General features: G+C 47.4%; 2 protein-coding genes and 1 pseudogene across 2 annotated transcripts; 1 reads left to right on the top strand and 2 right to left on the bottom strand.

Moving 5' to 3' along the window:
- The first annotated feature begins 25,977 nt into the window (after positions 1–25,977).
- Positions 25,978–26,772, top strand: LOC147990263 (uncharacterized). The gene has a single exon (XM_087537767.1). The coding sequence runs from the start codon at positions 25,978–25,980 to the stop codon at positions 26,770–26,772; it is 795 nt and encodes a 264-aa protein (XP_087393893.1).
- Positions 26,773–43,869: 17,097 nt separating this feature from the next.
- Positions 43,870–44,940, bottom strand: LOC147990262 (uncharacterized). The gene has a single exon (XM_087537755.1). It carries the CDS (start codon positions 44,938–44,940, stop codon positions 43,870–43,872), a length of 1,071 nt encoding a protein of 356 aa, XP_087393881.1.
- A 1,118-nt stretch (positions 44,941–46,058) lies between these two features.
- Positions 46,059–47,238, bottom strand: LOC147990261 (uncharacterized; annotated as a pseudogene).
- Between the last annotated feature and the right edge of the window lie 24,851 nt (positions 47,239–72,089).

The raw sequence follows: 72,089 nt of genomic DNA, 5'->3' as shown, positions 1-72,089 counted from the left end.
AGGAGGCTTGTTGTACGCAGCAGTGCAGATAGCCCGTTGGGATCCAGAATACAATTCTTGTATCAAGGTGTAGGTTGCTTTCATCTTCATCCGCATATCGGAGCCCAGATGGGTAATGCGGGTCCCTATAGCATTGCGAGCATCAGTAAACCGGTGACTGCTAAGGTAAAGGGGACTCAAAACATACCAGATGAGGGCGCTTACCAAATACAGCAGAGGTCATAGAGTTTATTTGCCGCTTTAAACTGGTTAATTCCTTAACCACCGGTTTAAGGGCTGCTTCTGCGTCTTCGGTTTTCTTTGCCAAAGCGGCCTTCTCAGCATCCCAATCTGCACGTTCTTTCTTAAAATTTTCCTTCATCTTCTCCATGGCTGCTAAGGCTTTAGTCAGCTCCTCCTTGGCTTTCGAAGCCTCCGCTTGCTGAGACTTGATGTTTTCTTGAAGATCAGTGGTTTGGGAGTCCTTTTTGCTCTGCTCAGCCTGTAAATGAATGACATATCATCAGTGGGATGTATATATTTGAAGTACCAATCACATAACAAGTTATGCACTTTGTACTTGGGGGCTAATGCCTATTTGCTTTGTTATCAAAAAAAATTGCAAGTCCCAAATACAATGCAAACATTATCTTTGGCACTTGGGGGCTAATGTACATTTGTTCAAATTGAAGCATTGGTTAAAATCCCGATTCACCTTGGAAAGATAAACCGGCCCTTGGGGACTACATAGATGAAAACTACAGGAATACAACGATAAAGTACCGGTTTATTTCAAAGGATCACCTCACATATGGAGGATAAGTATGCAAGGGTTGAGATATTACAAAGTCCCGATTTATGATTGCTATCATAAACTGGCCCTTGGGGGCTACTAGAGTTGGTATTTGCAATTGGACTTGAGAAAGGAAATGTTATGTCATTACCTCATAGCGCTCCTTCATCAAATTCACTAAACCGGCTTCATAGTCACGGTTTGTGTGCAGACGGTTTAGAAAGCCAGAGTGGAGTTCTTGAGCACTGAAGTGGGTGTAGCTTGATAAATCGGTGCTCCACTTGCCTTTCTCCATGGCAGCATGTTCTTCTTGGGCACTATGTTTCGCCAATACAACGGGATGGCTAGGAGAGGTGTGGCCAATACCGGTATTGATAGCCTCATCTTCTTTATCTTCAGCAGCCTTTTCTGGAGTTGATGGAGTGTCAGTAGTTTTCACTGGACTAGAAGGTCCGTCATCAGCCCGGATTGGACTTGCCGGTTTATCATCTGGCACAACAGTATCAACTTCTGCTTGTTCATCAACATCATGATCTTGAGGGGGCGGTTCATCAAATGTGGCATCAATATATAGATCTGCCGATCCCATCGTCAGCTCCGGTTCAATCACCACATGATCATCAGGCGGGTTATTCTCCCGGGCCTTCTTATTGGGTCTGGCCTTGGCTCTAAAAAAACAGATGCAAAGGTTAGCATAGCATATAAAGTGTGAAACATCAAAAGATTGGGTTGGAATACTTACCCAGTCACTGTTTTAAGAGGAGGGAGTTGTGTGGCCATGGATTCGCTGGATGAAGAAGGAGATGTCACCTGATAATTCGAACCGGACGGATTAAGAGGTTGTCAGAAAAAGCCTGCCTTGGCATAAGAAGTGTCAGAAGTGGGTGAGACCTCAGGTCGGCGTTTTCGAACCAGGGTGTTCGGTAAACCGGTCGAGGTGACCGTTTGGCCGCTGTGTCGGGTTGTGCGGCGAGCTTCATGCTGCTGCTTCTTCAAAAGAAATTTTGGGTCCAAGTGAGCAAGAGGGTGAGAATATCTTACTTTCCGGATTGCTTGATGGATTTTTTGTGTTGGCAGAGAGTCTGAACCGGAGGAAAGGATAACTACCTCTGCATCGTCAGCTTGGCTGCCCTCAACGTCCTCCTGATAAATATCATTGTCAATGAGATGAATGAAAAGTGAACCAAGTGAATCAAGTTCTACCTCTACTTCTGGTTCATCCGGGTCGTCATCAAGCTCTAAACCGATGGGTTCAGGTGCCTTCCTTTTTGTGGTTTTCTTGACAGCTTTCGTTTTAGGACGAGAAGGCTTCACCGCTTTCTCCTGAGGTTTCTTTTTCCAGAACAGATCATCACCCTATTTAAAGATGGGCAGAGGGTATTCCAAGATTGCACAGTCCAAAAATATCAGGCGTAAAGCGGAAGCACAGACAATACTTATAGAGGGCGGTTTGTTTTGCGTGCAAAAGAGGCTTAACCCGGTCTTGCTGTAGACAGCTTCCGGTTCATTCAACATTTTCTTAACAGACTCAGTGACTTCCTCATCTGTGAGCTGAATATTGATATGGCGCTGGGAGTCTTGTACGTCACCAGTATACTCACACATTAAGCCAAAGCGGCGACTTAACAGCAAAATGCTCCAGGATATCCAGCAATGGACGAAGTCCACGCCTGTTAAACCGTTGGCCATGAAAGCTCTAAGTTTAGCGAGTTGTGGGGCGTATGAGGCCCGTTCCTTGGCACTTAGTCGTTGCGGAAGCGGATGAGTATTAGAGAGTCGGTGAGCACGATAACCTGGCAGAGGGTTCTCATCTTCAGGAGAGGTGTCTCTGCAATAGAACCAAGTTTGGTTCCACTCCTTTGGGTGACTGTGAAGTCTGGCATGAGGAAACTCAACCTCTTTCCTTTTCTGAATGGAGACGCCACCAAGTTCAGTATTGGGTCCGTCTACGAATTCAGAGCGACGGTTTAAATGGAAGAAATCCCGGAACAGCTCGACAGTTGGTTCTTCTTGTAGATACACTTCACAAAAAACTTGAAAGTTGCAGATGTTGGATACGGAGTTGGGTCCAATATCCTAAGGGTGGATCTGAAAGCTGGCAAGTACATCCCGGAAAAACTTGGATCCAGGCGGTTTAAAACCACGGCCTATATGATCAGCAAACACCACTATTTCACCTGCTCCAGCGGTAGGAGGGGTTTCCGGCCCAGAAACTCGCCACCGGATCTCATTCTTCTTCGGTAAGGTGCCAATTTTGACCACTCCATTCAGTTGATCCTCAGTAACCCGGGAAGGGACCCAGTTACAGGAATAGAACTGTTTGGCCATTGCAAGTGAAGAGCTGGGAAGAAAATAATGCCGGTTTATGATTCATTAATGGTGATGCATAAGGTACAACAAGTTGAGGGAAAAGGAATCCAAGAATGTGAAATTTATAAATCGGAGGAATTTATAAACCGCCTATGACAGAGTGTTTATGAATGGTAAAGCAATGAACAGAAGCAGAGGTATATGCATATTATTAAACCAGAGTATAAATGAATCGACGGTTTTAAAGGGGACTAATGGTACCTGCCGGATTATCATACTTCAAAAAGTTAAACCGCCTATATTGGTGTGAGGAGTACAAATCTAAAAATACCTAAGTAAGGGGAAACAAGTTTCACAGATTTATATGAAAATTCCAGATCTGAAGTGTGACAGAAACTGGAATATATGCAGGGTTAAACTTCAGGTGTTTAAATAGTTCAGCAGATCCAGATAAGTTGTTCTCTATATAAAGGGGGAGTCTAAGGAGGAAAATAAGATTATGGCTACGGTCGCGCAAGAATAACAGGTCCAAACTAGCCTTTGATGCTACGGAAAGGAAAAGAGAAGAATAGCACCGGAGTTTCGATGAACGCCGACGAACAGTGAAACCCTAAAGACAATATCTAGGGTGGAAGGAAAGAAGGCTTACCGGTGTCACAGGAACGGCGGAGAGATGCCGCGGCTTTCTGGTTCGATCAGGGTGATGCAGTGGCCAACGATGAGGCAGGGGCGAAGTTCGACGATGGCGGCAGGGACACAAACCGACATTGTCATGTAACTTGTATTGCAAGATAGGAGGAATAGAGACCGAGTTGGACACGATGATGATCTGTCCTCAGGACTCTGTAAACCGGCAAGCGTCGACCTGTGTATATAAAGAGACGACCCGACGGCGGTTTAGGGACAACACACAACAACTCGAGAGCCAGGCAAAGCGGATTCGTTCCCTAGTCATCGAAACCCTAGCAATACCATCACAACTGGAGTAGGCTTTTACCTTCATCGTAAGGGGCCGAACCAGTATAAACCCTTGCGTCCCTTGTCTGCTTTAACCCCTTTAAGTTAACCCGTAGCGATGGCTCCACGACTAAGTCCTATCACAAGGACATCTGCCGCGACAACTCCATGACACACACCGTATGAACTATGGTTTTGCAAGAAACCTAAGCTGTCATTTCTTAAAGTTTAGGGTTGCGATGCTTATGTGAAAAAGCTTCAGCCTGATAAGCTCAAACCCAAATCGAACAAGTGCGTCTTCATAGGATACCCAAAAGAAACTGTTGGGTACACCTTCTATCTCAGATCCGAAGGTAAGATATTTGTTGCTAAGAATGGACCCTTTCTAGAGAATGAGTTTCTCTCGAAAGAAGTGAGTGGGAGGAAAGTAGAACTTTATGAGGTAATTGTACCTCCTCTTTAATTGGAAAGTAGCTCATCACAGAAAACCGTTCCTGTGATGCCTACACCAACTAGTGAGGAAGTTAATGATGATGATCATGAAACTTCAGATCAAGTTACTACCGAACCTCGTAGGTCAACCAGAATACGTCCCGCACCAGAGTGGTACAGTAATCCTGTTCTGGAAGTCATGTTACTATACCATGACGAACCTATGAACTATGAGGAAGCGGCGATGAGCCCGGATTCCGCGAAATGGCTTGAGCCCATGAAATCTGAGATGGGATCCATGTACAAGAACAAAGTATGGACTTTGGTTGACTTTCCCGATGAAGGTCGACTGATTGCGGAAGGTTTTCGACAAGTTCAAGGAGTTGACTATGATGAGACCTTTTCACCCGTAGCGATGCTTAAGTCTGTCTGAATCATGTTAGCAATTGCCGCATTTTATGATTATGAAATCTGGGAAATGGACGTAAAAATGCATTCCTTAATGGATTTCTTAAAGAAGAGCTGTATATGATGCAACCAGAAGGTTTTGTCGATCCTAAAGGTGCTAACAAAGTGTGTAAGCTCCAGCGATCCATTTATGGACTAGTGCAAGCATCTCGGAGTTGGAATATACGCTTTGATGAAGTGATCAAAGCATATGGTTTTATATAGACTTTTGGAGAAGCCTGCATTTACAAGAAAGTGAGTGGGAGCTCTATAGCATTTCTAATATTATAGGTGGATGACATATTGTTGATTGGAAATGATATAGAATTTCTGGATAGCATAAAAGGATACTTGAATAAAAGTTTTTCAATGAAAGACCTCGGTAAAGTTGCTTATATATTAGGCATCAAGATCTATAGAGATAGATCAAGACGGTTAATTGGACTTTCATCAAGCACATACCTTCATAAAGTTTTGAAGAAGTTCAAAATGGATCAGTCAAAGAAAGGGTTCTTGCCTGTGTTACAAGGTGTGAAGTTGAGTCAGACTCAATGCCCGACCACTAAAGAAGATAGAGAGAAAATGAAAGTCATCCCCTATGCCTCTGCCATAGGTTCTATCATGTATGCAATGTTGTGTACCAGACCTGATGTGTGCCTTGCTATAAGTCTAGTAGGGAGGTACCAAAGTAATCCTGGAGTGGATCACTAGACAGCGGTCAAGAACATCCTGGAATACCTGAAAAGGACTAAGGATATGTTTCTCGTTTATGGAGGTGACAAAGAGCTCGTCGTAAATGGTTACGTCGATGCTAGCTTTGACACTGATCCGGATGACTCTAAGTCGCAAACTAGATACGTATTTATATTGAATGGTGGAGTTGTCAGTTAGTGCAGTTCCAAGCAAAGCGTCGAGGCGGGATCTACGTGTGAGGCGGAGTACATAGCTGCTTCAGAAGAAGCGAATGAATGAGTCTGGATGAAGGAGTTCATATCTGATCTTGGTGTAATACCTAGTGCATAAGGTCCAATGAAAATATTTTGTGACAATACTGGAGTAATTACCTTAGCGAAGGAATCCAGATTTCACAAAAGAACCAAACACATCAAGAGACGCTTCAACTCCATCTGTGATCAAGTCCATGAGGGAGACATAGAGATTTGCAAAACACATACGGATCTGAATGTGGCAGACCCGTTGACTAAGCCTCTTCCACGAGCAAAACATGATCAGCACCAAGACTACATGGGTGTTAGAATCATAACAGTGTAATCTAAGTTATTGACTCTAGTGCAAGTGGGAGACTGAAGGAAATATGCCCTAGAGGAAATAATAAAGTTGTTATATATATTTCCTTATATCACGATAAATGTTTATTATTCATGCTAGAATTGCATTAACCGGAAACTTGATACATGTGTGAATACATAGACAAAATAAAAGTGTCCCTAGTATGCTTCTACTAGACTAGCTCGTTAATCAAAGATGGTTATGTTTCCTAACCATAGGCATGTGTTATCATTTGATGAACGGGATCACATCATTAGGAGAATAATGTGATGGAAAAGACCCATCGGTTAGCTTAGCATAATGATCGTTAAGTTTTGTTGCAATTACTTTCTTCATGACTTATACATATTCCTTTAACTATGAGTGAAGGAAATATGCCCTAGAGGCAATAATAAAGTTATTATTTATTTCCTTATATATCATGATAAAAGTTTATTATTCATGCTAGAATTGTATTAACCGGAAACATAATACATGTGTGAATACATAGACAAACAGAGTGTCACTAGTATGCCTCTACTAGACTAGCTTGTTAATCAAAGATGGTTATGTTTCCTAACCATGGACAAAGAGTTGTCATTTGATTAATAGGATCACATCATTAGATGAATGATCTGATTGACATGACCCATTCCTTTAGCTTAGCACCCGATCGTTTAGTATGTTGCTATTGCTTTCTTCATAACTTATACATGTTCCTATGACTATGAGATTATGCAACTCCCGTTTGCCAGAGGAATGCTTTGTGTGCTACCAAACGTCACAACGTAACTGGGTGATTATAAACGAGCACTACAGGTGTCTCCAAAGGTACATGTTGGGTTGGCGTATTTCGAGATTAGGATTTTTCACTCCGATTGTCGGAGAGGTATCTCTGGGCCCTCTCGGTAATGCACATCACTTAAGCCTTGCAAGCATTGCAACTAATGAGTTAGTTGCGGGATGATGTATTACAGAACGAGTAAAGAGACTTGCCAGTAACAAGATTGAACTAGGTATGGGATACCGACGATCGAATCTCGGGCAAGTAACATACTGATGACAAAGGGAACAACGTATGTTGTTATGCAGTCTGACCGATAAAAGATCTTCGTAGAATACGTAGGAGCCAATATGAGCATCCAGGTTCCGCTATTGGTTATTGACCGGAGACGTGTCTCGGTCATGTCTACATTATTCTCGAACCCGTAGGGTCCGCACGCTTAAGGTTACGATGACAGTTATATTATGAGTTTATGCATTTTGATGTACCGAAGGTTGTTCGGAGTCCCGGATGTGATCACGTACATGACGAGGAGTCTCAAAATGGTCGAGACATAAAGATTGATATATTGGAAGCCTATGTTTGGATATCGGAAGTGTTCCGGGTGAAATTGGGATTTTACCGGAGTACCGGGAGGTTACCGGAACCCCCCGGGAGGTATATGGGCCTTAGTGGGCCTTAGTGGAAGAGAGGAGAGGTGGCCAGAGATGGGCCGCGTGCCCCTCCCCCCCTTGGTCCGAATTGGACAAGGAGAGGGGGCCGGCCCCCTTCCTCCTCTCTCTCCTCTTTCCCCCCTCCACGAATCCTATTCCAACTAGGAAAGGGGGGAGTCCTACTCCCAGAGGGAGTAGGACTCCTCCTGGCGCGCCTCTCCTGGCCGGCCGGCCCCCCTCCCTTGAACCTTTATATACGGAGGCAAGGGCACCCCCTAGAGACACAAGTTGATCCACGTGATCATATTCTTAGCCGTGTGCGGTGCCCCCTTCCACCATAGTCCTCGATAATATTGTAGCGGTGCTTAGGCGAAGCCCTGCGACGGTATTACATCAAGATCGTCACCACACCGTCTTGCTGATGGAACTCTTCCCCGACACTTTGCTGGATCGGAGTCCGGGGATCGTCGTCGAGCTGAATGTGTGCTAGAACTCGGAGGTGCCGTAGTTTCGGTGCTTGATCGATCGGGCCGTGGAGACGTACGACTACATCAACCAAACGCTTCCGTTGTCGATCTACAAGGGTACGTAGATCATACTCTCCCCTCTCGTTGCTATGCATCACCATGATCTTGCATGTGCGTAGGAAAATTTTGAAATTACGACGTTCCCCAACAGTGGCATCCGAGCCTAGGTTTTATATGTTGATGTTATATGCACGAGTAGAACACAAGTGAGTTGTGGGCGATATAAGTCATACTGCTTACCAGCATGTCATACTTTGGTTCGGCGGTATTGTTGGACGAAGCGGCCCGGACCGACATTACGCGTACGCTTACGCGAGACCGGTTCTCCCGACGTGCTTTGCACATAGGTGGCTTGCGGGTGACAGTTTCTCCAACTTTAGTTGAACCGAGTGTGGCTACGCCCGGTCCTTGCGAAGGTTAAAACAGCACCAACTTGACAAACTATCGTTGTGGTTTTGATGCGTAGGTAAGATTGGTTCTTTCTTAAAGCCCATAGCAGCCACGTAAAACATGCAACAACAAAGTAGAGGACGTCTAACTTGTTTTTGCAGGGCATGTTGTGATGTGATATGGTCAAGACATGATGCTAAATTTTATTGTATGAGATGATCATGTTTTGTAACCGAGTTATCGGCAACTGGCAGGAGCCATATGGTTGTCGCTTTATTGTATGCAATGCAATCGCGCTGTAATGCTTTACTTTATCACTAAGCGGTAGCGACAGTCGTGGAAGCATAAGATTGGCGAGACGACAACGATACTACGATGGAGATCAAGGTGTCGCGCCGGTGACGATGGTGATCACGATGGTGCTTCGGAGATGGAGATCACAAGCACAAGATGATGGCCATATCATATCACTTATATTGATTGCATGTGATGTTTATCTTTTATGCATCTTATCTTGCTTTGATTGACGGTAGCATTATAAGATGATCTCTCACTAAATTTCAAGATAAAAGTGTTCTCCCTGAGTATGCACCGTTGCCAAAGTTCGTCGTGCCCAGACACCACGTCATGATCGGGTGTGATAAGCTCTACGTCCATCTACAACGGGTGCAAGCCAGTTTTGCACACACAGAATACTCAGGTTAAACTTGACAAGCCTAGCATATGCAGATATGGCCTCGGAACACTGAGATCGAAAGATCGAGCGTGAATCATATAGTAGATATGATCAACATAGCGATGTTCACCATTGAAAACTACTCCATTTCACGTGATGATCGGTTATGGTTTAGTTGATTTGGATCACGTGATCACTTAGATGATTAGAGGGATGTCTATCTAAGTGGGAGTTTAAGTAATATGATTAATTGAACCTAAATTTATCATGAACTTAGTACCTGATAGTATCTTGCTTGTTTATGTATGATTGTAGATAAATGGCCCGTGCTATTGTTCTGTTGAATTTTAATGCGTTCCTTGAGAAAGCAAAGTTGAAAGATGATGGTAGCAATTACACGGACTGGGTCCGTAACTTGAGGATTATCCTCATTGTTGCACAGAAGAATTACGTCCTGGAAGCACCGCTAGGTGCCAGGCCTGCTGCTGGAGCAACACCAGATGTTGTGAACGTCTGGCAGAGCAAAGCTGATGACTACTCGATAGTTCAGTGTGCCATGCTTTACGGCTTAGAATCGGGACTTCAACGACGTTTTGAACGTCATGGAGCATATGAGATGTTCTAGGAGTTGAAGTTAATATTTCAAGCAAATGCCCGGATTGAGAGATATGAAGTCTCCAATAAATTATATAGCTGCAAGATGGAGGAGAACAGTTCTGTTAGTGAGCATATACTCAAAATGTCTGGGTATAATAATCACTTGATTCAGATGTGAGTTAATCTTCCAGATGATTGCGTCATTGACAGAATTCTCCAATCACTGCCACCAAGCTACAAGAGCTTTGTGATGAACTATAATATGCAAGGGATGAATAAGACTATTCTCGAGCTCTTCGCAATGCTGAAAGCTGCGGAGGTAGAAATCAAGAAGGAGCATCAAGTGTTGATGGTCAACAAGACCACTAGTTTCAAGAAAAAGGGCAAAGGGAAGAAGAAGGGGAACTTTAAGAAGAAAAGCAAGCAAGTTGCTGATCAGGAGAAGAAACCCAAATCTGGACGTAAGCCTGAAACTGAGTGCTTCTACTGCAAGCAGACTGGTCACTGGAAGCGGAACTGCCCCAAGTATTTGGTGGATAAGAAGGATGGCAAGGTGAACAAAGGTATATGTGATATACATGTTATTGATGTGTACCTTACTAGAGCTCGCAGTAGCACCTGGGTATTTGATACTGGTTCTGTTGCTAATATTTGCAACTCGAAACAGGGACTACGGATTAAGCGAACACTCGCAAAGGACGAGGTGACGATGCGCGTGGGAAATGGTTCTAAAGTCGATGTGATCGCGGTCGGCACGCTACCTCTACATCTACCTTCGGGATTAATATTAGACCTAAATAATTGTTATTTGGTGCCAGCGTTGAGCATTAACATTATATCTGGATCTTGTTTAATGCGAGACGGTTATTCATTTAAATCAGAGAATAATGGTTGTTCTATTTATATGAGTAATATCTTTTATGGTCATGCACCTTTGAAGAGTGGTCTATTTTTGATGAATCTCGATAGTAGTAACACACATATTCATAATGTTGAAGCCAAAAGATGCAGAGTTGATAATGATAGTGCAACTTATTTGTGGCACTGCCGTTTAGGTCATATCGATGTAAAGCGCATGAAGAAACTCCATACCGATGGACTTTTGGAACCTCTTGATTATGAATCACTTGGTACTTGCGAACCGTGCCTTATGGGCAAGATGACTAAAACTCCATTCTCCGGTACAATGGAGAGAGCAACAGATTTGTTGGAAATCATACATACAGATGTATGTGGTCCGATGAATGTTGAGGCTCATGGCGGATATCGTTATTTTCTCACCTTCACAGATGATTTAAGCAGATATGGGTATATCTACTTAATGAAGCATAAGTCTGAAACATTTGAAAAGTTCAAAGAATTTCAGAGTGAAGTTGAAAATCATCATAACAAGAAAATAAAGTTTCTGCGATCTGATCGTGAGGAGAATATTTGAGTTACGAGTTTGGTCTACATCTAAAACAATGCGGAATAGTTTCGCAACTCACGCCACCCGGAACACCTCAGCGTAATGGTGTGTCCGAACGTCGTAATCGTACTTTACATGATATGGTGCGATCTATGATGTCTCTTACAAATTTACCGTTATCATTTTGGGGTTATGCTTTAGAGACGGCCGCATTCACGTTAAATAGGGCACCATCAAAATCCATTGAGACGACACCTTATGAACTGTGGTTTGGCAAGAAACCAAAGTTGTCATTTCTTAAAGTTTGGGGCTGCGATGCTTATGTGAAAAAGCTTCAACCTGATAAGCTCGAACCCAAATCGGAGAAATGTGTCTTCATAGGATACCCAAAGGAGACCGTTGGGTACACCTTCTATCACAGATCCGAAGACAAGACATTCGTTGCTAAGAATGGATCCTTTCTAGAGAAGGAGTTTCTCTCGAAAAAGTGAGTGGGAGGAAATTAGAACTTGACGAGGTAACTGTACCTGCTCCCTTATTGGAAAGTAGTGCATCACAGAAAACTGTTTTTGTGACACCTACACCAATTAGTGAGGAAGCTAATGATAATAATCATGAAACTTCAGAACAAGATACTACTGAACCTCGTAGATCAACCAGAGTGAGATCCGCACCAGAGTGGTACGGTAATCCTGTTCTGGAAATCATGCTACTAGATCATGATGAACCTACGAACTATGAAGAAGCGATGGTGAGCCCAGATTCCGTAAAATGGCTTGAAGCCATGAAATCTGAGATGGGATCCATGTATGAGAACAACGTATGGACTTTGGTTGACTTGCCTGATGATCGGCAAGCAATTGAGAATAAATGGATCTTCAAGAAGAAGACTGACGCTGACGGTAATATTACTGTCTACAAAGCTCGACTTGTCGCAAAAGGTTTTCGACAAGTTCAAGGGGTTGACTACGATGAGACCTTCTCACCCGTAGCGATGCTTAAGTCTGTCCAAATCATGTTAGCAATTGCCGCATTTTATGATTATGAAATTTGGCAGATGGATGTCAAAACTGCATTCCTGAATGGATTTCTGGAAGAAGAGTTGTATATGATGCAACCGGAAGGTTTTGTCGATCCAAAGGGAGCTAACAAAGTGTGCAAGCTCCAGCGATCCATTTATGGACTGGTGCATGCCTCTCGGAGTTGGAATAAACGCTTTGATAGTGTGATCAAAGCATTTGGTTTTATACAGACTTTTGGAGAAGTTTGTATTTACAAGAAAGTGAGTGGGAGCTCTGTAGCATTTCTGATATTATATGTGGATGACATATTACTGATTGGAAATGATATAGAATTTCTGGATAGCATAAAGGGATATTTGAATAAGAGTTTTTCAATGAAAGACCTCGGTGAAGCTGCTTACATATTAGGCATAAAGATCTATAGAGATAGATCAAGACTCTTAATTGGACTTTCACAAAGCACATACCTTGACAAGATTTTGAAGAAGTTCAAAATGGATCAAGCAAAGAAAGGGTTCTTGCCTGTGTTACAAGGTGTGAAGTTGAGTCAGACTCAATGCCCGACCACTGCAGAAGATAGAGAGAAAATGAAAGATGTTCCCTATGCGCCAGCCATAGGCTCTATCATGTATGCAATGCTGTGTACCAGACCTGATGTGTGCCTTGCTATAAGTCTAGCAGGGAGGTACCAAAGTAATCTAGGAGTGGATCACTGGACAGCGGTCAAGAACATCCTGAAGTACCTGAAAAGGACTAAGGATATGTTTCTCGTATATGGAGGTGACAAAGAGCTCATCGTAAACGGTTACGTTGATGCAAGCTTTGACACTGATCCGAACGATTCTAAATCGCAAACCGGATACATGTTTACATTAAACGGTGGAGTTGTCAGTTGGTGCAGTTCTAAATAGAGCGTCGTGGCGAGATCTACGTGTGAAGCGGAATACATAGCTGCTTCGGAAGCAGCGAATGAAGGAGTCTGGATGAAGGAGTTCATATCCGATCTAGGTGTCATACCTAGTGCATCGGGTCCAATGAAAATCTTTTGTGACAATACTGGTGCAATTGCCTTGGCAAAGGAATCCAGATTTCACAAGAGAACCAAGCACATCAAGAGACGCTTCAATTCCATCCGGGATCTAATCTAGGTGGGAGACATAGAGATTTGCAAGATACATACGGATCTGAATGTAGCAGACCCATTGACTAAGCATCTTCCACGAGCAAAACATGATCAACACCAAGGCTCCATGGGTGTTAGAATCATTACTGTGTAATCTAGATTATTGACTCTAGTGCAAGTGGGAGACTGAAGGAAATAAGCACTAGAGGCAATAATAAAGTTATTATTTATTTCCTTATATATCATGAAAAAAGTTTATTATTCATGCTAGAATTGTATTAACCGGAAACATAATACATGTGTGAATACATAGACAAACAGAGTGTCACTAGTATGCCTCTACTAGACTAGCTTGTTAATCAAAGATGGTTATGTTTCCTAACCATGGACAAAGAGTTGTCATTTGATTAATAGGATCACATCATTAGATGAATGATCTGATTGACATGACCCATTCCTTTAGCTTAGCACCCGATCGTTTAGTATGTTGCTATTGCTTTCTTCATAACTTATACATGTTCCTATGACTATGAGATTATGCAACTCCCGTTTGCCGGAGGAACGCTTTGTGTGCTACCAAACGTCACAACGTAACTAGGTGATTATAAAGGAGCACTACAGGTGTCTCCAAAGGTACATGTTGGGTTGGCGTATTTCGAGATTAGGATTTTTCACTCCGATTGTCGGAGAGGTATCTCTGGGCCCTCTCGGTAATGCACATCACTTAAGCCTTGCAAGCATTGCAACTAATGAGTTAGTTGCGGGATGATGTATTACAGAACGAGTAAAGAGACTTGCCGGTAACAAGATTGAACTAGGTATGGGATATCGACAATCGAATCTCGGGCAAGTAACATACCGATGACAAAGGGAACAACGTATGTTGTTATGCGGTCTGACCGATAAAAGATCTTCATAGAATATGTAGGAGCCAATATGAGCATCCAGGTTCCGCTATTGGTTATTGACCGGAGACGTGTCTCGGTCATGTCTACATTATTCTCGAACCCGTAGGGTCCGCACGCTTAAGGTTACGATGACAGTTATATTATGAGTTTATGCATTTTGATGTACCGAAGGTTGTTCGGAGTCCCGGATGTGATCACGGACATGACGAGGAGTCTCGAAATGGCCGAGACATAAAGATTGACATATTGGAAGCCTATGTTTGGATATCGGAAGTGTTCCGGGTGAAATCAGGATTTTACCGTAGTACCGGGAGGTTACCGGAACCCCCGGGAGGTATATGGGCCTTAGTGGGCCTTAGTGGAAGAGAGGAGAGGTGGCCAAAGATGGGCCGCGCGCCCCTCCCCCCCTTGGTCCGAATTGGACAAGGAGAGGGGGCTGGCCCCCCTTCCTCCTCTCTCTCCTCTTTCCCCCCTCCACGAATCCTATTCCAACTAGGAAAGGGGGGAGTCCTACTCCTAGAGGGAGTAGGACTCCTCCTGGCGCGCCTCTCCTGGCCGGCCGGCCCCCCTCCCTTGAACCTTTATATACGGAGGCAGGGGCACCCCCTAGAGACACAAGTTGATCCACGTGATCATATTCTTAGCCGTGTGCGGTGCCCCCTTCCACCATAGTCCTCGATAATATTGTAGCGGTGCTTAGGCGAAGCCCTGCGACGGTAGTACATCAAGATCGTCACCACGCTGTCGTGCTGACGGAACTCTTCCCCGACACTTTGCTGGATCGGAGTCCGGGGATCGTCATCGAGCTGAACGTGTGCTAGAACTCGGAGGTGCCGTAGTTTCGGTGCTTGATCGGTCGGGCCGTGGAGACGTACGACTACATCAACCAAACGCTTCCGTTGTCGATCTACAAGGTTACGTAGATCATACTCTCCCCTCTCGTTGCTATGCACCACCATGATCTTGCGTGTGCGTAGGAAAATTTTGAAATTACTACGTTCCCCAACAATGAGACCATGCAACTCCCGAATACCAGAGGAATACCTTGTGTGCTACTCACAACGTAATTGGGTGATTATAAAGATGCTCTACAGGTATCTCCGAAGGTGTTTGTTGGGTTGGCATAGATCGAGATTACGATTTGTCGCTCCGAGTATCGGAGAGGTATCTCTGGGCCCTCTCGGTAATGCACATCATGGTAAGCCTTGCAAGCAATGTGACTAATGAGTTAGTTACATGATGATGCATTATGGAACTAGTAAAGAGACTTTCCAGTAACAAGATTGAACTAGGTATGAAGATACCGACGATCGAACCTCAGGCAAGTAACATACCGATGACAAAGGGAATGACGTATGTTGTCATTACGGTTTGACCGATAAAGATCTTCGTAGAATATGTGGGAACAAATATGAGCATCCAGGTTCCGCTGTTGGTTATTGACCGGACAGGTGTCTCGGTCATGTCTACATAGTTCTCAAACCCGTAGGGTCCGCACGCTTAACGTTCGATGACGATTTGTATTATGAGTTATGTGTTTTGGTGACCGAAGATTGTTCAGAGTCCCGAATGAGATCACGGACATGAATAGGAGTCTCAAAATGGTCGAGAGGTAAAGATTGATATATTGGATGATAGTATTCGGACACCGAAAGTGTTTCAGAATGTATCGGGTACGTATCATAGTACCGGGGGGTAACCGGAACCCCCCCCCCCCCCGGGGGGGGAGATATGGGCCACATGGGCCATAGGAGGGAGGCAAACTAGCCCACAAGGATGGCACCCCCCCCCCCAAGGGAGGAGTCCGAATTGGACTAGGGGAGGGGGCGCGGCCCCCCTTTCCTTCTCCTCCTCCCTCTCCTTCCCCCTTTCCCCTTCCGGTAAAAGGAAAGGGGGGGTGAATTGGACTAGGAGTCCAAGTGGGACTCCCCCCACTTGGCGCGCCCCTAGGCCGGCCTCCTCCCCTCTCCCTCATTTATATACGGGGGCGGGGGAACCTCTAAGACACATCAATTGTTCTTAGCCGTGTGCGGTGCCCCCCTCCACCGTTTACTCCTCCGGTCATATTGTCGTAGTGCTTAGGCGAAGCCCTGCGCGGATCACTTCACCATCACCATTACCACGCCGTCGTGCTGACGCAACTCTCCCTCAACACTTTGCTGGATCAAGAGTTCGAGGGACATCATTAAGATGAACGTGTGTAGAACTCGGAGGTGTCATACATTCGATACTTGATCGGTTGAATCGAGAAGACGTTCGACCACATCAACCGCGTTAAACTAACGCTTACGCTTTCGGTCTACAAGGGTACGTGGATACACTCTCCCCCTCTCGTTGCTATGCATCTCCTAGACAGGTCTTGCGTGATCGTAGGAGAATTTTTGAAATTGCATGCTACGTTACCCAACAGACATCACGATGGAGATGGGCTTCGATGACTCCGCCCCGACTCCCACGCCTCCTGTGCATGTCGGCTTCACCATGGAGCAGGCACAGGAGCACTTCAATGCCGCCATGGTGGAGGTGCAGGCTGTGGCGGCTCCTTTGTCGGCGTTGCAGTAGGTGCAGGAGGAACAACAGTACAACTTGTTCCTCCTGGAGCAGCACCGACTGACGGAGGGCCCGATCTATGGCGAGCATGTGAGCGAGGAGGCTATGGCGACCATGGCCGTGGCAAACCCAAATTTTGTCATGGAGCAGCGTGTCATCTATGATACCGTCCGCACTCAAGCCGCCGCTCGGCAGGAAGCGGCAGCTGTGGAGGCACAGCTGCAGGCGATCGCAGAGGAGAACACGCTAGATGTGCCTCCTACGTGCCACCGATGAACCATCAGCCGGCCCGATGGGATGACGACTGCGCCAGCGCCACCATTTCCCTCGTGGACCTCGCGTCCACTGGCGACGGACAAGGCGCGGACTCCTCCATGGATGAGTGGCCCACGGGAGGAGGCGGGACCTGGTGTCCCATGTGGGCCGGTCCGTCTCCCGTGTTCTACTCTTCCTCGCCGGAGACCGCACCTTCACTTCATTGGTCTTATCGCCCGTGCTCATGGAGACGTCAAAAGGAGGACGACACGGGCTTGGACGCCGGGCGCCGCCGCTGTAGGATAGGTTTAGGGCTGGCTCTTTTTTTGTTCTAAATGTTTGAAATGTAATTAAATCCACCATGTTTGTATGAAATGAAATCTGTCATGTTTGTATGAAATCCGGGAATGTTTGTATGAATTTCATATGGTTTGTTATAAAAGATTTTGAAATGTATATTGCTAGCGTTGGATGACGGCCTCCCGCATCTGTGTCCGCGGACTGATCCGTCATGTTCGCGGACGCATGTGGGAGGAAATTTACAGGTAACCGTTGGAGGTGCCATAAAGTGATGATTTTTCTCTAATTGTGACACGAAAGTTGTTGTTATATGCCTTTAACTCAAGACTAGAACAATGCCTGTGCGTTGCAACGGGATATAAATCTTCTAGTACATTTGGCTTGTGATTTACCTGTCTATAATAATATGATTGTGTAAATAAATGATCATGAAATTCTGCCCATGAATTACCTTATATTTTGATCAGCAGTTTGGTAAGTAAATTAAAGTGAAACTGGTTTAGAAAGTAAGTAAATTAAGTTAATTTATTATCATACAAGGAAGGTTGGACGAAGAGTGATGGGAAGAAATGTGAAATGGAAACCTTACATTTTTTTAAGTAGTAGAGATAACCTGTTGTATCTTTTAGTTCAACAAATACGGAACCGAGAAATCTCTTTGTGTGGATATATCTTCCCAAATTCGTACTCTTTTCATCTCAAAATAAATGACTCAACTATGTATTAAATTTAGTATAAAATTGAATCATTTTTGAGGGTTGGAGGGAGTATGATTTACTATGGATTTCCGTTTCTATTGATATCGCAAAATCATTTTATTAACGCAAACTTCATGATCCCCAAGTTTTTTATGGTTAATGGAGGGGCCACAGCATTTTCCCTCCCACCCACTTTTCCTCTATGGTTAACTGAAGCAGAGTGGTCCTCAGACAAGATAATAAACATACATGTATATGAAGTCTTCACATTTTGTTTCGTGTTTAAGATGATTTTTCTAGTCTGTGCATAGAGTTTACCCAAGGTTTTTTTTTTTTTGACGCGACAGGTACCTAGAATTTATTGATGTTGATTTCGGCAGCGAAACTTTAACAGTCAAATTTGTCCACGGAAGACTTGCCAGAAACGACTAGTTACAGAATTGGATGCAATTTTCTCCCCCCGTTTTCCTTATGACCCAATTAGCGTTACTCTCCGGGCAATATGAACAGAGGGGCCTCGGGAAAAAATATGGAGAGAGCAAGTTCTTAAGGCTGGTCACAATGAATAAGAATATAAGCTAGTAACTTACATACTTCCCTAGACTATGTTACTACCTCCATAGTGGGTAGGAACATCTATATAATGTCATGCAACGATGTATTTATTAGGTTATAGACTCATTGTTTCTTGGAGTGTGTGATGTTCTGGTAACTTAGCTAGTTACCACAAGTACCTCTCTCTTTATTTTATATGTGCCACATAAGCAAAGTTATATTGAAGTGTGTGATGTTATTCGTAAGTTCCTCCCCATTGTGACCAGCCTAACTACTACTAGTAGCGGTTACAATTAAGTATATCCACATGGATCAAGTGGAACAGTTAATTGGATTATCTTGCCTAACCAACTATTATATATTTTATGAAGTTCGTCAGTACTCCCGAGGGGACTATTAGGTAAGCCAGAGGGGACTATTAAAGCAGCAAGTGCAGGTTGTTTTTCGCGTTTGTCAGTAAGCATACGTGATAGTAACTGCAAATGGCTCATGGTGGACAATCCAAGCCAGATGGATTTCTATGAACAATATCAATCATATTCATCTGCACCCGTGTTGAAGAAAAGAATTCAAAACAAATACTAGAAAACCTAAAAAAAATGCATGGTGGATAATTTAGTGTGTGAGGTTCACTCCAAATTTCAGAATATTTAAACATCTGAGTGGCTCTTGGCAAAAAAAGACAAATTTAGATCTATAAAAAAAGTTTATTGTTCATGTACTGTTCTAACCTAATTTGTCTTTTTTGTTGAGAGCTACTAATATCTTTAAATGATCTGAAGTTTGAAACGCATCTCACGCATCAAATTATCTACCATGCAAAACAAATTTAGATTTTTTTGAATTTTTTATAAATTGTTTTTTTTGACCGAATGCAGATGAGTCTGGTCTTAAAAATGGATATCGTCGTACTTAAGATATGACTTGAACTTTTAGCCTGGGTAGGTTGGAATAATGCTACTTGAAATGTCTTGCGTGTGTGTACGTAGGGAAGGACTTAGCAGCGTGAGACAGACTCTTTCATTGTGGTGTCCTGGATGGTGCCATCGCTATCTCACGATTCACACGAGCGCACAGTAGTCATAAGGAAGCTTTTGCCTCTTGGTGTGCACGATGGTCCATTGCGAAATTTGAAACGAGCGAAACACCAACATTTTCACAAAGGCCACTATGAGGGAACTTCTTATAGGTGGGCTCTCACCCATTGCTGGTTGGTGAGGACAACCGCCACTGATAATCTGGCTAGATACATGTGGCGGACGAGGAAGCATGCCGTCACTGAGAGTGGTTTATTAGTGGCGGGCAGCAAGGTGCACCCGACTATGGCAGTGTGGTTCCAGGTTAGCCGTGGAACATGCAGTAACCCTGGACTTGGAAGCCGGAGTGAAGGATTAACTCATCTATGAAGCCGAAGACTCTGGACTGTGAAGCTATCCCGAGGGGGATATCCAATGACCTAGGCTTGAAGACTAGTTTGGGGGCTACCGATGGTGTCCCGGATTAAGGGGTGCCCATCACGTCGGCCCATCTCTCTTGGGCCGGGCTGAGAACCCACGAGTGGTTGAATGGGTCCTGGCTGGGCTGATACCCATACCGTCATCCAAATGAAGTTCTTCCAAAGACTTGGCGTACACTTCACGGTGTATTCGAAAAATCGACGTGCTTATCACTAGATCGCAACGAACAATTTGTAAACCCTAAATACCCCTGGTGCCTGTATAAGGCTATGGGGTCTAATCTGTAGAGATACACATACAATTTTAGAGCTTAGAACGTCTTCATACGATCTCGAGGTAGATCATCTTATACCTTGTACTCTATCACAATCAATATATAAGAAGCAGGCCGTAGGGTTGTACCTCCTCAAGAGGGCCCGAACCTGGATAAAACATTGTGTCCCTGCTCTTTCTGTTATCATCTAGCTCATATCACCAAGCTTGGGAACCCCTACCCGAGAACTGCCGGTTTTAGCACTGACGCCGGGCAAGATACTCGCGCAAGCCGGGTGCGCACGTTTGGATGGCCAACGGAAACGATGTACCCATTCCGGGGCCGAAGGATGCCGACATGCAGGTCCGGCTGGCCATCGCGCATGGGGCAACGCACGAGAGGGCCATCACGAGGGCGACCAAACCTGCCCAATGACTATGGCCCCGGGCGCACACACGTGGTCCATCCATCATGGACTGCCTAGACGAGTGGCCCAGGCGTGCAGTGTCCGGGAAGTCGGACGGCGTGGAAAGCACACGAGAAGCCCTCGCGGCGCCGACCGGCGTGAGGGACATAACCTGCCTGGTGCCAAAGGATGCTGACAAGCGGGTACAGTTGGGTTGTCGCGCGCAGGGCAACGCGCGAGAGGGACATCGCAGGTGCGACCAAACCCGCGCTATGATGGTGCCTCCGGGCGTGCACCCGCGGTCCACCCGCCATGGACTTCCCAACCAAGTCACCCGGGCGCACGCCGTTTGGGAAGATCGGACGGCGCAGAGAGCCCTTGAGAAGCCCTCATAACACGCTAACCGGAAATGGATGGCTCATAGGCTCTCGTCGCCGTGAAGCCCCCCAGGGAGGCAAGTACCCAAGCATCCTTTATAGGAATAATTATTTATCACATCATTTGACATGATTTTATCACTTTTTCCTGAAGTTCTTTAGTATTTGAATTACTTCCGAAAATGCATCTAGAAGAAAATTGTCAAAAAGGGGCACACGGACGCGATAAAATTTTACAAAGCCTATTGTGTAAGCACAAAATAAGGCTTAAAAATATCACATAATTTGGACTCATCAAGGTTGGACTCTGACATCGGTTTCCGGTCAAACTTTGAGTGTGCCGACAGTCTCGGATCGAGCTGGGAGGGCGGCGAAATCCATCGAGGTGGGGGGTGATGCTGGTAGGAGGGAGCCCAGAAGGAAGAGAGGAGTGGGGACGGTGGTTTGAAGTTGGTCCGGGTGGGGCAGGAGTGTTAGCACATATGTTGTGGACAATCCAAACATGCACCAAACTTCCCCTACTTTTGACACCAAAATAGGTGATTCTAGACAATCAGGAAAATCAGGGGTGGCTTATAGAACCCCCTTGGATTTTTTTCCCGGACGATCCGGTCCCGGCAAGTAGGAGAGGAGTGAGGGATGACGCCCTAGAAGATGCTCTAGAGTTCCTCGAAAGAAAAGAGAAAGATGCTTTATATCTGAGATTTTTATGAAAGCCTAGTAATTTTCTTTGTCTGTATCAACATCTACTCACCAATATTGGTCACCATCTCACATCACATATAAATTATAAACAAAACTAACAATATCAAGAATTCTAGATAAAAGTTTAGGTGACTAGAGTGCACATGAACGGCTTCAGGCTGCCACACACATATACTCCTGAGCTTCACGATTACTAAAACAGTAATAACTACCCAATATATATACTAGCTTGGGTGCTGGCGTGACCATTGCTCATGCTGGGGCAAAGTTTTGAAACTTGCGAGCCATTAGAGGCAACTCGGGGCGACGCGGGCGGCGACTCCGTTCCCCCCGGCGATGCTGCCGCGGCGTCGGCGTGGGTGCTGGTCCGGCGGGGTCCCTGTGGCGCCCCGGCGCTCCCCGCCCCGGCGTGCCCCCCTGGGGCTGGCCGTGTTGGTGGCGGCGGCCGTTTCTGGGCGTTGGCGGAGGATTCGTCCGATGAGGAGGATGGGTTATCCTCACCGCGGCTGGTCCCCCCCCCCGGCAGGGGCGACGGTGGGTGATTTCGTGCTGGCAGTGGCTCAAGACGGAGCTGGTCGGGGTGACCAGCGACGCCGTTTCGCGCCGGGTGGTGGAGGCGCGCGGTCGACGGCGGTGCGCTGCTGGCGGCCAGAGGCGCCTGCGGCTGAGGCCGCGCGGGGGGTTCCCCGGCGGTCTCCCCGGCGTTTTAGGTCCGCGGTGGCCCTGGTGTCGCCTGAGGAGTGGCCTGCCCTCCCTGTCCCCCCCTCATCGGCGTCGTTGGCGGCGGCGGCGGCGCGGGTAGCGGAGGTGGCGGATGCGCTAGGGTTGGCGCCGCCCGCCCTGCCCTTGGGCCTGCTGGGGGCCGCTAGGCCTGGGGCGGCCCAGCCCTGTCCAATGACCATCGGGCCTTCTGGTGGGGGGCCCAGGTCGTCTGTGGGGGAGCTTTCGGGCCCTGGTGAGGGACCTGGCCCCGTCAGCCCACGTGAGCGGCCTGCCCCAGGGGGGGCCCGTTGGCCCGCCTGCCAGCGCTTTATATGGCTGCGCAGGGGCCGCCGCGACCCCTCGCTAGGGTTTCCGGCTCGTTCCAGTGAGGTGCGGCGCCATCGTCTCCCCATCAGATCTCTCGTTCCCCTCCCCCCTCCTCCACCTCTCTCCCTGTCCTTTGCCGAGGTGACGGCCATGGGTGACCGGCGCGCGGACAAGCCCCCGATGGAGCCCCCGCTCTCCGAGGAGGAATGGCGGCACGAGAAGGCCCTTCAGACGCAGGCGAAGCGTGGCCTGCGGGCCAAGGCGGCAGGGCGAGCGGACGGTGGCGGTGGTTTCGAGCATGGTCAAGACGGCGGTGCTGGTCGGGGCTACGGTGGCTATCAGGGCCACGACTCAGGATCTGGTTTCCACGGGCGCGAGGGGGATTGGGGTCCTCCTCCCCCCTGGTGGGGCCAGCAAGAGATGAAGAAGAAGCGTAAGCATGGCGGGCGTCGCCGCGAGCTGGAGCGCAAACAAGAGCACCCCCTGTGCGGCGGAGGTCATGGGGACCCGCTGGCAAAAAAGCCCCGGGCTTCGGCTACACCGCTCGCAGTGGTCGCGCCCGATGCGCCACGGGGCTCGGCGGACGCCCCCATTCCAGTAGAAGAGGAGGGCGGTGAGTGCTTCAAATGCGGCCGGACCGGCCACTTTCACGCCAAATGCACCTTCCCCCCCCCCCTTTGTGTGGTCTGCAAGCAGGAGGGTCATGCCTCGGCGTACTGCCCTTCACGGGGCAAGCAGCCACACCTACAGATCATGGGCAGTGCCATTCCGGGCGAAGGTTTCTTCTGCATGGAGTTCGAAGAAGAGGAGTTGGAGGAGGGCGATGCCCTTAAAACAGCCAATGGGGCCATACTGTCAGCAGAGCCGGGGAGGCTTTCGCTACGTACGCTCACGCAGGAGCTGATGCACATGGTGGCTAGTGACTGGGACTGGCAGATTGCGCAGGTTGGTGACAATGACTTTGCAGTGAGCTTCCCCTCAGCAGATCTACTGCATATGGCCAAGACAAGTGGCAAGCTTTTCCTCTCCATCAATGACATTACGGTGCTGGTTCGTGACTCGATCCATGAGACGATTGTGCCTCTCTCCATGCCAGAGGTGTGGCTTCGCCTTCATGGCATCCCCAAGAAGCACCGTCGGGTCGATCGTTTGATGGAGGGGCTCAAGATTCTGGGCAGACCTATCGTGGTGGATGAGCTGTCCCTCATCCGGGTGGGACCGGTGAGGATGAAATTTGGGTGCAGAGCCCCTGACAAGATGAATGGTTTTGTGCAAGTTTGGTTTAATCAAGAGGGCTATGACATTCGGGTCGAGGTGGAGCGACTCCCAAAGCGTCCTGGAGACAGGCCGGCGGCGCCTGGCCCTAACATTCCTCCCTCTCACCCGGGTGACAAGAGTGCTGGACCGTCTGGTCCGGGGACCGGAGGGCCAGCGGGGCTGCAGCAGCAAGACCCAGGGACCCAGGGCGGGCACATCTCTAGGAACGGGGACCGCGCTATGGATGTGGACATGGCTGGGCGCGAAGATGAACTTGAGGATAGCATGCCGGACACGTCAATTGACACGGAGACCTGGAACCAATTGGATATCAAAGAACTCACGCTCGACGAGGGGAAGGAGAACGCGGAGCCTGGGGCGCTGGCGATCTCGGATACTGCTGGGAGCAGCCCGCCCCCGTCCCGCGCACTGGTGGGGGCTTTCAATAAGGTGGGCTCGGCGGCGCCTCCTGTGGCGGTCGCCCCATCCTCCCCCAGTCTGCTCGGCTCGGACTCGGGCGTGGTGCTCAACGAACACTCCATCCGCACCCCGGTATCGAGCCGCCGCAGTTCGGGGGGCTCTGGGCGCGCCCCCAAGAAGACGGCTGGAAGGAAGCCTCCTGTCAAGCAAGCCGCCTTGGCGCTTCCTTCGCCGGTGGCGCCGGCGTGCGTGGACCTTCAGGCTGCTCTGGGCTCCGCGGGCGCGGCATCCAAGGCACGGCGCTCTCGGGCATCCCGGGCCCCCAGCGGGCTCCCAGTGCCCGGGCCAAGGCGGCGCTGGGTGAATTGTCTTCCTTGGAGAGTGCTCAGCTACGCCTGGCAGACAAGAACTTGGAGATTTCAGGTAACCCACCCCCTCCTTTAAGATTCTGAACGTGTTTTCTGATCCGCAACTAGTTTCTATCCTAGACGACAGCGGTTTCGATTTAGGTTCGGATCGTGGCGAGCTTGTGTCCCTTATACGTGCTCGCGAGGAGGCCCAAGCGGCTTTGGCAGAGGCCGCTGATGTGGCCAAGGCCAGGGAGGCCGAATCCACGGCGTTGGCGGTCTCTGCTAACCCAGTGGCTTTGGGTAACCCTGCCACGCTAGTCCTGTCTGAGGGGGCTGCCGCAACCAGGGAGGTTGCCACAGCTCCGTCGACTAGCCGCGCCCAGGCTAAGAAGCAAGTGGCTAAACCGGTGACCTCCAAAGGGGTTCGCCTTCGCAACCGTATCATCTGATGCGCTACATCTTTTGGAATATTAGAGGTTGCGGGCACTCGGGTCGTCGCACGCAACTTAGGGAGTATATCGCGCGCGAGAGGATTGATGTTGTCGCTCTTCAAGAAACGATCAAAGCGGATTTTTCGTACCGCAATCTGGCGGCCTATGATTCTCTCCACCGCTTCATGTGGGGTTGGGTCCCTTCAGCAGGCCATTCGGGCGGCCTTCTTCTGGGTTGTAATTCTGATGTTTGTGATGTTGTAACCTGGGATGTGGGTGCGTTCTTCATTTCAGTCACCATTAAACATAGAGTCTCTCTCGCATCCTGGGCGATCGTTTGTGTTTACGGGCCAACCGATCACTCTCGCGCGGCTGATTTCTTAGGTGAAATCCAAGTCTTGGTCGGGGCCAAGCAAGCCGCTAACATCCCCATTGTCCTTGGGGGCGATTTTAACCTTATCCGATCAGTTGCGGACAAGAATAACCGCAACATCGACTGGCCTAGGGTTTCCCTTTTTAACAATGCCATTGCGGCTTGCGCTCTTCGGGAAATTGCTAGGACAGGGGCTAGATACACGTGGACTAACAAACAACTCAACCCGGTTCGGAGCGTCCTGGACCGTGTTTTCGCTACGTCTGATTTTGAGATGATCTTCCCCATGTGCACGCTGGTTGCTGAAACACGCATTGGTTCAGATCATGCTCCTCTGATCCTGGCATCTGGGGAGGATAGGATCAAGCGTAGCTCACGCTTCTACTTTGAAACAGGGTGGTTCGAGGTAGAGGGTTTCATGCCTATGCTCCTTGCGCGCTGGGAACAAGCTAGAGCCGCGGCTGGGCGCTCCAGAGGTCCTCTGGACACTTGGGTGAATGCGGCCGGGTCCCTGCGTGGTTTCCTGCGAGGGTGGGGGGCAAACCATGGCAGTGATGCTAAACGAGCTAGGGAAGCTCTTGTCGAGGAAATCAAGGCACTTGACACCCAGGCCGACTCGCATTCCTTCTCGGAAGCGGAGTGGGCTAACCGTTACGCCCTTGAAAATCGAGTGCTTGCCATCCTCAGGGAAGAGGAGGAATATTGGCGCCGGAGGGGTGGCGTCAAGTGGATTACCAAAGGGGATGCTAACACGGGCTATTTCCATGCCTTTGCCAACGGCCGCAAGAGGAAATGTTCGATTCTGAGATTGCAATCGAACCAAGGGCTACTAGTCAGCCAAGCCGAAATCTCGCGGCACGTCTATGACTTCTTCCTTAACCTGTTGGGAACAGCGGAAGAAAAGCCACTGCGCCTCCGTGCAGACTTCTGGGGGGAAGAATCTTGTGTGTTGCAAGCCGAGAACGATGGCCTGGCCCTATCCTTCTCCACGGGGGAGATCGATGAGGTGCTTGGCTCGATGAAGACCGATACCGCGCCAGGGCCGGACGGCTGGCCGGTGTCTTTCTTCCGGCGGTTCTAGCCGGCGCTCAAGGACATTTTCTATGATATTATCAATGGGTTTGCGCTAGGCACAATAGACATCTCTCGCCTCAATTTTGGTGTCATTAGCCTCATCCCTAAAGTCAAGGGGGCGGACTCGATCAAGCAATACCGCCCCATCACCCTTATTAACATGCCTTTCAAATTATGCTCCAAAGCCTACTCTACGAGACTTGCCCCGGTTGCACAACGTGTGATCGACCGTTGCCAGTCGGGTTTCCTCAAAGGCCGTAACATCCTAGAAGGTCCGGTAGTTTTGCAAGAGATCGTGCACGAGCTTAAGCGCACACGACAGCCGGCCGTGCTCTTCAAGCTCGACTTCGAGAAAGCCTACGACCGAGTGAACTGGGAGTTCATTCGTGAGGTGCTGACCCGGAAGGGATTCGATTCGGGTTTCATTCATCGCATTATGCAACTGGTCGCGGGGGGCCAGACTGCGATTGCAATCAAGGGAGAAGTGGGGAACTTCTTCCGCAACAAACGCGGTCTCAGACAAGGAGACCCCTCCTCGCCTTTGATTTTCAACTTTGTTGCCGACGCTCTCTCGGCCATGGTGAACAAGACCAAGATCGCAGGCTATATCCGAGGTGTGGTGCCTCACCTGTGCCCTGGAGGGATCACCCACTTACAATATGCGGACGACACCCTACTGCTCTTCGAGCCCGATGACCATAGCATAGCCTCGATTAAGCTCATCCTCCTCGCTTTCGAGATCATTTCTGGCTTGAAGATTAATTTTCTGAAGAGCGAGGTGATTGCCATTGGGATGGACAATCCCAGCGCCTCCCGCATTGCTAACCTACTTAATTGCAAACTAGGGAGTTTCCCAATTAAGTACCTAGGACTTCCCATTTCGGACAAACACATTTCGATTCTCGAATGGGAACCACTATATGGCAAAGTGGCGAATCGGGTCAGCCCCTGGCGCGGCAGATTCCTTTCATCTGCGGCTAGGTTGATTCTGACGAATTCTAGTCTGTCCTCCCTGCCCTTGTTTACCATGGGCATGTTCCTGCTGGCTGACGGAGTTCACACCAAGCTCGACGCCCCTAGATCTAAGTTCTTTTGGGAAGGTCTGGGACAAAAAAGAAATACCACCTGATCAAGTGGGCGGCGCTTTGCCGCCCCAAGAAATTCGGTGGCCTTGGGATCCTCAACTCCAAACTCATGAATGTAGCTCTCCTTGTCAAGTGGATATGGAAAATCTCCCAGAACGAACAAGGGCTTTGGGCTGATATTCTTCGCGCCAAATACTTCCCCGATGGGAACTTTCTCACCTCAAAGGCGAAGGGATCGCCTTTCTGGAATGGGATTCAGGCGGTTAAGCCGGCCTTCATGCTTGGGGCCAAGTTCTGCGTTAAGAATGGGAAATCCACGAGACTCTGGCTCGACCACTGGCTAGGGGCGGAGCCTTTATGGCGAAGCCACTTTGACATCTACCAACTAGTGACGGACGTTGATATCCTGGTGGCTGACGCGCTTAGAACTAACCCTCCTGCCATAGCTTTCAAAAGACCTCTCCTCGCCCATGAACGGTCAAGTTGGGATGGGCTCCTAACTGCCTTGCAAGGGGTCTCTCTCTGCCCTGAGGCTGACTCGGTCTCCTGGTCCCTCTCGAGATCCGGCAAGTTCACGGTACAATCGCTTTACAACAAGCTGACTGAGGGACCGACCCTCGACATAGCTAGGGGGCTATGGAAAGCGTCTATTCCTCTAAAGATCAAAGTGTTCCTTTGGCAATTATTCCGTGACCGCCTACCTTCGTCTAACAACATTGCCATTCGACACGGCCCTTCGGATGGGTCATATGCGCTATGTGGAGCGCACGAAGATGCGAACCACATCTTCTTTCAATGTGACCTAGCACGGTTTGCTTGGAGTGCCGTCCGTGAGGCTTTTGCGCAAAACTGGAATCCCCAAACGGCTGCGGACCTACGTGGGATACTTCTCGCTCATAGAGGTAGCTTCCGGCGCGTGCTGTGGCGATGCGTAGGGGCGCTGTGCTGGTCATTGTGGACCACCCGTAATAAGATGACTATCGAACACAAGTTCCCTGCTCACCCTGCTGATATTATTTTCAAATGCCACTTGTTTCTCCAGACATGGACACCGTTGGGGAAACGGCGTGATGCAGACCGGATGATGGAGGCCATGGAGCGGATTCGCATGATTCATATTGAAGCCCGACGCTAAGTCCCCGCTCGTGGCGCTTTTGAACTGGCCGCCTCGTCCCTTTAATTGCCATCTTTCTTATCAGGCTGAGGCCGGTTGCATGTTCCGTACTTTGAGCATTTGACCCCCTTTTTATTTCATTCGAACTCTCTGTTCCTTTGTTGGATGCTGCCTATGGTGGGCTTTATTAATTTAAAGCCGAACGCATCGTGCGTCTTCGTTCTAAAAAAAATATATACTAGCTTGCTGTGCCGATAAGTCTTTGTTAGCTAGCACGAGGATCACGCTGCCTGCTGCAAAGGTCGAACCGTCTGCATCAGAGGTACGTTCGTGCACATGCATCTTTGGCGAGAGAGCGTCAAGATGCGGTAGAGGCCCCTGTCACTCGATCGTCGCCGGTGGACCAGCTCGCACGCCATGCATGCACAGGAGTATTGGTCAAGATTATCGTCGCCGATCAATGGATCTCCGTCGCGTTTCGTAGCGGTAGGAATAATGGGTAATACATCGGTATCCATAGTTGATTGGCACGGAATAAAATAGGATAATAAAGGCATCTCCAACCCCAAGTCACAAACCGCGCGTATACATCTAGACTAAGCAGTTTGGATGAGTTTTGTCATCCAACACGGTCATGTATTTGTCCGTTGAGCGGTCCGGACGACGTTTTGCCACCAAACTGGAACCAAATGTGTGGGGTTTTGCTGGAGTCGGGATAGCAGACACGTAGGATTTCGACACCCCCGACTCACCCAAAATGCAGGTGGAGCCCGTGCTTTTGTAGCTGCCCACCCTATTTCCGCGGCAAAATCCTCAAACTCTTCTTCCATCCCGACGCTCTCCACCTAACTCCCGCCCTTTTCTGTCACTCTCTTCTTCCCTCCCGCCGCAACCACATGGAACTGGAGGAGAGCCTGCCGGAGATGGATGACGTGGTGGAGCTGCTGCAGGATTCGACTATCGCACTCGCTCGAAAGATCAACTCTAGGACGCGGCAAAAGCTATGCGTCAAAGCGAACGCCGCAAAGGAGGAGACCATCAAGAAGCGGGTTGCCGGCGGATGTGGTGGTCGCGAATGAGGTGGAGGTATTGGCCGCAGTGAACAGATGGTGTCGCCCACCGTACTGGCCGGAGCATTACAAGGCTCAGTACTTCTACGTCGCAAAGCAGCTGGGTAGGCAGTTCCCAACAGCCGCCACCGTGCCGTTCATCGTTGACGTCAATGCAGCTCGGTTGCTCTTCTCGGAGTGTTCTTCGCCGCAGGTTGTCCGGGCACGGACGACGGGCGGGGAACAGATGGGTGCTCGCAGCCTCGCACGTTGTTCGCATGTATGCCTAAAGCGGGGGAGCCGACCTATGACAGGGACCGGGGGATGATGAACATCATTCACGACGAAGGAGGAGGTACCTATGAGGACGGGCGAGTGGAAGACTCGGGATTCCACCCAGTCCAACAACTACACCAAGACCGGAACGGGGCATGGGTACACCCAACCCGGCACGCCGCAGACCAACACCCAGACGGGCACACAACAACCAGATTTGACTGCCAGACAACAGCAGGAGGAGGAAGACGAGGGAGGACAATGATCCTGATGATCTTGCTGGCGATCTAAAGACAAGGGGTGGAGGAGAAAGCTTCAACGTGCGATAGGACGAGTTGTTGTGCGATGCATGGTTGGCCACTAGCGTCAATCCGATCCACGACACGGAGCAAAAAGGGCACAACCTTTTGGGACAAGATTCACGTATGGTTCCATGAACACAAGCATTTCGCGCCCTACTCCGACGTGGTCATCCGCAACAGTGAAGAAAAGTCCCTAACCATCGATGGTACACCATCCAAGAGGCTGTCTCGAAGTATTGCGACCACTTGAAACATCTCATCGCACGATGGCCTAGTGGCTAGAGGTGCGCAAATCCATGAGCAAGTAAGTTCATTTGGCTGGATGTGCATGCTTTTGTTGATCACTAGCCGGATATGCATGGTATTGTAGACGGACATGCATAGTTTTGTAGACGGATATGCATACTTTTGTTGATCACTAGCCGGATATACATAGTTTCATAGTCGGATATGCAAATTATTGTTGGTCACTAGCCGGATATGTATGCATAGGTCTTGACAATGTGTTATTTTGTAGCCATCTCGGGCGTGGACGGTGTTCAAGAAGTTGGAGAAGAAAAACTTCATCGTCATGCATTGTTGGTTGAAGTTGAATGAGCAACCGAAGTGGAACCTATTTATAGCCAAGACCGTCGCCCAAGTCACGGAGAAAGAAACCAGGAACCCAACTGGCCCAACAAAAGAACTGCCCAAGAAGATTAGAAGAGTGTTCCGGGGAAAGAAGTCGGAGGAGGAGAGGGTGAAGCAACAAGGTGCGACTGCCAATTTGATGGAGAAGATCGATGACATCTTGTCGAAAAAGGAGGAGGCATACGTCAAGTGGTCCAACATCAAGTGGGGGGAAAAGGGGGAGAGGCTCAAACTGTTGATGAAGGCGACCGAGAAGAAGCTGGCGCTCGAAGAGAAGATGGCCTTAATCGAAGAGAAGAAAGTTATGCTCGATGAGACGAAGGCCATGCTCAATGAAAAGAAGGTGAAGATCGTAGCCAGTGCGGAGGACACCAAGTTGTTGTCCTTGAAGGTGGAGTCTTTCGATGCCGACGCAAGAATGATCGTGTAAGTCGTCCGCTCCAAGATGTTGCAGCGGCAACAAGAGGAGTTGGAGGTTGCGGACAAGGAGAAGGTGGAGGCGGCAGAGATGGAGGCTGCATACGCGGCATCGACGACATCTTGAGCGTGGAGGAGGGTGGAATTGCCGGTCTGGGAGGCAAAAAATCTCAAAAAAATTACACGGACTGTCGGGCGGATATTCTTTTGTCATCAGGCATGTAAAAATTTAAGCATACTTGCCTCTTTTTGAATGTGATCTGTCACTGATGTGATCCGGCATGGATCGAATTTTTATTTGAATTTTAAATTGCCTTTTACTGGCGGACATATATAGACACATATAGGATACAATTGGATGTCCGTCTCCAGCATCAGTGTTCGCGGATAGATGCCGGAGCAAATTTCTGGAGCATTGAAGATACTCTAAGATAGCATCTTGAGTTGATGGTTGACAAGTGGAATATATGGATCAAGATTTGCCATTTAAAATAAAGTAAGCTACACAAGACGCGCCCACTGATAACACAGAGATTCCCCTTGAAGCACGTAAACTTAGTTTATATAACATAAACAGATCGTGCACGTACAGATCGTCGATCGGGTGCAGTGCAGCACTGCATTGCTGCATGATATTGGTCAGCATGCATGTGCTCCAGGCCACTAGACTGCGCCGAACAGCACTCGCTGCAGGCACTCATTGAAGAGGACGAAAGAGAGCCATCCATGAGCAGCTTGCCAATCGGATATCATCCATGATCTCATGCACACTATCCTGTCCTGCGCCGATCATGCAGATATCTTTGCTGCTACGTGTACCGTATGCGCGCGCCAACTTGCTTCTGTATACGTGTACGATCTAGCTGGATCAGCTAACACTTTTTTTTTTTGAGGAACCGACAAGAGTACTGCCTTTTTCTTTATAGAAGAGATGGCGAAAGGACGCAATTTACAGAGGAGCGAGCGTTTTTTAGGGAACGTCGTAGAAACCACAAAAGACCAATCAACCTAGAATCTAGATTAACCAATGCCGGTGGTTGGCAGGTTGCCGGCAAACGCCAGGTCGCGTTGATTGATTGCGTCTAGGGCTAAAGCCGCCACCTCGCGATGCGTCAGCCTTTGTCCAGTGAAAACTCGTCTGTTTCGCTCCTTCCAAACGGACCATATCGTGTAGATGATTCTTCCACTGCGTCTCTTGCACACTTGCTTGGACTGGGAATTCAGAGTCTTGTCCCACCAGTCAAACACATTTCCTGGCTCCGGGAGGAAGCCTGAGATTGGAACGCCTTCGTTAGTCCAGGAGTTCACCTGGTTCCAAACCGCGACCGTGAAGGGACAGTCTTTGCATAGGTGAGTTGCTGTTTCTGGCTGCTGAAGACAGAGCATGCATCTGGGATCGTGAGGCCATCCCCTCACGGCCAGCATATCCATAGTGAGAATTCTTCCATGCAGTGCTAGCCATGCGAAGAACTTACACTTGGGCTCAGCGTTTGCGGACCAGACCTTGGTCGTGTCAAAACGTGAGTAGGAGCCGAAGAACTGCGCGCCGTAGGCAGAGGCGGCCGAGTAAGTCCGCGAGGTGGTTAAGTTCCAGCGAATGGTGTCTTCTTGGTCAGGGAGGAGGGTGATCTGACTAATGTGGTTCGAGAGAGACACGAATTCACCTAGCTGCTGAATGGTCTGCAGTCTGGCCACCGCCCTAATCCAGTTCTCGTTCATGAGCTCGCTGTGCACCGATCTGTTTTTTCTTGAGGCAATCTTGTAGAGCTCTGGAGCTAGGAGCTTGAGCGGACCTTCACCAGTCCAATTGTCATGCCAGAACAAAGTCTTCTGCCCGTTGCCCAGCGTAATAGAGGTACATGCGCAGAAGAGGCTCATGTCTGATTGGTCACATGGCAGCTCTGATCCCACCCATGGCCTTTCTGGGTCAGTCCATTGCAACCACGGCCACCGTAGGCGCAGGGCACAGCTAAATCTCTGCAGGTCCATGATCCCTAGGCCGCCCAAATGCCTTGGGTGGCAGACTGTCTTCCAGTTAACAAGGGAGTGGCCTCCCGAGGTCTGAGTTTGGTCTTCTTTTTGCCAGATGAAGGCCCGAATGATTTTGTCGATCTTTCTAAGAGTCCCCTTCGACAAGTTGAGAGCTGTGATGTGGAAGGTGGCCATGGCCATGAGGACCGACTGAGCGAGTGCCACCCTTCCAGGCTTGTTGAGAAGCTTTCCTTTCCATCCTGGTAGTCTACCTACAAACCTATCGATGAAGGGTTGCAGATCAACACCTTTAAGACGACGAAAATGTAGGGGGAGCCCCAAATAGCGTCCCGGGAAGGTGGCAATCTTGGCAGGGAAAACCGATAGCACATCCTGGAGGTCAATGCCGGCACATCTTATCGGGAAGACCTCGGTCTTGCTCAGGTTTGTGATCAGTCCGCTTGCCTCCCCAAAGGTCTTTAGGATTGCCGAAATCGCGTGAAGTGTTGGGGATCGTAGCAGAAAACAAAAAAATTTCCTACGTTTCACCAAGATCAATCTATGGAGTCAACTAGCAACAAGAGGAGAGTGCATCTACATACCCTTGTAGATCGCGAGCGGAAGCGTTCAAGAGAACGGGGATAATGGAGTCGTACTCGCCCTGATCCAAATCACCGATGACCAAGCGCCGAACGGACGGCACCTCCGCGTTCAACACACGTATGGAGCAGATGACGTCTCCTCCTTCTTGATCCAGCAAGGGGAAAGGAGAGGTTGATGAAGATCTAGCAGCACGACGGCGTGGTGGTGGATGCAGCAGTGAACGCGGCAGGGCTTCGCCGAGCTTCTGCGAGAGGGAGAGGTGTAGCAGGGGAGAGGGAGGCGCCAAGACTTGAGGTGCGGCTGCCCTCCCTCCTTCTCCCCTTTATATAGGCCCCCTAGGGGGTGCGCCGGCCCTAGGAGATGGGATCTCCTAGGGGGGCGGCGGCCAAGGGGGTATAGTACCCCCAAGGCAAGTGGAGGCGCCCCCTCCCCTAGGGTTCCCAACCCTAGGCGCATGGGGGGTCCAAGGGGGGGCGCACCAGCCCACTATGGGCTGGCTCCCCTCCCCACTTCAGCCCATGGGGCCCTCCGGGATGGGTGGCCCCACCCGATGGACCCCCGGGACCCATCCGGTGGTCCCGGTACAATACCGGTGACCCCGAAACTTTCCCGATGGCCGAAACTACACTTCCTATATATAATTCTTCACCTCCGGACAATTCCGGAACTCCTCATGACGTCCAGGATCTCATCCGGGACTCCGAACAACTTACAGATTACTGCATACTCATATCTATACAACCCTAGCGTCACCGAACCTTAAGTGTGTAGACCCTATGGGTTCGGGAGACAAGCAGACATGACCGAGACGACTCTCTGGTCAATAACCAACAGCGGGATCTGGATACCCATGTTGGCTCCCACATGCTCCTCGATGATCTCATCGGATGAACCACGATGTCGAGGACCTAATCAATCCCGTACTCAATTCCCTTTGTCAATCGGTACGTTACTTGCCCGAGACTCGATCGTCGGTATCCCAATACCTTGTTCAGTCTCATTACCGGCAAGTCACTTTACTCGTACCGTAATGCATGATCCCGTGATCAACCACTTGATCACATTGAGCTCATTATGATGATGCATTACCGAGTGGGCCCAGAGATACCTCTCCGTCATACGGAGTGACAAATCCCAGTCTCGATTCGTGCCAACCCAACAGACACTTTCGGAGATACCTGTAATGTACCTTTATAGTCACCCAGTTATGTTGTGACGTTTGGCACACCCAAGGCACTCCTACGGAATCCGGGAGTTGCACAATCTCATGGTCTAAGGAAATGATACTTGACATCCAGAAAAGCTACAGCAAACGAACTACATGATCTTTGTGCTATGCTTAGGTTTGGGTCTTGTCCATCACATCATTCTCCTAATGATGTGATCCCGTTATCAATGACATCCCCATGTCCATAGCCAGGAAACCATGACTATCCGTTGATCAACGAGCTAGTCAACTAGAGTCTCACTAGGGACACATTGTGGTCTATGTATTCACACATGTATTACGATTTCCGGATAATACAATTATAGCATGAATAATAGACAATTATCATGAACAAGGAAATATAATAATCATTTTATTATTGCCTCTAGGGCATATTTCCAACAGTCTCCCACTTGCACTAGAGTCAATCATCTAGTTACATTGTGATGAATCGAACACCCATGGAATTCTGGTGTTGATCATGTTTTGCTCTAAGGAGAGGTTTAGTCAACGGATCTGCTACATTCAGGTCCGTATGTACTTTACAAATCTCTATGTCTCCATTTTGAACACTTTCACGAATGGAGTTGAAGCGATGCTTGATATGCCTGGTCTTCCTGTGAAACTTGGGCTCCTTGGCAAGGGCAATAGCTCCAGTGTTGTCACAGAAGAGAGTCATCGGGCCCGACGCATTGGGTATGACTCCTAGGTCGGTAATGAACTCCTTCACCCAGACTGCTTCGTGTGCTGCCTCCGAGGCTGCCATGTACTCCGCTTCACATGTAGATCCCGCCACAACGCTTTGCTTGCAACTGCACCAGCTTACTGCCCCACCATTCAAAATATACACGTATCCGGTTTGTGACTTAGAGTCATCCAGATCTGTGTCGAAGCTAGCATCGACGTAACCCTTTACGACGAGCTCTTCGTCACCTCCATAAACGAGAAACATTTCCTTAGTCCTTTTCAGGTACTTCGGGATATTTTTGACCGCTGTCCAGTGTTCCATGACGGGATTACTTTGGTACCTTCCTACCAAACTCACGGCAAGGTTTACATCAGGTCTGGTACACAGCATAGCATACATGATAGACCCTATGGCTGAGGCATAGGGGACGACACTCATCTTTTCTCTATCTTCTGCCGTGGTCGGGCATTGAGCCAAGCTCAATCTCGTACCTTGCAATACAGGCAAGAACCCCTTCTTTGACTGATCCATTTTGAACTTCTTCAAAATCTTGTCAAGGTACGTACTCTGTGAAAGACCAATGAGGCGTCTCGATCTATCTCTATAGATCTTGATGCCTAATATATAAGCAGCTTCTCCAAGGTCCTTCATTGAAAAACACTTGTTCAAATAGGCCTTTATGCTTTCCAAGAATTCTATATCATTTCCCATCAACAGTATGTCATCCACATACAATATGAGAAATGCTACAGAGCTCCCACTCACTTTCTTGTAAATGCAGGCTTCTCTATAAGTCTGCATAAACCCAAACGCTTTGATCATCTCATCAAAGCGAATGTTCCAACTCCGAGATGCTTGCACCAGCCCATAAATCGAGTGTTGGAGCTTGCACACCTTGTCAGCATTCTTAGGATCGACAAAACCTTCCGGCTGCATCATATACAATTCTTCCTTAAGGAAACCATTAAGGAATGCCGTTTTGACGTCCATTTTCCATATCTCATAATCATAGAATGCGGCAATTGCTAACATGATTCGGACGGACTTCAGCTTCGCTACGGGTGAGAAAGTCTCATCGTAGTCAACCCCTTGAACTTGTCGATAACCCTTAGAGACAAGCCGAGCCTTATAGATGGTCACATTACCATCCGCGTCTATCTTCTTCTTAAAGATCCATTTATTTTCTATGGCTCGCCGATCAACGGGCAAGTCAGTCAAAGTCCATACTTCATTTTCATACATGGATCCTATCTCGGATTTCATGGCTTCCAGCCATTTGTCGGAATCCGGGCCCGCCATCGCTTCTTCGTAGTTCGAAGGTTCACCGTTATCTAACAACATGATTTCCAAGACAGGGTTGCCGTACCACTCTGGTGCGGAACGTGTCCTTGTGGACCTACGAAGTTCAGTAGCAACTTGATCTGAAGTTTCATGATCATCATCAACAACTTCCTCTCTAGTCGGTGTCGGCACCTCAGGAACATTTCCTTGAGCTGCGCCACTTACCGGTTCAAGAGGTAATACTTCATCAAGTTCTACCTTCCTCCCACTTATTTCTTTTGAGAGAAACTCCTTCTCTAGAAAGGACCCATTCTTGGCAACAAAGATCTTGCCTTCGGATCTGAGGTAGAAGGTATACCCAACAGTTTCTTTAGGGTATCCTATGAAGACGCATTTTTCTGACTTGGGTTCGAGCTTTTCAGGTTGAAGTTTCTTGACATAAGCATCGCATCCCCAAACTTTTAGAAACGACAGCTTAGGTTTTTTCCCAAACCATAATTCATACGGTGTCGTCTCAACGGATTTCGATGGAGCCCTATTTAAAGTGAATGTGGAAGTCTCTAAAGCATAGCCCCAAAATGATAGCGGTAAATCGGTAAGAGACATCATAGATCGCACCATATCTAATAGAGTGCGATTACGACGTTCGGACACACCATTACGCTGAGGTGTTCCAGGCGGCGTGAGTTGTGAAACTATTCCACATTTTCTTAAGTGTGTGCCAAATTCGTGACTCAAGTATTCTCCCCCACGATCTGATCGCAAGAACTTGATTTTCCTGTCACGTTGATTCTCAACCTCACTCTGAAATTCCTTGAACTTTTCAAAGGTCTCAGACTTGTGTTTCATTAAGTAGACATACCCATATCTACTCAAGTCATCAGTGAGGGTGAGGACATAAAGATAGCCACCGCGAGCCTCAACACTCATTGGACCGCACACATCAGTATGTATGATTTCCAATAAGTTGGTTGCTCGCTCCATTGTTCCTGAGAACGGAGTCTTGGTCATTTTACCCATGAGGCATGGTTCGCACATGTCAAATGATTCGTAATCAAGAGACTCTAAAAGTCCATCTGCATGGAGTTTCTTCATGCGTTTGACACCTATGTGACCAAGGCGGCAGTGCCACAAGTATGTGGGACTATCATTATCAACCTTACATCTTTTGGTATTCACACTATGAATATGTGTAGCATTACGCTCGAGATTCATTAAGAATAAACCATTCACCATCGGAGCATGACCATAAAACATATCTCTCATATAAATAGAACAACCATTATTCTCGGATTTAAATGAGTAGCCATCTCGTATTAAACGAGATCCTGATACAATGTTCATGCTCAAAGCTGGCACTAAATAACAATTATTGAGGTTTAAAACTAATCCCGTAGGTAAATGTAGAGGTAGCATGCCGACGGCGATCACATCGACCTTGGAACCATTCCCGACGCACATCGTCACCTCGTCCTTTGCCAGTCTCCGCTTATTCCGCAGCTCCTGCTTTGAGTTACAAATGTGAGCAACCGCACCGGTATCAAATACCCAGGAGCTACTACGAGTACTGGTAAGGTACACATCAATTACATGTATATCACATCTACCTTTTGTGATGCCGGCCTTCTTGTCCGCTAAGTATTTGGGGCAGTTCCGCTTCCAGTGACCACTTCCCTTGCAATAAAAGCACTCAGTCTCGGGCTTGGGTCCATTCTTTGGCTTCTTCCCGGCAGCTTGCTTACCGGGCGCGGCAACCCCCTTGCCGTCCTTCTTGAAGTTCTTCTTACCCTTGCCTTTCTTGAACTTAGTGGTTTTATTCACCATCAACACTTGATGTTCCTTTTTGACTTCTACCTCTGCTGATTTCAGCATTGCAAATACTTCAGGAATGGTCTTTTCCATCCCCTGCATATTGAAGTTCATCACAAAGCTCTTGTAGCTTGGTGGAAGCGAATGAAGGATTCTGTCAATGACCGCGTCATCCGGGAGATTAACTCCCAGCTGAGTCAAGCAGTTATGCAACCCAGACATTTTGAGTATGTGCTCACTGACAGAACTATTTTCCTCCATCTTACAGCTGAAGAACTTGTCGGAGACTTCATATCTCTCGACCCGGCATGAGCTTGGAAAACCATTTTCATCTCTTCGAACATCTCATATGCTCTGTGTCGCTCAAAACGCCTTTGGAGCCCCGGTTCTAAGCTGTAAAGCATGCCGCACTGAACGAGGAAGTAATCATCAGCATGTGTCTGCCAAGCGTTCATAATGTCTTGGTTCTGTGGGACGGGTGCGTCACCTAGCGGTGCTTCTAGGACATAATCTTTCTTGGTAGCTATGAGGATGAAACTCAGGTTCCGGACCCAGTCCGTATAGTTACTGCCATCGTCTTTCAGCTTGGTTTTCTCTAGGAACGCGTTGAAGTTGAGGACAACATTGGCCATTTGATCTACAAGACATATTGTAAAGATTTTAGACTAAGTTCATGATAATTAAGTTCATCTAATCAAATTATTCAATGAACTCCCACTTAGATAGACATCCCTCCAGTCATCTAAGTATAACATGATTCGAATTGACTAGGCCGTGTCCGATCATCACGTGAGACGGACTAGTCAACATCGATGAACATCTTCATGTTGATCGTATCTTCTATACGACTCATGCTCGACCTTTCGGTCTTCTGTGTTCCGAGGCCATGTCTGTACATGCTAGGCTCGTCAAGTCAACCTAAGTGTATTGCGTGTGTAAATCTGTCTTACACCCGTTGTATGTGAACGTTGGAATCTATCACACCCGATCATCATGTGGTGCTTCGAAACAACGAACTGTCGCAACGGCGCACAGTTAGGGGGAACACTTTCTTGAAATTATTATGAGGGATCATCTTATTTACTACCGTTGTTCTAAGTAAACAAGATTCAAAAACATGATAAACATCACATGCAATCAAATAATAGTGACTTGATATGGCCAATATCATATAGCTCCTTTGATCTCCATCTTGGGGCTCCATGATCATCTTGTCACCGGCATGACACCATGATCTCCATCATCGTGTCTCCATGAAGTTGCTCGCCAACTATTACTTCTACTACTATGGCTAACACGTTTAGCAATAAAGTAAAGTAATTTACATGGCGTTTCTCAATGACACGCAGGTCATACAAAAAATAAAGACAACTCCTATGGCTCCTGCTGGTTGTCATACTCATCGACATGCAAGTCGTGATTCCTATTACAAGAACATGATCAATCTCATACATCACATATATCATTCATCATTCATCACAACCTCTGGCCATATCACATCACAAAACACTTGCTGCAAAAACAAGTTAGACGTCCTCTAATTGTTGTTGCAAGTTTTTACGTGGCTGCTATAGGTTTCTAGCAAGAACATTTCTTACCTACGCCAAAACCACAACGTGAATTGCCAATTTCTATTTACCCTTCATAAGGACCCTGTTCACCGAATCCGATCTGACTAAAGTGGGAGAGACAGACACCCGCCAGCCACCTTATGCAACTAGTGCATGTCAATCAGTGGAACCGGTCTCACGTAAGCGTACGTGTAAGGTTGGTCCGGGCCGCTTCATCCCACGATGCCGCCGAATCAAGATAAGACTAGTAACGGCAAGCAAATTGACAATATCTACGCCCACAACTACTTTGTGTTCTACTCGTGCATAGTAACTACGCATAGACCTAGCTCATGATGCCACTGTTGGGGATCGTAGCAGAAAACAAAAAAATTCCTACGTTTCACCAAGATCAATCTATGGAGTCAACTAGCAACAAGAGGAGAGTGCATCTACATACCCTTGTAGATCACGAGCGTAAGCGTTCAAGAGAACGGGGATGATGGAGTCGTACTCGCTGTGATCCAAATCACCGATGACCAAGCGCCGAACGGACGGCACCTCCGCGTTCAACACACGTACGGAGTGGATGACGTCTCCTCCTTCTTGATCCAGCAAGGGGAAAGGAGAGGTTGATGAAGATCCAACAGCACGACGGCGTGGTGGTGGATGCAGCAGTGAACGCAGCAGGGCTTCGCCGAGCTTCTGCGAGAGGGAGAGGTGTAGCAGGGGAGAGGGAGGCGCCAAGACTTGAGGTGCGGCTGCCCTCCCTCCTTCTCCCCTTTATATAGGCCCCCTAGGGGGGTGCGCCGGCCCTAGGAGATGGGATCTCCTAGGGGGGGCGGCGTCCAAGGGGGTAGAGTACCCCCCAAGGCAAGTGGAGGCGCCCCCTCCCCTATGGTTCCCAACCCTAGGCGCATGGGGGGCCCAAGGGGGGGGCGCACCAGCCCACTATGGGCTGGTTCCCCTCCCCACTTCAGCCCATGGGGCCCTCCGGGATGGGTGGCCCCACCCGGTGGACCCCCGGGACCCATCCGGTGGTCCCGGTACAATACCAGTGACCCCGAAACTTTCCCGATGGCCGAAACTACACTTCCTATATATAATTCTTCACCTCCGAACAATTCCGGAACTCCTCGTGACGTCCAGGATCTCATCCGGGACTCCGAACAACTTTCGGATTACTGCATACTCATATCTATACAACCCTAGCGTCATCGAACCTTAAGTGTGTAGACCCTATGGGTTCGGGAGACAAGCAGACATGACCGAGACGACTCTCCGGTCAATAACCAACAGCGGGATCTGGATACCCATGTTGGCTCCCACATGCTCCTCGATGATCTCATCGGATGAACCACGATGTCGAGGACCTAATCAATCCCGTACTCAATTCCCTTTGTCAATCGGTACGTTACTTGCCTGAGACTCGATCGTCGGTATCCCAATACCTTGTTCAGTCTCGTTACCGGCAAGTCACTTTACTCGTACCGTAATGCATGATCCCATGATCAACCACTTGATCACATTGAGCTCATTATGATGATGCATTACTGAGTGGGCCCAGAGATACCTCTCCGTCATACGGAGTGACAAATCCCAGTCTCAATTCGTGCCAACCCAACAGACACTTTCGGAGGTACCTGTAATGTACCTTTATAGTCACCCAGTTACGTTGTGACGTTTGGCACACCCAAGGCACTCCTACGGTATCCGGGAGTTGCACAATCTCATGGTCTAAGAAAATGATACTTGACATCCAGAAAAGCTACAGCAAACGAACTACACGATCTTTGTGCTATGCTTAGGTTTGGGTCTTGTCCATCACATCATTCTCCTAATGATGTGATCCCGTTATCAATGACATCCCCATGTCCATAGCCAGGAAACCATGACTATCTGTTGATCAACGAGCTAGTCAACTAGAGGCTCACTAGGGACACATTGTGGTCTATGTATTCACACATGTATTACGATTTCCAGATAATACAATTATAGCATGAATGATAGACAATTATCATGAACAAGGAAATATAATAATCATTTTATTATTGCCTCTAGGGCATATTTCCAACATGAAGCTCATCCTTGTTTGGGTTCGCAAAGATGCCCGCATCGCCAGCATAAAAGGGAGATCCTACATCTGGCCGTTCTGGCAGCAATGGGCTTGAGGATGCCTCGTCGGGAGGCGAGTTGGAGAATCTGCTGAAGAGGGTCAATGGCCTAGATGAAAAGCATCGGAGATACCAGATCGCCCTGGCGGAGGCCCTTTGCGTGTCTGAACATCCTTCCGGGGTTTCCGTTAAGTAACACTCTTGAAGAAGAGGACGATAGGGAGAGACATATCCAGTCTCGCCATCACTGCCCAAAGCCAAGGCGTTGCATGACCTCCAATAGGAAGGCCCAATTTATGGAGTCGAAGGCTTTTGAAATGTCCAGCTTGAGGAAGAGGCTTGGGATGTTACGACGATGTAGGTCCTTTATGAGATTCTGTACATGCAAGAAGTTGTCGTGGATGGATCGCTTCTGCACAAAGGCACTTTGGCATTTGGATACCAGTGAAGGCAGGATCAGGGCCAGTCTGTTGGCGAGGAGCTTGGAGAAGATCTTGGAAAGGCTATGAATGAGGCTGATTGGTCTGTAGTCTCCGACCATCCGAGCGTCTGCTTTTTTTGGAGCAGAATGATGTTTGCTGAGTTGATGAGGGAGGCACCGTCACCGCGGAGATTAGCAAGCTGGAGGATTGCTTGAACGACATCATACCGGATGATCTCCCAACATGTTTTGAAGAAGGCTCCAATAAACCCGTCTGGGCCAGGCGCTTTGACAAAGGGCAGCGAAAAAACCGCGTCTTTTATCTCTTCCTCGTCGAAAGGCGCATCAAGCTCCGAGAGATCATGCGAGGTTATCTCGAGGTTGTCCCAAATTAAGCTTGAACGTCGTGGCGTGGGGGAGCCCAAATGGCCCTGGAAGTGGGAAAGGAGCACCTGCTCTTTATCTTCCGCCGTGACGGCAACACCGTGATCCGAGTGCAGCGACTGGATGAAGTTTTTCCGCCGTCGCCCATTCACCTTGGCATGGAAAAACTTAGAGTTGACATCGCCCAGCCTGATACCCGTAAGTCATGCGCGTTGGCGCAACTTAACCTTCTGGAAGGATAGGAGGCCGAGATAAGAAAGCTTAAGCCTGCGTCTTAGCTCCAGCTCTGCAGGGGAGAGGGCCCTCCCCTCCTCGGCAATGTCAAGCCTCCAGATTACCTCCTTTGCAATGCCAATCTGAGTGTTGAGGACTCCGACTGTATCTCTTTGCCATTTCTTGAGAGCTTTTGCAGTCCGTGTCAATTTGATGTGGATCTTTCGGATTGCATTGGTTGACTGCACTGGTTTATTCCAGGCCATGGCCATCGCTTCCTTGAAACCAGGTAGCCCAAGCCAAAACTCTTCAAACTTGAAGGACGGGCGCCGCCGCACCTCCGTGTCCCCCAGGAGGAGCAGCGGTGCATGATCCGAGCAGGCAAATGAGATGGCCTGGAGGTGGGCATTTGGAAAAAGCTCATCCCAATCGTCGGAGTGGAAGAAATGATCAATCTTTGTTAGCACCGAGTTTTCTTGAGCATTGGACCATGTGAATTTATGGCCTGAAAGCCGCATCTCTTTAAGCTCGAGGTGATTTAGCGCGGAGCGGAAACTGCCAATGAGGCGGTTGTTAATGTTTTGGTTGTTCTTGTCAGCCGCTTTGGTGATCAGGTTGAAGTCGCCAAGAATGAGCCACCGGGGCTTCACCACATGCTTCAGCCCTCTGAGCTCGTTGATGAAAAGCAGCTTGTCTTGCTCCCCCTGAGGGCCGTATACACAGGACAGGGTCCAATCAAGGCCATCAGCCAGCATGGTGACGGTGGCCGAAATGGATCCATGCGTTGCCTGGAAGTCCGAAAGGCGGAAGAAAGTGTCGGAGACGGCCATGATCATGCCCCCCCTTGACCCGATGGCCGGGAGGACATGGTAGTTAGCAATGAAGGAGGGGCCAAGCATGGTTGCAATGAGGGAATCATCGACGTGATCGAGCTTGGTCTCTTGGAGGCACACAATGGTGGCTTGGTAGTCGCGGATAAGGTCGCGCACGGCGTCACGACGGGTAGGGGCGTTGAGGCCACGCACATTCCAGCACAGAAGCTTGACATTAGGTTGCGCCATATGGGGAAATGTAGATCACGCTGGGTTCGAATACAAGTAACATGCATTGAGGAGGCACACACGGATGCCAGGTCGCGGTTGCGTTGGCACGGAGTTGCAAACACAGGGACGACATAACTGGAAAGGAAGCAGCAAAGACAGTGCTACGAGCTACGACACGCATGGTAGGACTACACATTGGCAACAACGATGGCCTCACTGGCAGTTGCCTTCTTCTTTCCTGGCTTGTTCTTGGCCGCCTTGACATGCTTCGCAAGGTTCTCGATTGCTTGGATGATAGGAGCAGCAAGAGGCGTGTTGAACAGCGCCTCGTAGGCTAACTGAACCCCAACATCCATGTCCGATTCCGGGCCGAGCAGGTTGCATGCGCGGGCAATCAGCTCCTGGACCGCCGAACTGCCCTGGAGGCACTGCCGCGTCTTCCTCTGAGCAATCCGCCCGCTCCTACGAGGCGAGGAGAGATTGATGCCTCTGGATCCTCGGATCTTGGCTGGCTTCGGCACCGGGGCAGGCAACAGGGGCGCTGCCGGGGGGGCGGCGATGGAGACCAAGAAACGGCCCAGCTCGCCGACAGCAGGCGAGAGAGAGCTCTCCGGCGCCACGCCATCAGTATGCGTGGGTGCACCCGCCAGCATCGAAACAGCATCGCCAAAGCTGCCCGCCTGGACAAGGGAGGTTGGAGAGGAGTCTAACCCTGACGACGCAGCCAAGGCATCGAGGACAGGAGAGGCCGACGACGGGGGCACCACAGGCGAGACGAGGTAGGGTCCCAGGAGCGCCACGGGCGGCAGGGGCGAGGCCACCGGAGTGCGTCTAGGAGTGTCGCAGCAGGGAGACGAGTGGACCGCTGTCGCCGGAGAAGCGCAGCGGCTCTCAAACGCCAAGCCGGACAGGGGAGGCCGGGCGCCAAAACCCGGAGGGCCGTCATCGATGCTGAGCGCTCCCAGAGCGCCACAAGGCCCGTCGGACCAGGCTTCCATCCCCATAGCCACAGGTGCGGACGTGCCGAACTCCAGGAGCTGAGGCGGCACCTGACCGACAGCGGCCGAAGCCGAGGCAGCCGCAGCCGGCAGGACGATAAGGCGTCGCAGCTTGGCTGCCTCCCGAAGCACAACCTCTCACAGCGCCAGCCGCTCGTCAGCCTCCTTGCCACCAAAGACCCGTCTGACCTTGGCCTCGGCCATCGCCACCACTCCCATCTTCCTGAAGCAGCCCACGGCCGTGGAGGAGTCGGCCGCATGGCGCCGCCCGCCACCGTCCTGACGGCCAGCCGCACGATCGACGCGCCGTCGCGGGGAGCGGGATCGTGGCTGCGCAACGACCTCTCCGTGGCCGCGCGAGGCCCGCCCATCGCCAGGGCCACCCGACCGGCCGTCATGGTCGTCGCCTTCATCATCGCGCCTCCACGGACGCTGCTCGTGGCATGCGTCGGCGCCGCCACCACTGGCACGGCCGCGCGGTGTACCCCGCACCATGGTGCCGCGGGAGTCGAACTCGCCAGGGATGATGACGTCGTCAGAGGACACAGGAGCATGGCCGTCGATGGTTCCGCGGTGGCAAGGCGGGAACACAGATGTCGGAGGGGAGTATGCCACATGCTGGCCATCTTGCGTCTCCGCGTCGTGAGGGGCTGAAGTGTAGTCCTCAACCCGTAGTAGGTGGACGATGACGCGGAAGGTGGCACCACGCAGGCAGCGCGCCGGCTGCCGCGCCGAGATTGTGACGCCATCGGGTGCACACGACGTGAAGGTCAGCCAGACCACCTTCGGGATTCTGCTCGGATTGGTCGTCCACGCCCAGAGACCGATGTCACGCGTGTCCGACATGGAGATGGAGCGCTCATCCATGACGTCCAGCGCGCAGGTGCGGCCGATGACGCGCCCGATGATGGAATGCGCGCACGCCGTCGAGGATGAGGCGCGCGCGGTAAGGCATGGCCGCGCCAAGCGCGTGCGCCAGTGGCCTCCAAGGCTTGATGAAGACCCGTGTGCCGTCGCCCATTCGGAGCCGGCCCTTGTCCAGCGCAGCTGTGCAGAGCTCCTTGCTCTCGAACTTGAGGAGGAACTCCTCCGGGTAGTGGCTGCTGACGGCGACGTCACCCCGTCTCAGGCAAAGACGGTCACGCAGCAGCCGCTCCACCACCGCCGGGGCCAGACGACGAGGGGCGTCCACCGCCCAGGCAATGGCGGCCGTCTGCTCCCAGGTGCGTCGGTCGCGGTCGATGCCGAAGGTGGCCGCGATGATGCAGGTATCCTCCTCTGCCCTGGACTCCGGCGCGCCAAGGCCATGCTGAGCCATGTCCCGCGGAGGCGGAGTCGGGAGGGGAGGAGGGCAGTCCAGGCGGGAGGCGACCACGTCAGCCCAGGAGCGCCCCGAGCGCGACTGTAGGAAGGCAGAGGGCGGGGCGGGGGCGAAGGGGGCGGCGGCTCGTCGCGTGCAGTGCAGAAACGAGCGGGATGGCCTGAGTGGTCGCAAGCAAGGCAGCGCAGGGGCTCACGGCAGGAGCGGGCGCGATGGTGCTTGCTGAGGCAACGAAAACATCTCCCCGCGTCCTCCTTAAGAAGAGCAGCTTCCTCTCTTCGGCCAGGCTGTCGCCGAGCCCGGCCGAATGCCCGTCGCGTCGGCGTAAAGAAGCGTCCCGTCGCGGACGGCGCCTCGAGCCCACCGTCGTCCAGGAAGCGGCGCGCCCATCCTCCTCTGTCTCAGGTACTGGCCCGCCTTGAATGCATCCGCCATGAATGCCCCCGGCAGGCGCAACCATCATGGAGCGGAGCCGGGGCGCCTTGAATGCCACCAGAGGCGCGCAGGAGCCGGAGCCCCCCGCCGAGTCGCACGCGCAAACAGGCGAGGCAGGGCGTGGCAGCGACTCCGGGGCCGGCAGATCGGAGGCGGACTGGATCTGGCTTACCGGGAGGTCGACGAGGCTTGAAGCAACGATGATGGAGCCCTGGCGCTGGGAGAGGAACCAAGGGGCCTGCGGCGCGAGGATGGTTGGCCGGAAGGGGGGTGGGGGTAGGCTGGCCGGCGGCATCCGCAACGGGGGCGGCGGCGGAAGGGCCGCCGAGCGCGTCACATGAGCAACGGTCATATCGATTGATCAGCTAACACTTGATAATGTAACATGTAGCAACCCATCGCCGTTACGGGCATGGTCATATTTAGCACGTCATTGTGTTTATATATGTACATATATGTGATAATTGATACGTCCGTTTCTGATTTTTATTAAATTGGGTATGTTTAGGGCACATCTAAATGTGCCCAATTAAGTGATTCAATCAAACTATAAAAGAAAGAAAAAAGGTGAAAGAAAACACTTGCATAAATCATTGTGTAAAATCAATGATATATGATTTAGATGTTTCATACTTAGGACACATCTAAATGTGTTTTATGAAAATTATATTAAATTATATATGCGAGTACCGCATGGGTCGTCCTTGCGCACCAACTTGCATCGATATTGACAACAATATATATGCACGTTACGTACGTGTACGATCTAGCTCGATCAGCTAACACTTAATGTAACATTTGTCAAAAAAAACACTTAATGTAACATGTTGCAACCCATGGTCATTACCAACCTCAGCTATAAACGTGACGGTGGGAGAGGTTGAGGGGAGGGCGGGGCGGCAAGATGGAGGCAGGCGGCTAGGGCTGGGTAGGTCGGGGAGAGGAGTAAGAGGAGACGTTGTGCGCAGGGAGGAAGAACAAAGAGAGAAGCAAGAAGACGATGCGCGCACGATGACAGTTAGATGCGGATCATACGTCCCACGAAATCAACTGGGCTGAAGTTTTGTGAGCTACCTGTTAGATAGGTGTTCCAATACAAGGTGAACGTAAAAAGTTTGCGTAGTAGTTTAAGAAGAAACAAGTTCGAGTTAGTGTAGTTGTCTAATAAAAAAATTTGAACAACACAATACAGACACATACGCACATATATACGCGCATACGCTCATTCATATCAAACACACACATGCGTACTCTACCTTTATCAGCATCTTCAAGAGACTGAGCCGGTACATCATCTTGAGATTGATAAAATTACCATAAACTCCTTCATAGTCGACTGGAACGTCTCATCCCATTGACGCACATCGCCGCAAGGCTTGAAAATAAATTCAGGAAAATGCGAGCACCAATGTCAAGTCTAGGACTTGAACTCTGGTGGTGTGGATATCACTGTCCTTCTAACGATCCAACCACAGGTTAATTCTCATGTACTTGTATTCTTAGTTGCCACGAAAAATTGATGAAGAAAAAACAAAAAATATATCTTACCTTAGAGACGAGGGATGATTTTGTACCGCTTGAGCAATACGATTTTCTCCATCATAAACTAATAACATATTTGTTATTCTTTCACATGATATATAACTAGGCGGCTTTCTGCCCACTGCTTCTTAAGATTTCAAGTTTGAACAAGATTGCTCCGCTGATGCGAAAGCTCAAAGAAGGCAACGAGCATTGCCCACGGCGCGCATCGGTGGATGCAAAAGGAAGAGGTGTGATTTCTTGAAGAACTTGTCTGTAATTTCTTATTCTTGTATGAAAGTTCTTGTAGGAGTTGGATTTATCTAATACATATAGCCTTAGACGTTTTTGGGGGAAAGCCGATACTTTCTCCGTCCTTAAAAAAGTGTACTTTCAAATTTGTTTTTTTACTAATTCAACTTTGTTGAAAAGTCAAATTTTTTTATGTTTGACCATATTTATACAATAGTAGACCAACATTTATGCCATCAAATTAGTAGCATTAGATTCATGATAAAAATATATTTTCATCATATACCTATTTGGTTTCACAAGCATTGATATATTTTTGCACAAATTCGGTCAAACTTTGAGATAGTTTGACCCTCCAACAAAGTTGGAGGTACACTCTTTTAAGTACGGAGGGAGTATATAACTAGAATTTAAGCACCTCGTAATTTAGAGCTGCATGGACATTAATTGATAAAAGTGGTTATATGTAATAACTCATCATAAAACAGAGTACAAAAGAGAGAATTGTGTTGCCCACCACTCTACATGCCCACAATCCTGGATTGATTGAATAAATGTAACAAAAATGTAAACATCTTATTTATGTGAATTGATATCCTAGTTGTGCACGAAATTGGATGTAATATTAAGGAGCCTAATATTAAACCGTCACATCCATATAATATGTACTATATTTTCACCTTAATGATTGCAATCTATAGAAAAAAATAGATTAACGCATTTTTTATGGATATATGGAAGACTTGGGCTTTTGAGAGAAGTGAATAAATTTAGGTGTTTCTAGGGGAATGAACAATTTTGGGGGTTTTATTAGGTGAATGAACCACAAATAGTTTTTTTGTTATTGTTGAGAATCGGACAAAAAGTAGTTTTTTTAGGAAAGGACAAAAGTAATTTTGGTGATTCCTATTTACCGCTTATGCGCTAGTTCCTATTGTTGCTGCAACTAGCTCACACCCTACGTTCTACTTTGGGCACAGCCCGTTAACCATTTTTCTTCTTTTATCGTTCGCGCCATATGTTAGCATCATTGTTTTTCACCACCGGTTTTCAGAACCATCTAGAAGGTTCCACCAGGTTTTTTGGGACATTTTTTCCTAGTTCCAGGACGGATGTTCATTTGTTTTCTTCTTTTTCATTTTTTCAAATTTGCAAATATTTTCAAATTCAAGAAACACTTTTTCTTCAAATTTCTCGAACTTTTTTAAAATTCTTGTACTTTTTCAAATTCATGAACATTTTTCAAAATCACAATTTTCTTCAAGTTGATGAACATTTTTCAAAATCATGAATTTTTTGATTTGTTTTTTTTCTAAATCATGAACTTTATTCAAATTCGTAAACATTGTTTAAATTCACAACTTATTTAAAATTCGCGAGGAATTCTTTAAATTCATGACCTTTTTCAAATTCATGAACATTTTTCAAATTATATACTTTTATTAAAATTTAATTTTTAGGAAATTCATTTTCGGTAATAAATCGTTTGAAATAAAAAAAATCTGTCAAGTGATACACTTGTAGAGATCGCGAGCGGTTGCTAAGTTTTTTTAGGCGTACGACAAAGCTAGTTGTAATTGCAGAATTAGTACAGGTAGCAGTCAAAGTTAAAGGGTCGCGGGCCATGTAGAGTGTTAAGATTAATTAACTAAATGTTAATTAAGGTTAATCATCACTCTTTCCCTATTGGCGACCGTATGACGGTTGCTCCTGGAGGGTTGTCTTTACCCAGAAGGCACCTTTTCACATGCTATATATGTAACCCTGAAAGTGCGTTATATCGATTAGAGGGGGGTGAATAGGCGATTTTTATGTATTCTTCACTGAGGAATTTGCAGGTGCGGAAATTCCTTAGCGAAGAACTGCTAGCAGCGGAATAAGTACTCAAAAGTAAACACAACAGAACGCAAGCATAGTCATCATGATGAAATGAAGACAGGCAGAGAGTACAGAAAGCGTAAGCACAGGATAACATAGGATGAAGACAAACAGACTGAAGAAATTGAACTGATGAAATTGAGAAAATCTTCAGTCAAAGTCTTCAAGCACAGATATGAACAAGTACACAACACGGTTATGAGGAAATGAAAGAGTTGAGGAAATAGAACCAGTAAGCTTGGTGAAGACAATGATTTGGTAGACCAGTTCCAACTGTTGTCTCAGTTGTACGTCTGGTTAGGGCGGCTAAGTATTTAAACCTGAGGACACATAGTCCCGGACACCCAGTCCTGAACACGCAGCTCAGGACACTCAGTCCTCACCGTATTCCCCTTGAGCTAAGGTCACACAGACCTCGCCCAACCACTCGTGGTAAGTCTTCAGGTGACTTCCGAAACTTCACAAACTTGGTTAGTCGGCGATCCACAATTCCTCTTGGATGCTCTAGACCATGACGCCTAACCGTCTGGAAGAAGTACAGTCTTCAAAGGTAACAAGTGTCAGAACCACGCAGGATCAATCTCTTCAGTGATGCTCAGTCACTTGGGGTTTGTAGGTGTTTGGGTTTTGGGTTTTCCTCACTTGATGATTTTCGCTCAAAGTCCTCGGAGGATGGGTTGCTCTCAAATGAAAAGTGTCAGTTTCTCTCGGAGCAGCCAACCAGCTAGTGGTTGTAGGGGGCGACTATTTATAGCCTAGGGAGCAACCCGACATGATAAGACATAAATGCCCTTCAATGATATGACCGTTAGGTGGATAGATATTTTGGGACAGCTGGCTTATAGCACATCAACGGTCGGAATTTTGAGTAGCAAAATCCTCAGGGCTATCATGTTCCTCACTGTGTAGGTAATCCGCACTGGCGAATTCCTAACTCCTCAGTCAGAACAAATTCCTCAGAAACCAGAAGAACTTCGTCTCTGTCACTAAGGAATATGACTGGACTGTATGAGATTTCCAATGGCTTCACTAGAAGGGATTGGTAGGTGTAGGATTTTGAGTTGAGCATCACATGGAAATTTTTCCTTACTATTTCCTCGACCCCCTTTAACAGTACGGTGTTTCCTATGACTCAAGAAAAAGAAAATGAAACTATGAAAACAAAAGTCTTCACGCTTCATGTTCATCGAATGAATACCAAGTCTTCAAGGTCACACCAATTTCTTCACTTTCAAAGTCTTCAGAAATCCAAAGTCTTCAGTCGAAGAACTTCATTTTTAGGGGTCGACTTTCTCTGTAAATATCAAACTCCTTATAGACCTGTGTACACTCACAAAAGGGGCACTAGATGCACTTACAATCTCCCCCCTTTTTGGTGATTGATGACAATATAGGTTAAGTTTTCAATGGGGATAAGCATATGAAGTGTAAGTACTGATATTGAGGAATTTGATTGCAAGATATAGAAGAACTCCCCCTGAATATGTGCATGGTGATGTATTTGCTTTTGAAGCATTGCACACTTGAAGAGTAGAATCATGGAGATCTCCCCCTATATCTTGTAATTCATACACGCATTTGACATATCACAATGAAGAATTTGAAATGCATGATGAAATATGGTGACTGATGTAATTCAGCATGCGTGCGTTAGCATATATGAGGAATAAGCATGCGGAAACACATATCAAAAGTATCAGAGCACCATCGGGTTTAAGTTTACAACTCGATCCAATAAAGTCTCAGAAGAACGAGAGTTGTAACTTAACAAAAAAACGCCCATATAGAAAGACCCGCTTGAAGACTAACTCAAAATTCTCCCCCTTTGTCATCAAATGACCAAAAGGATCGAATATGAGGACTAACGCCCCTGAGGAATATCAAGATGATGAAGGAGCGCCAGCGTTGTTGGGGTCGTTTGTCGTGGAAGGGCCTGCCGCAGTGTCGTCCAAGTCTTCATTCTCATCGGTGTCTCGTGATGAAGAATATGAGATGGCCACCAAGGAAGGAACCTTGACCTTCTTGAATTTCTTCGGTGGAGGTGCAAACTAGTCAAAATCTTCCTTAAGACCCATTTTCTTCAGATCTTCTTCACCATACAGATGTGATAAGACAGCCCAGGTGCGACCGAAAATTTCATGGAGGTAGTAATGGTTTTTCTTCACTGCATTATGTGTAGCACTCATGTTGTGAAGAATAGAACCAAACTGACGCTTAACCCATTTATGGTTTCGATCCACCTTCTGGTGAAGACTAAGAAGTAGTTCACGGTCAGTCATCACACATGGAGCTGTGGCTTGAGGAGAAGACTTGGGTGCATTGGCAGAGTCATGTGTGGTAGAGTCATCATTGGTGGAATAAGATGCAGCGTTGCGAAACTGTCCATCCAATGGACGAATGCCTTCATCTATAACAGCTGGTGACTTGCCCTTTTCATCAACTGACGAATAGGTCTGCTTGAGGACTTCAATCAGGGCAAGTAGCTGAGGTGATTATGGAAATTAGCTTTGTAGTTGAGTGAAGACCTTGTCCTGAGGAATCTCATAATCCAAGGTGCATAAGGCTTCAGCTCAAACGGAGAAAGTGCAACATTTACCAAAGTCCTCATGAAGAACTCGTGATAATTGATAGGAATGCCATGGACGATATTGAATACCAGATTCTTCATGATGCCAACAATTTCCTCATCAGATGAGTCGTGGCCTTTGATGGGACTCATGGTCCCCGTTAGAATGCGATAGACAGTTCTGGGCACATAAAGTAATTCCTTCACGAGGAATTTGGTTCATGGGGCCTGACCTGGCTTCAAAGGTTTCATCAGAACTTGCATGTAGTGATTTGTAAGCTCCGATTCACTGTAAATGCAACGAGCTTCTTCAAGGGGAGGACTGAGTGGTAAGGCACGAAGCAATTCAGTAGCTGGTGTTGTGTAGTGAGTGTTCTCAGACATCCAGTCCAGCACCCATGAATTCACATCTTCAGAATCTCCTGTGATGTGCAGCGTCGCATAAAATTGAAGAATCAGTTCTTCATTCCAATCGCAGATGTCAGAACAGAAGTTTAATAGGCCAGTGTCGTGAAGAACACTGAGGACTGGCATGAAGCACGGCAGAGATTCCATATCCACGTGAGGAATGTGCTCATGGTAGAAGATTTTGTTTTTGTTGAACATCACTGAGGAATAGAAATTGGCTTGGCTGGCTGTCCAGAAACGCCTCTTCCTACTGCGAGCAGAGTCATAAGGGTTGTAGTCTGCGAAGAATACGTGCTCGCCGAAGAAATCATCAGCCTTGAATTTTTGCTTCCTGGAGAATGGATCCTTCGGATTGGGTAGAGGAGTGTTAGTGAGTTGCATCACGGCCTCGGGAATCTCAATCACAGGTTCTTCAGGCTGAGGAATTTCTGGTTCCTCTTCAGTGGCAGTCTGCGTCTTCAAATGTTCAGCAGTAGCAGTTTCTTCAGCACTAGTGGCTGGAATTTCTTCACGTACAGATGAAGTGGGGTGAGTTTCTTCAGAGCCCATTTGAACAGTTTGTGCAGGGGACTGATGTATTTGCTGCAATGGTGTGAACATTGGAGAGTTTGGATGCTGACTTTCCCATAATTCATCACTCATCACTGGTGTGGAGCAGCCAACGTCCACATCTTCATCTTCCATTTCTTCAACGTCAACCTCTTCAGCAGTGAACTGAGGCAGAGGCGAGGAAATGACAGGTGTTGAAGGGATCTCATCCACTTCAATTTCTTCATCCAACTGCTCTAACGAAGCAGTAGAAGGAGTTTCTACATCAGATCCGCTGGGAATCACATATTCTTCATCGAATGGAACAAGGTCCTTTGATGGCATAGTAGAGAGAGGAACAACATCGATGGGATTTTCAAATGAGCTTGTCAAAGGCTTCATCTTCTTCGGAGCTGAAGAATCTGAAGTAGCTGATGCTTTCCTTTTCTTCACTGATGCACGCTCTACAGCCTTGGTTTTCTTCACATCTGATGTAGATGGAAGGATTGGAGTTGGTGTAGGCGCAGGAGGAGCAGAGGAATCTGGTTGATTTTCTTCAGGCACAACTGATGTAGTTGCCCTGACTTCTACATTTTCTTCAGGCGCACCACTAGTGGATGACCTGGAAATTTCTTCAGCGGCTGGAATGCAGTCATCAGCCCTGGAATTCACAATTTCTTCAGCAGCTTGATTTTCATCAATGGTGCTGGCATGTTCTTCAGTTGGCTGAGCAGATGCTTTAGCCTGAGGAATTTCCTGTTGTGTTGGGGCAGCAACATTGGAAGTGAACTGTTCAGTTATCTTTACAAATCTGAGTTTGGCTCCTTGCCAATCAGCATAGTAGGCTTTGAAGTCATCGCTGAGGGTTTTGATTTCAGATTGGAATTTTACAAGTTCATCAGTTGTCATAGTGACAACATTGTTCTTCAGAAATTTCTCCTTCTTGTATTGCGCTTTCTTGATCTGCCTGGCCTTCTCATATTTCCATTTTTCTTCTTGGATGAAATGGGTCAGCATGTGACTTTGGCCAGGAGTCAGCTTGAAATCAGGCATGGGAGTGTTGGGGTCCTTGTGCCAAACATCAATGTATTCGAGGATTAACTTTGGATCCAAAAGTAGTGGCACGTCTGTTCCCTTGGCTCTAGCGGCCCTGACTTGCCTATCTCTGATGATTTCAGCAAGTTTATCATCATCAGCTTCGTCTTCTTCAGACGGCACTTGGAAGGCGACCTGCTTCTTCTGAGGACTAGGGCGAGGACCTCGTCTAGCAGTGGCCTTTGTCTTCTATAGAGAGCGCCCCGTTGAAGAATTTGGTGCAGCTGAGGAACTAGCTGAAGTTCCTGAGGCAATTGAGACGCCTGTTGTCCTTTGACACGTGGCGAGATGCACAGGTGCAGAGGACTTTGTCGGAACAGCTGAGGACTTGTGAGGAGCTAAGGATTTGGGAGGAATAGGAGCAACATGAGAAGTTGGCCTTGATGGCTTTGAAGATTCTGGCCGTGAGGGCATTGCTGAGGAACTTGGCCTTGAAACCACTGAAGGTGAAGCACTTGGCTTGCGTGCAGGCTTCTTTTACATGGCCTTCTTAGGCTTGACAGAGGCCTCAACGACAGCAGCAGCAGAGTCTTCATTGAATTTCCTCACAGCTTCTTTGGCTTGTTTAGCCAACTTGGCTTGGCGCTTGGCCCATTCATCAGGATAATCCTCACCACGCTTGAGGCTGGTGGGATAAGGTATTTGGCCAGGTGCCAATGGAGGTCTTGGGCATGGAGGATTGAGTGCGAATTTCTTCATGTATCTGGGAATAACATACCTATACTCCCTCCACTCTCTTACCCATCTCCTCTCTATCTTCTGAATGCGCACCTTGCGCTGATTTTTGTCTTCCTCAGGAGGTGTGCAGTACCCAACATATATATCATCAGGGATCTCAAACGCTGTGTTGACCTCAGCCCTCTTTCCTCCTTTCTGTGGCTTCTTACCGTCAGCCATTTTCTTCAGATGAGGAATTTGAACAATTGAATTCTCTGAAGAAGTATGCAGCTTTTCTTCGAGGAACGCTGCAAATGAGTTAAGTTGATGAGAACCTAGAGATTCAGCAGCTGACATGAGTACCTGTGAACAGAGTATAGTTGCGAGGAATTTGGAGAGGTCATATGCGTTCTCAGAAGGTTTTGTAAAAAGAACAAGTTTGAGGAAATTGACCAGATGAGTCTTGAAGAATTTCACTAAGCGTTCTTTGTCTTAGGTTCCAGAGATGTGTAGATAAAAAATCCACACATTTGAGGAATCTTGAAGAAAAACATAGCTTAGAGAAACTAATCAAGAACAGATGATATGTGAGGTATTTTAGTGTGAGAGGATTTGAAGAAAAACACCTTTGAAGATTTTGTAGAAAACATTCGAATTAAGGAGGGCAGTAAAAATAACTTTTAATTACCCTAGATGAAGAACACGACGAACTGTGAGATGGAGAGGTGAAGTTCGTCTGTGTAGATCTTCCACGCCCTAACTCGGCGGAGGAAGATAGCTACGGCGGCGGCGGAGTGAAGATTTCCGCGGCCGGCGCGAGTACGACGGCGACGAGGTCGAGGCAGTGAAGCTCTTCCTCACCGGCAACGATGAAGTAGCGGCGGCGCTAGGGTTAGAGAAGCTCAAGCTTGAGAGAGGTCGAGCGGAGTAAAAGAAGTGAGGAAGGGGAAAGGGGTATTTATAGCCATGGTAAAAACCATTCGCCCGAAGAATTTGGATGAACATGCCCCTGACCCTTCTCATTCGCATGACATGTGTCACCCACATACTGAGAAGTGGAGATCGTGTTAGATCGTGGGTGAGTGGATAAGTATGTCGTGGGATGCGGAACGGTTTGAGCGGCAACGCCGAAAATTGGATAAGATAAGTTAAAAGTTCCATTCGCAATTTCTTCAGCTGACAAGGACATAGTGAAGATTTTGAACGAGTTTCAAATAGAACGCACATGAAGAATTTGTGAACAGATTGGGTTGAGTATAGCATAGAGGGGGAAGGGTCCGATCACATTCACTTAGCAGAAAAACCAACTTGAAGATATAGCTATAAGTGAATGCTGTAGAGGACATAAACTCATATATATATAGCCAATGAAGAAAAAGGACGGAACCAGTGAAGACAATGCAAAGTTGAAGATTTGAAAAATTGAGGAATTTCAACTTTTGGTGGTGGCGTGACCTACCGTATAAGAATGATGATTTCAGACAACGCGTACAATTATCATAGGGTTCTGAGAATCAAATTCTTCATTAATTTCTTCACACTTAGAGTGTTATTCTTAATTTATTGAAGAAAAACGTTTCTTCATGTGTTGCACATCTAAGTCATCAATTTTGCATAAGTGTTAGGATGAGTGTCCTTTTCAGAGAACATTCGAAGATTCTAGGATATTTAGCTCACACCGCAACTTGCTAAATCTCTTCTCATCCAAGGGCTTAGTGAAGATATTGGCTAGTTGTTCTTCATTCTTCACATGCTCAATAGAAATGTCGCCCTTCAACACATGATCATGAAGAAAATGATGAAAAATATGAATGTGCTTAGTCTTCGAGTGTTGAACTGGGTTGTGAGCAATCTTGATGGCACTCTCATTGTCACAGAAGAGAGGCACATTCTTCATGTTGACGCCGTAGTCCTTGAGAGTTTGCTTTATCCATAGCAATTGAGAACAACAAGAACCAGTGGCAATATACTCACCTTCAGTAGTAGATAGTGATACGCAGTTCTGTTTCTTCGAGGACCAACAGACCAAAGATTGTCCGAGGAAATGACATGTACCAGATGTTGACTTGCGGTCCACACGATCACCAGCATAGTCAGAGTCAGAATATCCAATGAGATCAAAAGCCGAGCCCTTGGGGTACCATAATCCAAGTGTTGGTGTGTGAGCTAGATATCGAAGAATATGCTTCACAGCCTTATGGTGTGATTCCTTCGGTGTAGCTTGAAATCGGGCACACATGCAAACACTAAGCATTATATCTAGCCTAGATGCACATAAGTACAATAAAGAACCAATCATGGAGCGGTATACCTTATGATCGAAGTCAATACCATTTTCATCAGTGCACATATAGCCATTTGTGGGCATAGGGATTTTGACGCCTTTGCAATCTTGCATGCCAAATTTCCTCAGTACATCCTTGAGGTATTTCTCCTAAGATATGAATATGTCATTGCGTTGTTGACGAATTTGAAGACATAGGAAGAATTTTAATTCTCCCACCATCGACATTTGATATTCTTCACTCATCATGTAGGCAAATTCATCACTATAACATTGGTCAGTACAACCAAAGATAATATCATCAACATATACTTGGCACACAAAAAATTCAACATCATAAGATTTAGTGAAAAGAGTAGGGTCGAGTGAACCGGGTTTGAAGCCTTTCTTCATGAAGAATTCCTTCAAGGTATCATACCACGCCCGTGGGGCCTGCTTGAGGCCATAGAGGGCCTTGTTGAGTCTGAAGACTTTATCAGGATTCTTTGGATCTTCAAAACCTGGGGGTTGAGCAACATATACTTCTTCCTCAAGCTTACCATTAAGGAATGCACTTTTCACATCCATTTGATATAAAGTGATATCATGATGGTTAGCATAAGCAAGTAATATGCGAATAGCCTCAAGTCTAGCAATAGGTGCAAAAGTTTCATCAAAATCAATTCCTTCAACCTGTGTGTAGCCTTGAGCTACGAGCCGTGCCTTATTCCTCATGACAAGGCCATTTTCATCTTGCTTGTTGCGGTAGATCCACTTTGTGCCAATGATATTGTGCTTGCGAGGATCTGGACGTTTGACCAGTTCCCAGACATTGTTGAGCTCGAACTGATGTAGTTCTTCTTGCATGGCCTGAATCCACTCAGGCTCCAGAAATGCTTCATCTACCTTAATGGGCTCTGTGATAGAGACAAAAGCATAGTGTCCACAAAAGTTAGATAAATGTGAAGCTTTTGAGCGTGTGAGAGGACCTGGCGCTTTGATGTCATTGATGATCTTTTCAACTTGCACTTCTTTTGCAATGCGAGGATGAGCTGGTTGTCGTTGAGGAATTTGATCAGCATTCTCTTTAGCACCATTTTCTTTAGTATTTTCTTCAGGTGCATTAGCTCGATGTTCTTCATGTTCTAGAATGAATTCTTCAGCAGATTCTTCAGTAGGAATGACATCCTCAGTAGCCTTGAACTTGATAGTTTCCTCAGGTGTTGGTTCATCTATCACAGTAGGTAGGTGCTCTCTTTGCGAGCCATTAGTTTCATCGAACCGAACATCTCCAGTTTCAACAACCTTGTGAAGAACGTTGCTGAAGACTCTGTAGGTGTGCGAGTCCTTTCCGTAACCAATCATAAAACCTCCATGTGCTTTCGGTGCAAATTTTGAGTTGTGACGAGGATCTCTAATCCAACATTTAGCACCGAAGACTTTGAAATAACTTACATTGGGTTTTTTATCAGTGAGGAGTTCATAGGCAGTCTTCTTGAAGAATTTGTGAAGATATGCTCTATTGATGATGTGGCACGCAGTATCAATTGCCTCAATCTAGAAACGACGAGGCGTTTTGTACTCATCAAGCATAGTGCGGGCCATCTCAGCAAGAATCCTGTTCTTGCGCTCCACGACGCCGTTCTGCCGAGGAGTATAAGGAGAAGATAACTCATGAGTAATACCAAGTTCATCAAGATAGTCATCTAGACCAGAATTCTTGAACTTGGTTCCATTGTCACTTCTGATGTGCTTGATCTTCACACCAAAGTTGGTTGAAGCCCTCGAGGAAAATTGTTTCAAGACTTCTTGCACTTCATGTTTGTAAGTAACAATGTGCACCCATGTGTATCGAGAGTAATCATCAACAATAACAAAGCCATATAGAGATGCATCATTTGTAACAGTAGAATAATGATTAGGGCCAAAAAGATCCATATGCAGCAATTCAAATGGTCGAGTGGTAGTCATGATTGTCTTCGCTAGATGCTTGGCCTTGGTCATCTTTCCAGCTTCACAGGCTCCGCATAAGTGATCCTTGAGGAATTTGACATTCTCAATGCCAATGACATGCTTCTTCTTTGCAAGCATGTGCAAATTCCTCATGCCTGCATGACCAAGTCGTCGATGCCAGAGCCAGCCTTCTGAAGCTTTTGCAAGTAGGCACACGGCTGGTTGTGGTCCTGTAGAGAAATCAATAATATACAAGTCTCCTCTCCTAAAGCCTTCGAAGACTTTGGAATTGTCAGCTTCCATAAGCACAACACAACGGTACTTGCCAAAGACAACAACCATATCAAGATCGCAAAGCATTGAGACAGACATGAGGTTGTATCCTAAGGACTCGACAAGCATGACTTTGTCCATGTGTCGATCCTTTGTGATCGCAACCTTACCTAGACCCAATACCTGAATTTTGCCTTTGTCGGCAAAGGTGATATGCTTCAGATGCGACGGAGATAATGGAGCATCCATCAATAGATTCTTGTCACCAGTCATGTGATTTGTACATCCACTATCAAGGACCCACTCAGTGGCTTTGGGTTGATCATCCTGCAGATGAATTAGTGCAACTTACGAACTCATATACTTCATCAGTGAAGAATATGACATCAATTCATAAAATCAATTTCATCAAGCAAAAGAATAGATAAAGCAGTATGAGGACGTGAGAAATGAAAGTTCATTTCTTCATGATTAGCCTGCGTCCTTTCAGGCATCCTCAGGTCTCCAGCAAATTCTTCAGACGATTACGTATGTCTGGAGACCTGACCCTGCAGAAGAGATTAGTTCTTTTTCTTCACTACCCACATCTGAAGGGGTGGCAAAGAGTTCATCACTCTGTCAGCTCCAAATGAGAAAGGTGGCATAGAAGCCAGTCCATTTCGTTTCACATAAGAGGAGTTAGGATAAGCATATGAATAAGTAGAGAAATTCTTCGAGGACTTATGAACATGATGATTAGAAGAATAATGCTCATATTCATAGCCCTTAGCTCTTCCCTGCGAAACAGAGTTGTTAGCACGATGATACTCATGTGAGGACTTTGATCCTTTTGAGGAATTTGGTCCATATGAAGAATTTGCTCTGTGGTTCCTATTCTTCACAGGTGGTGTCCTGAGGACATTCACCTGAAGACTTTCAAGGCACCTTTTGGGAACCCAGATTCTTTTCATAGGGGAATCATTCCTGCAGTTAGTGCCAATATATCTAGCAAATACTTCACCATTCTGATTTTTGAACAATTTATAGTTGGAGTCAAATGACTCATCATCAGAACAAGGAGATTCACATGCAAATCCAGATAAGTTAGATGGATCAACTGGAGGTCCCTTTGCAGTAACCCATGTAGTTTTGGGGTACTGCTCAGGCTTCCAATATGTACCATCAGTATTGAGTTTCCTCTCAAAGGAAATACCCACTTTCCTAGGGTTCCTGTTGAGGATCTGCTTTTTAAGCACATCACAAAGAGTCTGATGCCCTTTGAGGCTTTTGTACATGCCTATCATGTACAATTCCTTCAGCCCTGCATCGTTAGTGATACTAGCAATGTCCTCAGATGAGGAATTAGTGATAGCAGAGGCATGTGAAGAATTTGAAACATTAGCAGCATTTGAACATTAAGGTGAAGAATTAGCAGATTCACGTTCAATGCACTTCAAGCATGGAGGAACAAATTCTTCCTAAGAAGCGTTGATTTGTTGAGCAAGTAATGAATCGCGCTCCTTCTGAAGATCTTCATAACTCACTCTTAGCTTCTCAAGATCTTGCTTTCTTTGAAGAAATTCATAAGAAAGCTTCTCATGGTCGGATAAGAGAGTGTTATGATGACTTTGAAGATTGTCAAACCTAGTCTGAAATCTCTGAAGATTTTCAGTCAGGGCTTTAGTGCGATCCATTTCTTCACCCAACATATCATCACTTTTGTCTAGCATGTTTTGAACCTTTTCTCAAGCCCTTTGTTGTTTTACAACAATCTTAGCAAGTTTAGAATAGTTGGGCTCAAGATTTTCATCAGATTCATTCTCACTTGATTCAGATGAGGTATATTTGAGTACCTTGGCACCCTTTGCCATGAAGCAATAGGTGGGAGCATAGTCATCATTGCCTTCATCAGCCTTGTTGGTGAGGTCATTTTCTTCATAGTTGAAGATAGACTTGCTGACGAATGCAGTAGCGAGGGCTAGGCTTGCCACACCGGATTCGGACTCCTCAGATCCCTCCTCTTCCTCATTTTCTTCAGATTCAGCCTTAGAGTCCATTTCCTTGCCAATGAATGCCCGAGCCTTTTTGGAGCTGCTCTTCTTGTGAGATGAAGACTTTGAGGATTTTGACGATGAAGATTTTGTGGATTTCTTCTTTTTCTTCGCATCATCAGAACTGTAATCCTTGTATTTCTTCTTCTTTGATTCCTTTTCCCACTGAGGACAATCTTGAATGTAATGTCCAGGTTTCTTGCATTCGTGACAGAGCCTCCTCTTGTAGTCACTGGATGAGGAATCATTGCTCCTTGAGGGTCTTCCAAAGCGTCACGTCTTGAGAACTTTTGAAACTTCTTCACGAGCAGTGCTAGCTCGTGGCTTAGTTCTTCAGGATCACCAAGGCTGCTACTAGAGTCTTCATCTTCGGACTCACATACTGCCTTGGCCTTCAGTGCACGTGATCAGCCATAGCTCGAACCATAGAGATCTCCTTTTTCAGCAAGTTGGAACTCATGAGTATTTAGCCTCTCGAGAATATTAGCGGGATCAAGTGACTTGTAGTCAGCACGTTCATGCATCATCAATGCCAAAGTATCAAATGAGGAATCAAGCGATCTCAGCAATTTCTTCACCACCTCATGGTCGGTGATGTCAGTGGCACCAAGAGCTTCAAGCTCATTTGAGATGTCAGTGAGGCGATCGAAGGTTTGTTGAACATTTTCATTGTCGAGTCTTTTTGAAGCGGTTGAAGAGATTGCGAAGAACATCAACTCGAGAGTCACGCAGTGTTGAGACTCCTTCATTCACTTTGGATAGTCTATCCCAGATAAGCTTAGCAGTTTCCAAAGCACTCACTCTTCCATACTGTCCTTTGCTCAGATGGCCACATATGATATTCTTTGCTTGAGAATCGAGTTGCTTGAATCTCTTCACATCAGCAGCATTCAGAGAAGGTGTGACTGAGGGAACACCATTTTCCACAACATACCAGAGATCGTTATCAATTGCATCAAGATGCATTCGCATCTTATTCTTCCAGTAGGGGTAGTCCGTCCCATCGAAGGTAGGACACCCAGCAGAGACCTTGATCATACATGCGGTTGAAATAACTAAAACTCCAGGCGGTTAAACCAAAATCACACAGAACAAGGGAGTACCTTGCTCTGATACCAATTGAAAGTGCGTTATATCGACTAGAGGGGGGGTGAATAGGTGATTTTTATGAATTTTCACTGAGGAATTTGCAGGTGAGGAAATTCCTTAGCGAAGAACTGCTAGCAGCGGAATAAGTCCTCAAAAGTAAACATAATAGAACACAAGCATAGTCATCATGATGAAATGAAGACAGGCACATAGTACAGGAAGCGTAAGCACAGGATAACACAGGATGAAGACAAACATACTGAAGAAATTGAACTAAGGAAATTGAGAAAATCTTCAGTCAAAGTCTTCAAGCACAGATATGAACGAGTACACAACACGGTTATGAGGAAATGAAAGAGTTGAGGAAATAGAACCAGTAAGCTTGGTGAAGACAATGATTTGGTAGACCAGTTCCAACTGTTGTCTCAGTTGTACGTATGGTTAGGGCGGCTAGGTATTTAAACCTGAGGACACACAGTCCCGGACACCCAGTCCTGAAAACGCAGCTCAGGACACTCAGTCCTCACCGTATTCCCCTTGAGCTAAGGTCACACAGACCTCGCCCAATCACTCGTGGTAAGTCTTCAGGTGACTTCCGAACCTTCACAAACTTGGTCACTCGGTGATCCACAATTCCTCTTGGATACTCTAGACCATGATGCCTAACCATCTAGAAGAAGCACAGTCTTCAAAGGTAACAAGCGTCGGATCCACGCATGATCAATCTCTTCAGTGATGCTCAATCACTTGGGGTTTGTGGTGTTTGGGTTTTCCTCACTTGATGATTTTCGCTCAAAGTCCTCGGAGGATGGGTTTCTCTCAAATGACAAGTGTCAGTTTCTCTCGGAGCAGCCAACCAGCTAGTGGTTGTAGGGGGAGGCTATTTATAGCCTAGGGAGCAGCCCGACATGATGAGACATAAATGCCCTTCAATGATATGACCGTTAGGTGGATAGATATTTTGGGACAGCTGGCTCATAACACAACAACGGTCGGAATTTTGAGTAGCAAAATCCTCAGGGCTATCATGTTCCTCACTGTGTAGGTAATCCGCACTGGCGAATTCCTAACTCCTCAGTCAGAACAAATTCCTCAGAGACCAGAAGAACTTCGTCTCTGTCACTGAAGAATATGACTGGACTGTATGAGATTTCCAATGGCTTCACTCGAAGGGATTGGTAGGTGTAGGATTTTGAGTTGAGCATCACATGGAAAATTTTCCTTAGTATTTCCTTGACCCCCTTTAATAGTACGGTGTTTCCTATGACTCAAGAAAGAGAAAATGAAACTACGAAAACAAAAGTCTTCACGCTTCATGTTCATCGAATGAATACCAAGTCTTCAGGGTCACAGCAATTTCTTCACTTTTAAAGTTTTTAGGAAGTCTTCAGAAATCCAAAGTCTTCAGTCGAAGAACTTCATTTTTAGGGGTCGACTTTCTCTGTAAATATCAAACTCCTTATAGACCTGTGTACACTCACAAACGCATTAGTCCCTTAACCTACAAGTCTTCAATACACCAAAATCACTAAGGGGCACTAGATGCACTTACAAACCCTGATGGAATAAAGAGTTGGTTGAATCATTTGTTGTCTCTGGAGATTGTCTCTGTCTATTCTAACACGTTATCAGCATGCTCCCCATGGAACGATTCTATCGGCATACATCGTGTAGAATTGTATTGAATAATTGTTGATGCAATATTGTGCTGGTATAAGAGGTATATATAAGAGCCAAGCCGCACATGACCTAGCCCTATTACAAACCGAGTAGGAGTCCTAATCCTATTACAAGTTGTATTCTAACATCCCCTCGCAGTGTCAACGGTAGGCTCGACGACGTTGAGACTGAAACGAATGTCTTAAAACGAAGTAGTCGCCAGGCCTTCAGTAAAGATATTAGTGAACTGAGAAGAAGTAGGTACGTGGAGAACACAAACTTGACCGAGAGCCACCTTCTCTCGAACAAAATGAATGTCGATCTCAATATGCTTGGTGCAGCGGTGTTGAACCGGATTCCCTGACATGTAGACAGCTGAAATATTATCACAGTAGATAATGGTAGCTTTCTCAATAGGACGGTGTAGCTCCGACAGCAACTGGTGCAACCAAACCGTATCAGCAACCGCATGAGCCACAACGCGGTACTCGACTTCAGCAGACGAGCGGGAGACCATAACCTGCCTTTTTGAAGACCAAGAAACCAAATTGTTACCAAGAAAAACACAAAATCCGGATGTGGACCTACGAGTATCTAGACAACCAGCCTAGTCTGCATCGGAGTAAGCTGTCAAGGAGGTGGCAGAGGATTTGTTGATATGAAGACCTAAGTCTAGTGTGCCTTTGAGATATCGAAGAATATGTTTGACATGATTGTAGTGTGGAATACGAGGATCATGCATGTATAAAAAAGCTTGTTGAACAGCAAAAGAAATTTCAGGACGAGTGAGAGTGAGATATTGAAGTGCAACGGTAAAACTATGATAAAGAGAATGATCAGAGAAAGGATCACCGTCGGCAGAGAGTTTGGAACCTGTATCAATAGGGGAACAGGAAGTTTGACAATCAAGCATACCGGCATGAGAAACAAGATCCAGAGTGTACTGCCGTTGAGACAAGAAAAGATCAGAGGAGTCACGGATAACAACAATACCTAAGAAGTGGTGAAGAAGACCTAAATCTGTCATAGAAAATTCATGGCGAAGAAGAGAGATAATATGATCTAAAAATTGTTGTGAGGAAGCTGTGAGGATAATATCATCAACATATAAAAGAAGGTAAGCAGTGTTGGTGTTGTGATGAAAGGTAAAGAGAGAAGTGTCAGAACGGGAAGGGGTAAAACCGATGGTTTGAGCATAAGTAGAAAAGCATTGGAACCAGACATGTGGTGCTTGTTTAAGACCATAAAGAGATTTTTGAAGAAGAAAAACATGATTAGGATAGAAGGAATGTTCGAAGCCAAGAGGTTGTTGACAATAGACTGTTTCTTGAAGAGAGCCATGAAGAAAAGCATTTTTGACATCTAGTTGATGAATTGGCCAGGAGGAAGAGACGGTGATGCTAAGGATAGTGCGAATAGTGCTAGGCTTGCCAACTAGAGAGAAAGTCTCACCATAATCGATGTCGTGTTGCTGAGAGTAACCATGGCATACCCATCGAGCCTTATAACGTGCAAGACTCCCATCAGAATTAAATTTATGGCAAAAAACCCATTTGCCTGAAACGATATTTGTATTGGAAGGACGAGGAACTAACTGCCACGTGTTATTCTGCAGAAGGGCATCATATTCATCTTTCATAGCTGCGGCCCAATTAGGATCTAGGAGAGCTGATTTGTAAGATTTTGGGTAGAGAGGAAGGAGATAAAGATGCATGAAGATTGAGATGATCTTTTGCAAGTAAACGAAACCCGAACTTGGCATGTGTGCGCATGGTATAATTTTTAGTATGAGCTGGAATGGGAATAGCATGAGCAGGAGGGGTGGGGGAAGATGTGGTGGACGCGTTCAGCGCAACGGAGGAAGCGGATGCGGGAGATGGCAGTGAAGACTGACCTCCTACTGCATCAGAGTGTAATGTGTTTTCCTCTACTGGGACAGAGGTGATGATAGAAGTGGTGGCGGCAAGATCCGCTACTGTGGCTGGTTTCGCTGGATAGGTCAGCAGGTGAAAGAAGGGAAGATGATTGTGACGAGAGGGACTAGTGGACGGCGTGGATGAATTGGGATCTAATTGTTGATGCTCGGAAAAGGGAAAAATGTTTTCAGCAAATGTTATATGACGAGACACATGAACACGACCACTAACAAGATCTAGACAACGATAAGCCTTGTGCTCGTCGAAAAAACCTAGATGGACACACGGGATAGAGCGCGGGGAAAGTTTGTTAGGAGAAGTGGAGTAGGAGTTTGGGAAACAAAGACAACCAAAGACGCGAACGTCGGAGTAATTTGGATAAGAGAGAAATAAAGAGAAGTAAGGAGTAGTTTGTGGGTTAACTTTAGATGGACGAATATTGAGTAAATATGTGGCCATGTGGAGTGCCTCTGCCCAGAACATCGAAGGCATAGAATATTGAACAAGCAGAGTGTGAATGATTTCATTAAGAGTACGAAGAGAACGCTCAGCTTTGCCATTTTGAGGGAAGGTATCAGGACAGGAGAAACACAAGAGAATTCCATATTGTAGAAAGAAATTTTGATTTTTAAAGTTGTCAAATTCAAGGCCATTATCACATTGTATGAATCTTATAGGGAGGAAAAAGTGCACCGAGACATAGCGCTGAAAGTTAAGGAATATATTATGAATGTCGGATTTGTTGCGTAAAGGAAAAGTCCAAACATAATGAATAAAATCATTAAGAATCACGAGATAATACTTAAAAACCAGATACACTTTCTATTGGTGATGTCCAGAGATCACAATGAAGTAATTCAAAAGGAAAAGTACTAGAGGATTGAGATGAACTAAAAGGAAGGCGAACATGTTTGCCCAATTGACATGACTGACACATAGAATAATTATGAGAGTCTCTATTACAAGGTATTGAAAATTCACTAAGAAGTGTGGATAACACATTTTTATTGGGATGGCCGAGACGTTGGTGCCACAGATCAACAGAGGCCACAAGAGATGTTGGAGGAGCAGCAGCTGGAACACCATGGAGAGAATATAAATCACTGGAGCTATTGAATCGAGCGATCTCGGCTTTGGTCTGCTAGTCCTTCACAGACAAACCAAAGGGGTTAAACTCAACAGAAACAAGATTATCAGTGGTGATTTGGCAAACAGAAATCAGATTTTTAATAAGAGCAGGAGCTACAAGAACATCACAAAGAAGTAAAGGCTTAATTGGGGATTGGATTTGAGCCTAACCGACATAGTAAATAGGAATAGAAAATCCATCACCGAGAGTAATAGAGGGAAAAGGCAAACGTGTGCAAGAAGAAAGCAAATTATTCGATGCACATATGACGAGAAGCACCAGAATTGAAGATCCAATCCGTACCTGAGTTCCCTTGTGCAGCAAAGTTGTTCATGGTTTGTTTAAAAGCAGCTTGGTCCCAGCTCAGAGTCGAAGTAGAGGCCGGTGTAGGCATGTGAGCTGGCAGGTGTGGTGGCGTCGGCAGTAGGTCCGGCATCGGCATAAAGAGAGAGACACCATCATTGTACTGCTGCATGTAGGGGGACAATGGAGCACCATATGATGCATAAGGACTGGTGTTCTAGATCGGTGGCGCGTAGGAGGGAGCAGCGTGGTACGCGGCCGTCGGCTGTCGGGGCACGAGGATGGGCGCGCCGGTGTAAGGCGAGTGTCGGTGTCAAAACCGGTAGATCTCGGGTAGGGGGTCCCAAACTATGCGTCTAAGGATCGATGGTAACAGGAGACAAGGGACACGATGTTTACCATGGTTCGGGCCCTCTTGATGGAGATAATACCCTACGTCCTGCTTGATTGACTTTAATGAGTATAAGGGTTACAAGAGTTGATTTACCACGAGATCGTAATGGCTAAACCCTAGATGTCTAGACTATATGATTATGATTGTGATTGCCTCTACGGACTAAACCCTCCAGTTTGTATAGACACTGGAGGGGGCTAGGGTTGTACAGAGTCGGTTTACAGAGAAAGGAATATTCCTATCCGCACGCTAAGCTTGCCTTCCATGCCAAGGAGAGTCCCATCCGGACACGAGGGAAGGCCTTCTATCTTGTATCTTCATGGCCCATCTGCAGGCCCATATCACGTAGCCCGGACACCCGAGGACCCCATAATCCAGGACTCCCTCAGTAGCCCCTGAACTAGTCTTCATTGACGATGTGTCCGGCGCACAGATTGTCTTCGGCATTGCAAGGCGGGTTCCTCCTCCGAATTCTTCAAAGTAGTTGATCGTCAGTACTATATCCGGCTTTGTACCATAGTCATACCTCTGAATTAGAATACAGATAGGTTCCGTCCTCCGAAGATTTCACTAGTGAGAGGTTACATCCGGCCATTCCATTATTTCAAATCGTTTTTCGGCCTCCCGTTTCGCGTTTAAAGACACAACCACCGACGACACATCTTGTCAAAGCAGAGATCCTTCCCTCTTATTATGGTATTCTCATCAATATGGGTATGGGAAACCCAACCGTTCCATTTCACACGACCCCCTGGAAATAGGCGAGCTTTAAGGCTCGTGGGGGATGTCTGGTATTCACTTACTTTATAAGGAGATAAGATTCCCCCTTTTTACCCCACCCCTTCCCCTTCCTCAGTCCATCCGCCCTCAAGCTCCAGTGCTCAAGCTTCGATCCACTCCGTTCCCAGAAAGTACTCCAGCCATGTCCGGATCCGGAGCGCAGGGCAAGTGGATGGCCTCCTCCGTCACGGAGAAAAACATCAAGGAACTCTGGGAAGCGGGGTATCTGGCCAAGGAAATCGCCCACCGGCTTCCAGCCAAAAAGTAGATCATCCCCACTCCAAAGCCCGTTGAGAGGGTAGTGTTCATCCCTCATTATCTTCACGGACTGGGGTTTCCCGTTCATCCTTTCGTCTGTGGCCTCATGTTCTACTATGGGTTAGATTTTCATGAGCTAGCCCCGAATTCTTTCCTCAACATTTTAGCGTTCATCATCGTATGTGAGGCCTTCCTCCATGTTTCCAACCACTTTGGCCTATGGCTCAAGGTATTAAATGTGAAGCCGAAAGTGGTGGATGGCCAGCACGCAGATTGCGGTGGCGCTATGGTGAGCAAACTGCCCAATGTCACTTGGCCCAAGGGCACCTTCGTGGAGACCATGACAAGATGGCAGCAGGGGTGGTTCTATGTCACAGAGCCCCGTGACTCCACATGGGCTGCTCCCACGGAGTTCAAGTCCAGGCCCCCAATGCGGCTGACATCCTGGCTCAACAAGGGCCTGGACTGGGCGTCGTCTGATGAGGTAACGATGCTGGAGAGGCGCATCAAGAGCATGATAGATAAAAATACCAGCCTCGCCAGCGTGATACAAGTGACGCTCTTCTGCCAGATACTCCCCTGTCAGGCGCGTCAAGAGCCCATGTGGAAGTTCAACCCGGTCGGTCCCCGGACCCTGCAGCGGTTCTTCGGCACGAAGCACGAAGACATGTGGAAGCTGCTCTTCAAGAACCAGAAGTCATGGCCGGAGACAACCGAAGACCTCGGCTACGACAGCACCCACGCTGCGACTCCCGTAAGTTCTTTCATAACATTACTTTGCTAGCCCAAGGAGCACACTAAACTCCTATTTTCTTTTGCAGGGCTGGACAAGGAAAGCGGAGCGGATTCACTGTCCGGCTCCACTGCCCGAAGACGAAACTATTCTTCTGTTGACGAGGATGCTAGTCCCGGCGCCGTACCAGGTGAGGGAGTCCTGGATTAAGGGGTCCTCTGGCGTTCGAGCTATATGACGTAGGCTGGACTAATGGGCCATGGAGATACAAGACAGAAGACTTCCTCCCATGTCTGGATGGGACTCTCCTTGGCATGGAAGGCAATATTAGCGTGCAAATGTGAATATTTCTTTCTCTGTACAACCCTAGCCCCCTTCGGTGTCTATATAAACCGGAGGGTTTAGTCCGTAGAGGTAATCATAATCATATAGGCTAGACAATTAGGGTTTAGCCATTACGATCTCGTGGTAGATTAACTATTGTAACCCCTATACTCATCAAAGTCAATCAAGCAGGACGTAGGGTATTACCTCCATCAAGAGGGCCCGAACCTGGGTAAAACATCGTATCCCTTGTCTCCTGTTACCATCAATCCTTAGACGCACAATTCGGGACCCCCTACCCGAGATCTGCCAGTTTTGACACCGACATTGATGCTTTCATTGAGAGTTCCGCTGTGTCGTTGCCATAAGGTTCGATGGCTCCATCAGTCATCTACAACGAAGCT

Source organism: Triticum urartu, chromosome 1A (genome assembly GCF_056163025.1).
Source record: "Triticum urartu cultivar PI428250 chromosome 1A, HENAU_Tu73, whole genome shotgun sequence".
Classification (NCBI taxonomy): domain Eukaryota; kingdom Viridiplantae; phylum Streptophyta; class Magnoliopsida; order Poales; family Poaceae; genus Triticum; species Triticum urartu.
The sequence above is the reverse complement of the archived record's forward strand: the minus strand, read 5'-3'. Positions and strand labels throughout refer to the sequence as shown.

What these genes read in the sequence shown, in the direction of transcription:
- LOC147990262 (XM_087537755.1), bottom strand. Translation starts at nt 44,940, where the DNA reads ATGGCGCAACCTAATGTCAAGCTTCTGTGCTGGAATGTGCGTGGCCTC.
- LOC147990263 (XM_087537767.1), top strand. Translation starts at nt 25,978, where the DNA reads ATGTGCACGCTGGTTGCTGAAACACGCATTGGTTCAGATCATGCTCCT.